The sequence below is a fragment of the Salvia hispanica genome, chromosome 3 (assembly GCF_029641045.1).
Source record: "Salvia hispanica isolate PSC_SH4W2 chromosome 3, Shi_PSC_v1, whole genome shotgun sequence".
Classification (NCBI taxonomy): domain Eukaryota; kingdom Viridiplantae; phylum Streptophyta; class Magnoliopsida; order Lamiales; family Lamiaceae; genus Salvia; species Salvia hispanica.
Window position 1 is genome coordinate 12,513,484 of NC_142694.1, and position 53,087 is coordinate 12,566,570.

The 53,087-nt window shown below is 35.6% G+C and overlaps 4 protein-coding genes across 6 annotated transcripts; 3 read left to right on the top strand and 1 right to left on the bottom strand.

Annotated features, from left to right (window-relative positions):
• The first annotated feature begins 9,016 nt into the window (after window positions 1-9,016).
• Window positions 9,017-11,176, top strand: LOC125216319 (APETALA2-like protein 1). Of its 2 annotated transcripts, XM_048118008.2 has the most exons (10): window positions 9,017-9,390; window positions 9,463-9,488; window positions 9,588-9,618; window positions 9,699-9,786; window positions 9,886-10,031; window positions 10,136-10,180; window positions 10,261-10,355; window positions 10,439-10,524; window positions 10,590-10,676; window positions 10,743-11,176. In XM_048118008.2, the coding sequence occupies exons 1-10, from the start codon at window positions 9,137-9,139 to the stop codon at window positions 10,941-10,943; spliced, it is 1,059 nt and encodes a 352-aa protein (XP_047973965.1). In that variant the 5' UTR covers window positions 9,017-9,136; the 3' UTR covers window positions 10,944-11,176. The 2 variants fall into 2 exon arrangements, with proteins under 2 accessions (XP_047973965.1, XP_047973966.1); XM_048118009.2 differs by lacking the exon at window positions 10,136-10,180.
• A 79-nt stretch (window positions 11,177-11,255) lies between these two features.
• Window positions 11,256-18,255, bottom strand: LOC125216318 (uncharacterized). 2 transcript variants are annotated; one of them, XM_048118005.2, is made up of 14 exons: window positions 18,045-18,255; window positions 17,374-17,472; window positions 16,997-17,124; window positions 16,752-16,905; window positions 16,558-16,667; window positions 16,184-16,267; window positions 16,063-16,111; window positions 15,835-15,926; window positions 15,112-15,256; window positions 14,696-14,775; window positions 13,271-14,628; window positions 12,777-12,884; window positions 11,856-12,676; window positions 11,256-11,638 (listed from the first exon to the last, which is right to left on the bottom strand). In XM_048118005.2, the coding sequence occupies exons 2-13, from the start codon at window positions 17,464-17,466 to the stop codon at window positions 12,114-12,116; spliced, it is 2,964 nt and encodes a 987-aa protein (XP_047973962.1). In that variant the 5' UTR covers window positions 17,467-17,472; window positions 18,045-18,255; the 3' UTR covers window positions 11,256-11,638; window positions 11,856-12,113. The 2 variants fall into 2 exon arrangements, with proteins under 2 accessions (XP_047973962.1, XP_047973963.1); XM_048118006.2 differs by having other exon boundaries at window positions 15,112-15,250; window positions 18,045-18,254.
• A 10,654-nt stretch (window positions 18,256-28,909) lies between these two features.
• On the top strand, window positions 28,910-31,853 carry LOC125214777 (L-ascorbate peroxidase 1, cytosolic-like). The gene is made up of 10 exons (XM_048115929.1): window positions 28,910-29,060; window positions 29,274-29,403; window positions 30,229-30,403; window positions 30,494-30,559; window positions 30,780-30,828; window positions 30,974-31,059; window positions 31,144-31,223; window positions 31,319-31,421; window positions 31,500-31,558; window positions 31,651-31,853. The coding sequence occupies exons 2-10, from the start codon at window positions 29,285-29,287 to the stop codon at window positions 31,664-31,666; spliced, it is 753 nt and encodes a 250-aa protein (XP_047971886.1). The 5' UTR covers window positions 28,910-29,060; window positions 29,274-29,284; the 3' UTR covers window positions 31,667-31,853.
• Window positions 31,854-39,733: 7,880 nt separating this feature from the next.
• On the top strand, window positions 39,734-42,687 carry LOC125209970 (protein NRT1/ PTR FAMILY 2.7-like). The gene is made up of 5 exons (XM_048109547.2): window positions 39,734-39,893; window positions 40,069-40,286; window positions 40,444-40,946; window positions 41,645-42,158; window positions 42,284-42,687. Exons 1-5 carry the CDS (start codon window positions 39,773-39,775, stop codon window positions 42,563-42,565), a joined length of 1,638 nt encoding a protein of 545 aa, XP_047965504.1. The 5' UTR covers window positions 39,734-39,772; the 3' UTR covers window positions 42,566-42,687.
• Window positions 42,688-53,087: the final 10,400 nt, after the last annotated feature.

Sequence of the window (53,087 nt, forward strand, 5' to 3'; positions counted from 1 at the left end):
TCACTTCAAAATTTGTGATATTTTCAAGACCAAATTGGAAAGACTAATTTTGCCTTTTCAAAGCTGTAGATACTTTGGTTGGTAAAAGGTGGCTTAGAAACGTTTTGTTTGATCGTATGTTCTCACATTCGATGCACTGTGTGTCACTATAGATATATTGTTGTTAATCGGATAAATTCTATTTTATTAATATAATACAGATAATGGTATAGAATTTAATGAAAATTTAGTAAAAGGTGATTGGGGGTGGTGTTAAAGTGATAAACAGTCACTTTGAGGTCAAATGCCTTTGAGATCATAAGGATTATCGTTTTAGATTTGTGTAGTTATCATGTTATTATGGTATTATGCCGCATTTGTATTGTAAATGTGTATGGGCATGAATGTTAATATGCTTAGGTTTGTATTCAAATTGAAAATTTTCTAAATATGACATGTTTAGATTAGATTTAACAGACGTAATCTCAAGAACATCAAGTGAATACGGTTCTTGAATCACCTCATGACATAAAAATTGTATGGTATGAATGGAGAGGATGAAAGAAGTAGATAAGATATAGTACTACTCCATGAATGGCGAAGCACCATCCACGTCTCCTTGCCTAGGCTAGGTCTATACCTCGTACTTTACCACCCACCTCCTGCCGACAACACCCCAACCCCGGACTAAAAAAGAAGAAATTAAGATTGCTTCATTGGGTTGTACTTTCCTTAAAAATGAATTTTTTCAAACCTAATAGGGTATATACACACAGCGTGCCGAAACGTGGATTTTTTGCATTATTGATTGATAATGATTTCTCATCCAACCTCCATTATAGTAATAGGTCTTTGGCTCTTCAAAATATATTGCCATACCTATTTTGTATTTATAAATTTACTTTATTAACTTATAGGAGTAATATTTTATTTATAATTATGGTAGTATAAATTAGTACTATTAGAATAAGTTATTCGGATTAAGCACGTACATTGTATATGCAATGAATTATAATGAAATATCAGAAGATGTTAAATTAATTAGTGCAAATACAATGTCTAGAGTCGGTACAAATTATGGAGTTGTAGAAAAGTTGACGATTCATATTTTCTTGTACTTGTAATTTCAATAGCAATGGCATCTACTTGCGTTATTTAAAAATAATAAACCAAGCAATATAGGAACAAATTACAGATATTTGGGAACAAATTCTATCATTTTCGAAATGAATAAGAAAAACCTAACCAATTACAGAATATATAGGAACAAATTTAGTTCCTATGAATTTCCTTTCCTTTTGGACAAGTAATTAAACATTAACAAAATGAAGGAAATTGAAAAATGACCATGGTTAATTGGTGAAAAATCAAGGGCGTTGGATGCTGGCAAGTAATCTGAACCGTAGATGTGGGGAAATTTAGTGGAGTACAGGTGGCAGGTGAAGACTGGTTGAGGGGAAATCGGAAAGAGATACGGTAGTTGTGTATGGCAATCAAAGGTGGGCTGAAATGCATGTGTTGCCAGATTTGGAAAGAAGATTAGTTGGAAAAAGATGTTTAGGTTGGAGATTTACCTTATCTGGAAGGCATCTCCTTCATTTTATTCACATTGGTCTATGCACTTTTTTGCATAATTATTTGTCTTTAAACAAGGATTGGGCTCATTTATCTTTATTCTTTGTAAAGAGTTTTGAATTAATATTTGAGACAAATATTCTTTGACCTTTAACTTTATGCAACTTTGATCTAACTAAAAATAACATAAATTATGATGTTCCCCTAAAAATTATAATTCCTCCTTTTTAAATATTGAAATCATTTTTCATTTTGGCTCATTCTATTAAAATGGAAATTATTTTAGGAAACTTTTTTCTCTCTAATGAGGTAAGACTCATTCTCCACTAACAATGCTTCAATCATATTTTCTTTCCATCTCTCCTATTTTAAAGCATGTGGCTTCAAAAGACAGAGAGAGTAATATTATAGTGAAAAATAGTCAAGGACCATACGCGTCAAAATAATTTGTTGTATCGGAAACTAACAGAGGGGGGAGGGGTGACGTCGAAAGTTATCGGAGGGGACGTCTATGGAAAATTTACGTCCGGGTCCATGGTAGTGGGTTGCCGGCTGGATCCACCCCTGTTTGTTGGTGTTTTTCATATGTTCAAGAGGACAAATTTAATTAGTTGGTCATGATTTAGCTTCTTTTGCTAATATTTGTAAGTGGGAGTATACATGGATGTCTTATTTTCCTCTTTGGATACAAAATATAGTGTTGAATGATAAATGAATTATAATTGGTACGTGATGTGTTTTCTTTAACAGAAATTTCGGAATAAGGGGTTAAATTCGCTAACCTTTCGTAATTAGGGATTCAATTTGTTGACCTTTCGTAATTTGGGATCGAGGCATGCGTATTCTTCAAAATAAGGGATTTGTGGTGTTTTATCTTTATTTATGTTCTTTTCTAATATTTTTCCCTCTAACCATTTATTAATTGCCTAAATTACACCTTCAAATTTTTAGGTAAAAATTGTATGATTTTTAGGTGATTTTATTATTCATTTTTGAATTGAATTGAGGTATTGTTAATCGGAGGAAATGACGACGAGTCAAGGGGGATTATCAGCCTCCACCAAGAGAAGCTTGTCGTCCTTAATTATGTATTCTCCCTCTCAAGGCCGGAAGAAATCCATCGCCGCCTCCGAAGGCGCCGGATCTTTCTTGGGCTCTCCCTCTCACAGCAAATCTCAATCTCTCTCTCGGCACTCCCCGCTCCATATATCTTCTCTAGTTTTTTATTTCTATATATTCAATTCCTCTATTGTGTTTTCCTCAAAATGACCATTGATCAAATTTGTGATTTAGGAATATGATTCATTTGATATTGAACCTGCTCCAATTTCGATTGTGATAGTGAATAATTTCTTAGTGTGTTATTTGTGCTTGAAATTTTGATTAATACGGAGTATCTATTTTATGGAAATTGCCCAAGTAGAATTTAGGTAAAAATTTAAAGGGGTAATTTAGGCAATTGATAAATGGTTAAAGAGAAATAATACTAAAAAGGAACATAAATAAGATAAAATATTACAAATCCCTTCATCTGAAGAATATGCATGCCTCGATCCCAAATTGCGAAAGGTCAGTGAATTGAATCCCTAATTACGAAAGGTCAACGAATTTAACCCCTTATTCCGAAATTTCTCTTTTTTTAATAACTGCGTCAAATGACCATTGTAAATCACCGGGGGAAGGATCCCCTGTGCATAGCAGGGGCTATGCTTCAAAACACATCAGTTTGTGAATGAAACGCTGGTAAGCCTTTTATTCTTTTTCTTTTTCTTTTTTTTTTTATTAACTTGTGTGTGTAGAAATGGCACCGCAGGTGCTGTGCACAGCAGATGATCTATTTCCAAATCACCGGTATTCATTTCGACTGTGGACGTGATCAATGCACGAATCTCAAATAAAAAGAGTATTGTTACATTGGCCTTATCTTCTTTTGTATGCTGTCTTTCTCATGAATTCGAATATCACTCAAAATTCTATGTTCAAACTCTCGTGTGTAACGTGTGGTGCAATGATTATGACTCTCTTCTTTTTGTGATTGCAATTACGTGTCTCCCCATTTGTACATATTCATGCGTTTAGAGATTAAACAATTATAAAAATACAAAGTTTATTATGTCTAAATCTGGAGTTCAATTAAATTTCGACGCAAATAAGAAGGCTTAGGAACCAATCTCACACATCTTAGACATGTGGTGGGGCCCTCAAAAAAGTGCCGAATAAAATCGGATGATCTATAAAATCCCAATTCGCATGTTCTAGGACTAGGAATCATTCAATAAATAGTCACATTATTATGTAAAATAATTAAATCCGTAATATTGTGTGTGGTATAGACACGATAAAGATAACAAGAGAAAAAAGATATTGAAGACTAGGATGGTTGGGATTAAATGTTACGCCAGAATAATTGATAGTAATTAATTAGTCACAATTATTGGTGAGTATAATATACTTCACTTTATAAAATGAGCACAAGATTTTATTGGTCATGAAATCCGAGGAGGAGTCAAGATATGCGACTCTGGCAACGTGGGCAGCTCAAGTCCGAGGATTTTTAATTTAAAATAATACTAATACTTTTTCTATAATAATTATACGTAGGTTTGAAATTAAACTCGTGCTTAATTTCACCCAATCCCAGAAAAAAGCATATGGGCCCGCCAGTAGCATCTACACTATTCCGTAATTATTAGTTTAGTTAGGGGACATGTTATTTCATATCTATAAGTAACTTGTCGGCTGCATTATTTCATACTCCTACATTAAAATAAAAAAATTGATATAAAATGGTTTTGATTTAGTGATGGTGTGGCTAATGCTTTAAGATTTAAGATTTCAGATTTGGATTCATCTTAATGTGATATTTTCAGATTATTTTCTTAATAATAGGAAATTAAATTTTTTAGATTTAAAATCTTAAATTATTAAAATAAAATAATGAAGTAGTATTTGAGCTTTAGTTACGTTAAAGGTATCAATTTATGTATATCTATTTTAAAAGTTTTATTTTGATATTGTTAAAGACATCTAAATTAGAGTTATTGATTAATATCAACCAAAATAATCAAGAAAGTATATATATGTAGTATACCTGTATTTATGTCTCCACCCATAATGACGCGGACAATCTATATATATTAAACTCTGCCCAATAATTGAAGACCAGTCCCAAAGAGGAAACTCCCAATTATTCTAGATTTTTATTTAAGTAGTGGTAAATGTGTATAAATTATGCGTATATAATTGGATTTTTAGGTATTTTAGTTAAAATTAATTCATGGATATTATTAATTGATTTAATATAAATTAATGGAGTATATTACACACTAACCTTCTACGATAAATTTTAAAAGATGAACTTACAAATTTAAGAAAAGGTTAACCTTTTTATTATATATTGTATACTATTATTATTTTCAATCAAACTCAAAATTATAATATGTCAATTTGTCATAAGTCTTTCGTATCATCTCTTTTAATTGCTATAAAATAATATAATTATTAATAAAATTATGGATTATATTATATACTACTCCTTATAGTAAAGATTCAAGTAGAAACTTTGTATACATGAAGTAAACTATGTTGCTTCACCAAATAATAAAACCATATTAAGTTCACCTAATAGACAAATGGTTTAAGCATGTTATAACACTAGGGGTGTGATGAATTGCTAACTTTCTTAAGTTGCTAACTTGCTAACTCATCAATGCAGTATATTAAATATGTCAACACGATGACATCAAAATGTCAACACATAATATCAACACATTATATTGAAGTTCAACAAAATTATGTGTTGACATTTTAATATCATCGTGTTGACATTTTTAATACACTGTATTGATGAATTAGCAGAGTTAGCAACTTAAATAGTTAACAATATAACGTACCCCTATAACACTAGTAGTCATGAATTACTATATGTTTACATATAAAATTATTGTATTGGAGTACAATTACTATACCACGACTTAATTATAGTCATAACTCATAAACTTAAAATTGTTCATGCCAGCTGTTTCAGATTAAGAAGTAATCAACTAAAAAAGAACTAATTGCATCAGAATTAAGTAGGCCCGATTATTTAATTAGCGACAATAGTTAGCTTTTATCATATCAAACTCAAACCATGGACCGGCAGCAATGATAACATATAACTAATATTTTAATTTAATCAAAACACTTTATCATTATAATAAGTACTTAATCTTTATGGTAGTCCGGAGAGTTTTTTATACTAAATCATTACGTGATTTGCCCTTTTTATACGTAATTTGTACAATGGTTTACCTAATTAAAGTTCATTCACGAATATGAATAAAAAAAACAGTTATATTGGGCGAAAAATTGAAATTCGAGATCTAAAAAAAATGGGAAACGACCAAAACCAAAAGTTTCAGTTAATAGATTCTATAATTTCGATTCGATCATTGTGATAAGGATATGCTGATAATGTTTTTTAAGGTTCTTATAGAATCTCTTATTGACTTTTCTGTGCACAAGAATTCATAGTATTAATTTGTATTTAAGATCATTAATTATATTAAAGGAATATTTTTTTTTAATAATCTGACAGGTAGATGGTTGAAATTAATCAATTGCCTCAGTCTAAAGTTACAAGACTGACATATTTTGCTTGAGTGGTAGTAATTCGAGACTGTGGTCCACTAAAAAAAAATCTTCAGATTTTTATGTTAATTAAGATAATCTATATTTACAACCAACATTTAAAAAATAGTTTCGCATCTAAACTCATTCCATTAAATAGTAGTAATAAAAAAATCTATTTTTTTTGGAGTATGGAGAATGAAGTATTGTATTTGACCATTATAATTATTCACAAATTTCCTTTAATTAGCTATTTTCGAAACTGCTCATTATTTGTGAGAGTCCACTTTGCAATTTTTTTTAGTATTCAAAAGAAATAATATTTGCATACTTGCATAATTGAACGAATAAATTTTCATGAAATTTTGTAATGTGTTCAAGAAATATGTTATTTATAGTACTCCCTCCGTCCCTGAAAATTTATCACTTTTCACTTTTACTATTTTTAGTAGTGGACCATACATTCCACTAACTCATTGACACTCACATTTTATTATAAAACTAATAGGTATATAAAAGTAGGACCCACATTCCACTAACTTTTTCAACACACTTTCTATTACATTTCTTAAAATCCGTGCCGGATCAAATGGTGACGAATTTTGGGGACGGAGGGAGTATCATTTTCCTAATGATGTTTGCACTTTTGACATTGATAACAACGATCACAATACGTATCTCTTGTTTCTATAACTTGTCCTCTAATTATTTTCCTCTCATTACTCAAATCGGTAATGCAATCGCCAATCGTTCATATTGCAGCTACTTTCAAGGATGTCTCATTGTTTGGAGTATTTATTTGAAATTGTCATACCGTTTCGATAATCCTCATTTAGGTACTCCAATTATTATTTTCAAGAATAAAATGACATGTAAAAAATTTTCAGCAATTTCAGTAATGTCGTGGCCGCCAAAATTACATGTCACTTATCTACGTGGTGATAGACATGTGATGTGTAATGTTTAATGTACTATATACTTTGTTTACTCAATTTTATCCATCATTATGTGGTCGAAAGTTATAGCAAGTATAGATCCATCTTAAAATAAATTAATGATAAAAGGAATGAGTCATAAGATTTATAAAATAATTTTAATTTTCTTTTGCCATCGATATAAGTTACTATATGTTACTAGTTTTTAAATTTCAATTGTCAACAAATATCTCAATTTTATCCTCAAAATACTCAATCAATTGACATACCTAATAAGTACTATACTACTATATGTTAAAAAGTAGTATCTCGAGCAACAAACCAGTTACAAATTAAAATAGTAAATTGTGAATGTACTTACAAGCTGAATATTGTGCAAGATGGAGATTTTGCATGCACGAGTGACATATTATAATTTACTTAGTTATATTTTAACTTGAAGTCAATTTTATATTATGTGCACTAGAAGCTCCTATAGTCTAAGAAATTGAGGCCTTGTGAAGTTTTAACGTTGGGTGTGAGATTCCCAAGATTCATAAATCTATAGTATGAAAACAAATAGACATGTGGCAACATTGTTTTCTAGTCACTTCTATTTCTATGAAACTTTTTAATTAATCAAGAATTAATTAAAAAAGTGTGAAGATGCCAGGTCTCCTAAGTCTCCTATTTTATAATTCAACAATTGCATATTTCAAGTTTCCTATGTACGAATTCAAAAGATCACCAACATCATCTACTATTTGACAATAATTATGAGTATAAAAATTTAGGTTTGTCCAAATTATCCAAATTTTGAATTGAGAACCCTTAAATTAAGATTATCCTAATTAGCATATGAATGACTGCAAATTCTTGGAAATCATCCAAATAAATTTGAAATAATAAATCTATGGGACATGACATGTGATCAAACCTAGTACTACTAAATACTCCATATGTTAACTTTATCACGAGGAGTACTAGTTTTAGGTTTTAGCTCACATTTATATAGTCAGTGTCAATCGAAATTTAATTAATGTTTTTTTAATGTTAAAACATAACAGGACTCGGGAAAATAGAATGGAAACTCTTTAAAAAATAAAAATAAAACGCAAAGTTATGTCACGCTGAATGAATATAGAAACCTTTTCTCTTATTTCCGAAACTAAAATTAGGAAAGATTGTTTTATGTTTGTTTCCGTATAAAATATTATTGCGAGGCCAAAATTGGAAAATTAACGCTGCAATGAACACTATTGGCTGAAAATTGAAATTCGTATTTAAGGATATGGAAAATATTTGTGTACTATTCTATCCATTATTCCTTTTTTTCATTCCAATATATTCGTTCTTTTCTACATGTAAATTTCATTTAAATATTTTCTTAGTGTGCTTCAAAAATTTTATTCCTCTTCGAGACTTTAGAAGTAATTATGCACCTATATTACTGCTTTTGATTAGAATAACAGTAATTAAATTTATAAATGCTACTCTTTCGGTCCACGAATAGAAACCTTGTTTTCAATATTAGTCTGTTAGTGAATAGAGGTCAGTTCAATTTTATTATAAATAGTAATTGGGTCTATATTCCACTAATTCATCTCACTTATATTTCATTTAAAACTAATATAGTGTATACGAACGGGACTTTTATTTTACTAAAAATTTTTGCCTACCTTTTTAAATAATATTTCTTGAATTCGTGCTTCGAAAAAATGAGATAGTTAATGGCAGACAATAAAAAGTAAATGTATTACTCAATAAAATGCAAAATGAATATGTAAATAAAATAATCTTGGTTAAGAGTCCGACAAAATGAAGAAGAGTGGCAGTTGCCCCACTAAGTAAGCATTGAACTCAACCAAACGTTAAAATTCAATCTTTGTAATAAATTAAATATGTGTGGGAACATGTTTATATAGAGTCATGAATCCTTTATTTAATAAAAATTACTATATTCATGCTTGTATTTAATATTGATCATTTGACAAACTCAACTATTTTACTATCATCTTCTCAAACACTCATCGCCAAACTGAGAGAGAGAGACTCTGATGTTTGATCTCAATCTGAGCGTTGACTGCAACGGCAAGGCGGATCATCGCCACTCTCCGGCGACGTCCGTTTCTTCGAGAGAGACCGCCTCCAGCAACGACGGCGGGCTGGTGACGCGGGAGCTATTCCCGTTGAAGAGTGACCCGGTGCAGGTGCAACCGAGGAAGAGCCGCAGGGGGCCCAGGTCGAGAAGCTCTCAATACAGAGGTGTTACGTTTTATAGAAGAACTGGCAGATGGGAGTCACATATTTGGTATGTGGAGTTGTAATTCATTTTAGTAATTCTTTTTTTTTTTATTATTGATTTTGGTATTTTGATATGCAGGGATTGTGGGAAACAAGTTTATTTGGGTATGAACACACATTCCTTAATAACTTTATTAGGTTGAATGTCGATTTATTTGGTTGATGTTGATGTTGATGTAATTTGGTAATGTGTTTGGTGTTTAGGTGGATTTGACACTGCTCTTGCCGCTGCTAGGTAAAGAAAAACTTGATACTAGTATTTTATTTGGGTATTTTTGATGGTTGAATTTTGTGTTGATGGATGGCATTGATCAGAGCTTATGATAGAGCTGCAATAAAATTCCGGGGCGTGGAAGCCGACATCAACTTCAAGCTCAGCGATTACGAGGAAGATATGAAACAGGTTGAATTTGATTGAAACAAACAATTACTAGTAGTACTAGTAGAATGTGAATGTATTGATATTGGTATTGGTATTGGTATTGGTATTGGTATGATGCAGACGAAGAAGTTGTCCAAGGAGGAGTTTGTGCAGATACTGCGTCGACATAGCACCGGATTCTCCAGAGGAACCTCCAAATACAGAGGCGTAACGCTTCACAAATGCGGCCGTTGGGAGGCTCGAATGGGCCAGTTTCTCGGCAAGAAGTAAGCCTCTCTCTTCCTTCCATTGTGTATAGTGTTGTAGGCAGGATTAGTTGAAACAAAGAAAGTGGTTTGGGGATTGTGTTTTTCATTGCAATTCGGTGCAGGTATATATATCTTGGGCTATTCGACAGTGAAGTAGAGGCAGCAAGGTTCTAATTGTCATGAATTTACTACCATCAAATAATGTCTTTAACCCCTCAAATCTCTCTCATTCTTCTCTTTCTTTCAGGGCTTATGATAAGGCAGCTATCAAGTGCAACGGTAGGGAAGCTGTCACTAACTTTGAGTCGAGCTCATACCATGCCGAGATCATACCAGAATCAAGTAATCTTACACTCTTTCTGCATTTTCTTGAGCTCATACTAGTTTGTTTCAAGTTGTCTCACTTGGTGGTGCCACCGGGGCAGGCTGTCTCGATTTGAACTTGGGGATTTCGACGTCTTCTCCCAAAGAGATTCAGAGTTTTCAGTTCCAGCCTTACCAAGTTCAAAAGGTAATGGCGAACCACATGTCTCTTAACTGGAATTTCGTGTGATCAACATTGTGCTTGCTTTGCAGCTACATGTTGCTGCTACGAGACCCGAGTTGGATGGATTTCCGGTGACATCCCAACACCCTATTCTGTTGCCGGCTCCAAATTATGAGGTGAGGATCCTAGCCAGTTCGGTTTATCAGTTATCTTTTCGTGCCTGAGACCGTTTGTATCGCCAGGGAAGGGCGGGTCATGGCATGAGTTCTAGTTCAGAGGAAGTAGTGAAGTGGGCGTGGCGAATGCATCACGCAACACCAACTACTGCAGCATCATCAGGATTCTCGTCACCTGTCTTCTCAAATTCGACTCCGTCCCTCAACCTCTGCTTCTCGTCAAATCACAGCAACGTCTACTCCTCGTCCCAGACCCCGCCACATTAAATTTTTCTTCACTACACCCTTTTGCTGTCATTCTTTTCTTCAAAGGAAATATTGGATACTTTGGTTTGTTAATGGAGGTTTAGTAGTTGTTTCGTGATGTTAGAAGAGCACTTCTACCCCTCCCCACTTTGTATCAAATATATTTCTTTTTCCTCGATTTTGTAGATGAGAAATGTATACTTATTATAGACAACATTTCATGATCAAATCACTCATTAAGGGTTTGTAACCAATATTTGAATTCACTAACATTTCTTATAAGCTTGAGTTTTTTCCGAAAGTTTCAATAGCAGGTTGTAAACAAAACAAAAGTGCACAACAATTATATACATAAATTGCACCAAAGGAACTAAATAGTATCATGCACTCAAATATTTAGTGACTTTTCAAGCCCTCACAAATTTGTTTCACGAAAATGAATAAAAAGAGTTCACACAACCAAGATTTTGAAACTCTTGTTTCTGCAAAGAATGAATGTTTAAGCAATTACAGCCATCAAACTTCCCTCTGCACATTCAATTATCAACACGAGCAGACGATAGTAGTAAAGGCTCCGCTTATCTGATATCATTCCATCCAATATTCTCTTTGATTGGATCAGCAGCCGAGCAACATTGACAACAAACCTAAGGATGTCATGTAAACCGTCGTGTAGCCATCAAAACTCCCAAGCCTTATGCTCAGACTCCCTTCAGCTGCAATAATTTACAAGATCACAAAATATTCACCAAAGAAACAATGAAGCATCAAGATATGGGACAATCCATTCTACATGAAGTCATTAACATATTCACAGATATGGGTAATGCAAGGAACATGTAGTAGTTCATTATCATCCTACATGATCTCATCTCATGTTCAATTCTCCGATAATGGATAAGTGAAACTGACAAATTGAGGCAGAAATTGTACCTGTTGGTTTCCAGATCCACGTTTGTGAACAGCTGATCCTTTTACCAACCAGAAAGTAGCTTGACAAACTAAGCACAACTCACTCCCATTGGCTTACTTGGGAACATTTCCAAATCTTGGCACACTCGCTAAAGTGAATACAAAGTTGTTTGGTCTTAAATGCCAACTGGTTTGATCAATTTAGGCAGGTTTGTCTAAGACGCATGAAATAACCCTATCTCATGAATTTTGACAACACCATGCCCAAATATCAAATCCTCAAGTCCAATTATATAGACTGCCTGAACTCGGCATCCGGGTATTAGAATCTTCATAACCACCATAGAATTTATTATGTCCCAACCTATCGTTCCTAATAAGTTCTGCCATGCCTGAATTGTTTCCAGTATGAAACTTGTTCCAGCCATCCCATTGACCATTAGAAGTTATTCCATTCCTTGATTGAGGGAGACTAAACTGGGATAAAGGAGACATAGTATTGGCTAGTGTTTGCACCATTACCCTAGAGGGAATAGAATAAGCATCACCGAGAGAAGAAAAACTTTCCCCCAGGCTGGTAAATCTTTGGTTCTGATGTGAAGGAAGAGATCTTTGCAAAAGGGATTGGAATTTTGCTTCTTCATATGCACTCAACTGGGAAGAATAACGTATCCCTACATCATTCAGGCCTGAGTTATTGATGCTACCTGGAAGTAAACCTTTGCCAACTGCCAGTATGGCAGGATCTATAAATTCAATATCTCCATTACTAATGGTATGGCCAACAGAGGGTGTCTGATAATTATTTCTCAACAAAGAGGCAGAATCAGCCAAATGATTTCCTGAGAAATAACAAAAATAAGTTAGACAAGGCAGATGAAGAGCCCCAAACATATAGGAAAAACCATGAATTTGCCTAACAAGACAGCACACGAAACGAACCAAAGCCATTAACATTTTGATCTGTCCTATCATGAGAAGTAAAGCCTGGGGGCGGTGTTCTACTAGGCACTGAAAACCCTGGCGGGGCTGAAACATTAGGTCTCGAAGCTGTTCAAAGGTAAAGAAAATGATTAGGAAGATGACAAATCAATTAAGTGTTATACAGTATATAATAAAAGAAAAACAGAGCGTGCAGATATACAAGTTGAAAGCAGTGGTAAATTTCTCTTTATAACAAGAAGATGATCTAGGAATGACCTTAATTCCAAATCCACCAGAAACATAAAATCAAGTGCAGTCATTTAGTATTTAAAAAAGACAAGGTACTAATAGATGTATTATATCAGGATGTAGTTGCTCCAAGATGTGTACCCTTTCGAGTTTCTGAACACATATAACTGGCAATTTGAGATAAGATTATATACAAACCCAAAGTGCCATATAAGATAACGACTTGATAGATTTACAATATAAAATCGACCAGAAAAACTTACCAGAATTCATGCTAGGAGACGTATGTGAATGATTGGCAGCAAAATTATGGGACTCTAGACCATTGAAACCAGGGAAACCATAGCGACTATCTAACTTCTCATGCTGCAAGTTATTGCTGTTGGAGAATTCATGGCCAAAGGAGAGCTGGTTAGAACTTCTAGTAAAGTAATCAACAGATTGACCAAAACCAGATGAGTGGCTCCTAGGCTCCTCCTCCCTTGCAAATGAAAACCTTGATTGATTGCTAGTGTGATTTTTCCATGAACCTGGAACTCCAAAAGAACCTTGTTTATCATTTTCACCCAACAACTTAGCAAGGTTCTGAGGTGAAGTAAGAGACTCATCCCATGGATCAAAATCAAGAGACAAAATATTAGATATTATACTGCTCTCCCCTATATCAGAAGAATGCGTGCATAGTTCATCATCATATCTCCCTATAATTGATCTTTTCTCCTTAGAAGGAAACAAATTTAAATGCTCAGCATTATTAACCTCAGGAGTCTTGAGAATAGACTCAGAATGTCCAACGGGATAATTGCAACTTCTATCAACAGCCTGACTACATGCTAAAGCATCAGATTTACTATGCTGAGTAGAATCAACATTATAATGGCTTGAAAGATGAGAGGCATGAGAGAAGTTGCTTCTGTTAGGAGCAACCTCAGGATCCTTGAGCCTTTGATTCTCTAAAGACAAAACACCATCTGTGATATCACACAAATCAATTTTATTTACTATACTTGGTGTTTCCAATCTAAACTCGGATCTGACATCCATAGGATACAACTCCTCTGTCGTATTTGCAGTTGTTTCAGGCACCTGAGAAGTCACCTTTGCTCTTATAAGCTGAGAGTCCCCATCAAAAATCTGGTTTTCTTGGATATGATTAGGTGCAAAATGAGATGATTGTATTTTCTCAATTTTCCCATTGGTGCTACCCGTAGTGTCTCTGCTTGAAACAAGTCCACCAGAGACCAAGGAAGAATTAACATCGTTAGTACTGTTATCTGGCAGCTTGGTAGTACATGGGCCATGGGACGATTTCTTTACAGGTGACATAGCTGGATGTGTAGATGTATTGGGACTTTGAGAAGAAATAGCTTTCCCATCAGCATCTACTTCTTTGACCACTGGTCCTAAAGCTTCTATTTCACTTTTACCTTGAGAAACTTCGCTATCTTTATCAGTAAGTGAAATATTTGTAAATTCACGCTGCAATGAAGACAACTGACTTTGGCTGACAGCTGTAGCAGAACAAGCCACGGGCCTATCGCTCAAATCCTGTTCTTTTAATGCCACTTTGGAACATTGAGTAGTGGTATGTAAAGGAAGATTATTGGCAACGCGAGTTCCCCTGTTCATGGAAATTAAAAGGTTAAAAACAAGAAGCATGAAATTAGGAATAATACATGAGTTAGTACCATGAGGCTCCAGCAGGAAGAGCAGTAGATCTTCCAGAACTGCTATTTGGGGGAGAAACTCTGGCACCGGTTAGAGTATTCTGATGAACAAATAACAGAAATAACATATAAAGGAAAAGCAGATTCAGTGATCTTAGTAGCAATCACCTCCAAGTCAAAATTGAAATTACCAAAAAAATAAAAATACAATAAACAAAAAGACAGTGGTTTATCAACTACCAAGTACCAAAACCATATACAGGAGGGGAAGTGATCAATCTATCCAGAACTAGTTTATCATACTCGATGGATCATAAGCATTCTGATGAGAAATACAACATGAATAGGCACAATAAACTAATTACATCAACCTGCTAGAAAAACTAGTAAACATACAAGTTATGCGGTGGGCATGATAAGAAGTAACAAAATCTTACATTAGTTTTTACAGCAGTTTTATTTATAGGCTTTGCTGAAGAAGCAGAAGTGTTATTGCAGTACTCATTTGCAGGTGGAGGTAGCACATATCCAGAACGCCGTTGTGTACTATTTGTGGAGCCAGTAATTTGTTGAACCCTACTCCTTTCCCAAAATAGTTAAGTGGATCAGATGCTTGAGAAAAAATTATTTGAAGTCAAAGCATTCCGAGAGTAAAGTAACAAATCAAAGAAATACTTATTAACATTTTCTGAGAAGATGATAACAGGTGTAGCTAGATCAAACTCATAAAAATCCCAACATTTCACTTAGTTCATATGAAGGACAATTAAATTTGCAGTTGCATGATGAGAAAAATGTGGGATGGGGCATATGATAGGAATTGGAGGCAGCCTTTGTAAAGGGAAAATTGAAGATGGGGCACCTGATGAGCCTTATCAATATAAGATGGGCAGGACAGTGTGAAATAAGAATTGCACATCCACTGGTTAAGACAAACCATCTAACAGATGGCCACTCTCGTAGATGAGAGTTAAAAAGAAGTTGGAGTCTGCCTACCCAAGATACAAATAAGCCCCAAAACTCATTCTAACCAAATCAGAAGCAGCAAACTGAGATATGAAGTATCATCAACTGAAAGAACAGAGGATATATAACAAAATGTTCATGATAAAGAAATAAAATTGAGAGAAAAGAACTGCAAGAAATCAGACATGAAATACCTTGTGTATGCAGATACCATTTCATCCTTTGGAAAGCTGTCCTCTTGGGAGCCAATCTCATGCAAATATAAACAATCGGGATTGGTACATGGCTGGAACACAGAAGAAATTCAATATCAAGAACCACTACGCATAGAACAATACGAATGCATCTTCTGAGCAAGTAAAGTTCTGCAATCATATGATATTTCCCATCATTTGATTTCAACAAAGCTATAAAAGTTATACCGCATTTCTCAGCCATGCATGACAGTACTTAGTAGTCCCGAAGCATGCCCTGTAACAATTTATAAAGATCATAAGATATAACAAGAGATATTAAGTTTAAAGAATGAAAGATGACAATTACCTCAAAGGTTTACCATCCAAGACAAATCCATGCACTGATTGGATACACCGAACAGCTTCCTCCTCCTTTGAATAAGTGATATATCTATGAAATAAAAGAAATCAATAATAAAAACAAAATGGATAAACAAGAAAGAGAAAGACAAGAAACAATTAAAATGGATAACTAACAACACTGGAAAGATTTGATAAGGCACTTCAGACAAGAACGAAGATGAAAACATGTTGACACTTGACAAAGCTTCACATAATGCAATCGGTAAACATTCTTCAAGTCATATAAGCATCAATCCAACAGAATTTATAACTCCGGACTCAGGAGATCTTATTGGTATTATAATTAACAGTTTCATCAAAAGAGAATTTTGAACTCACACGCTGCATGTACTATTTGCAAATTGTTGAATAGCGCCAGAAGCTGTCCGGGAGATAGAAACCTTCAATGCCTTTCCATATTGGCCAAAATACTCTCTGGACTGAAGAAGCTGCCAAAAAAAAAAAAAAAAACCAATGTCATAAGCAAAGAAACAGGTGCAAGTGAAAAGAATAAGGACAGCAAAGTCACCCACATCCTCGTCTGCCAAATTCAGCGGCAAGCCCACAACATAAACTAGATTCCTCTGAATGACTCGCACGCTAGCAAGCTGCTTCCTTCCTTCAGATGGTTTGTTCCTCCCCCTGGATGACTTAGGCTTTTTCTCCTCATTCATATCTGAAACCAACCTATTCCAAAAATTGAGAGGATTGGATCAGTAAACATTATAAAATACACATGAATATCACCAAATGGTCAACACAACATTGCTATAATCACCTTCCACAACTTGCAGTTGTTCCAACAATCTTTTCCTTGTTGTAAGGAGTTCGACATGCTGGACAGCGCCCTTCCGTCTCATCTTTCTCAGCCATATCCATTATGTGATTCCAGCACCAAACACAAATCTGGACAAAAATAGTAAATAACAAATCTCATCTCAATCAAGCAGAAAGATTTATACACACATGAAACCACAAAGGCCAAGGCCAGGATAAAAAATAATACAAGGATGCAAATTACAATTACGAAAACAAGGGCGGCCAACGAATCATAAAAAGACACTGTCATATTATGCAGGTAACAAGTACAGCCTTTTGAGATAATAAAATGAGAGTTGCATTGATGAGAAAGAGAATAAAAATAGAATGTACTACCTCATAGCCACACTTGCATGGCTTCAACTGCTGATCAGTCAAATCCATCTCCTCGGCACAGAGCGGGCAAGTTTTGTCTCCTTCGTCACTCATGATGGCCTTCACAAATTCACAAATAATTTAAAATTTAGCTCAAAGAAATACTCTATGATTTTAAGGTGACCGAAACTAACAACTGCAACTGGAAGCTTAAATTTAACATGCAACAAAATCAGAAAAGTCGCCAAAATTAATAAAACCAAAAGGCATATCAATATAGCCAATATGAAAAATATAGTGAAACAACCAATGACAATAAATCACCAAACACGAAGAGGAAAAAAAAAACTACTTACAACTTCACAATCAGTTAAAACTCAACCGACTTACAAGTCAAACACTAAACGGATTAAATCATGAATGGAACTGATTATCTAAACAAGATGAAAGTAGAATTGAGTCCAGAGAACACGTGTCCATATATAATCCCAATAGATAAATTACTAAACAGTCGATTAAACTCAAGGCAATCCGATGAATCAACAAAATTCGTTCTTTTTATAATCGAAATATAAAATTCAACACGATGAATCAACAAAATCCATTCTTTTTATAATCGAAATATAAAATTTCCTAACTTTCATTGAAATTAGGGATCTAAAACGATAACAAGATTGGGGACAAGGCCTTACAGCTGATTGGATCCGGGGCAAAAAATTAAGATCACCAATTGAATACCGAAATAGAGAGATATGGAGATATAGATGCAGATTGAAAGAGAGCCACAACTGAGAATTCAGAGAAAATACAGTGTGAGAAAAGTGAAAGGGTCGGCTCCGGGTGATGGGAGCTTATACGAGATTGTTATGGGTCGGGTTTGGATCTTGGGTCGGGGCTCCAGATTGCGTGCAATGGCGTGGCAGCAATTGAAGCAATGGAGCTCCGATTGAAAAACGGGTGGGTTTTCAGGTTGGTTGGCGGGTTTTATATTAGGGATTATTTCAAGCCCTAATTTTGTGTGGTTGTTACATTTAGCCCATGATTTGTGGGACAGATCTAGAATGAGTTGATTTATTTATTTATTTTTGTTTAAAAAAAGCGGTAGTCATGATGTATCTCGAATGATTCGTTTTAATTTATGATATATTTTCTTTCTATTTAAATTTATTGAACATAATAAGTAAGAAATAACCGTGTATAATTTGGACTCATCTTGTTTTACTAGATCATTTTTATTTTATTTTATGATTTATGATATGATTTGTTTGTATTATTTATATTAAACAATGAATAATAGTAGTATCAAAAAATAACTACATTTTGACCAAATATTGTTTTACAGATATTTTTATAACTTTTTCTAGAAAATTCATCTAATTATAATATATGCAATTTTATTATACAAATAAATAATATAAATTTCCCGAATAAATTCATTTAATTTTACTATGCAAAGCTATCCATAGTTCTATTTGTCACGCATATGGAAGCCCCAGCACGTTCACTATCAAATTAGGTGTACTGTCTTGGTTTTCATCTTTCTCGCACTCACCTTCAATCCATGACATGATTGTCAAATTGGATTTAATCTTCGATTAAGCTCGTCCTCTTTCACGCACCGTCAAGAATTGAAGGAAAATGTCAGGAATTAGAAGATTAGAGAGTAAAGGTCAAAATTGGTCATGAACATATGGTCATTTTATCTTTTTGGTCTTAAACTTTATCTTTTGGATCTTTTGGTCCTGCACATATGGAAATTTGATCATTTTGGTCCTCCGTCAATAATTCCGTTAAAAATTAACAGTCAACAGGTTTAATCCCGATTTTGACCAAATTAAATTCTTAATTCTGATTTTTAAGTCACTAATTAAGACAAACGCCAAAAAAACCGGTTGCAGTCTCCCTCTGCCCTTCTTCAGCCACATCTTCGCCTCTTTCTCTTCTCTATAAATTATCACCCAAAATTCCACACTCTCACAGCACGCAATCATCCCTAGAAGAATGAGCAAACGCCATTGCTCAGAGCTAAAATCCCAGTCAATATTATGAATTTCCCCTTTCAGCCCGACGTTTCCGCTGGCGATTCGAAAGAATTACCCCTAAACCTTAGAACTTTTCTCGATTCCGGCCCCTCTATCAAATATTCCTACCGCCCAAATGATTCGCAAAAACCTTTCAGCTTCATTTTCAAAGGCATTTCGGCTCGCCCAGTAAAAGCCCTCTGGTGATGAGCGCCGAGTTGAATTTAGTCGGGAATCAAAACCCTAGATTCTTCATCCACTTCAAGCCCGATTTGGGTGATTTCTCGCTGAAGAAGTCACACTCATCGGCCTCCGTGAAGAATCTGGGCGAGAAATTGAACGTAGGCCTGATTTAATTCTTTATATTATTTATTTAATTTTAATTTTAAATGGATATTTGTTAAAATAATTAGGAGATTAATTAGTGACTTAAAAATTAGAATTAAGAGATTAATTTGGTCAAAATCGGGACTAAACCCGTCGACCGTTAGTTTTTAACGGGACTATTGACGGGTGGACAAAAATGATCAAATTTTCATATGTGCAGGACCAAAATGATCAAATTTTCATATGTGCGGGACTAAAAAATTCAAAAGATAAAATTTATGACCAAAAAGGTAAAATGGTCATATGTTCAGGACCAATTTTGGCCTTACTCAAGATTAAATGAGAACAAATTGATGCTTACTTGGTCGCTTCGTTTTGCTCATATTCTCAAAGGTTTTCAACTTCGCTTCAATTAATCTTTTACGTCTCGTCCAAATTTAGGGTCCCATTGCAATTCGACCATTGCTCTTCCAACAGTCGACGATATTTATGGTCCGAATGGAATTAGACACACTAATTATGGCCTCCTCGTTGTCGTGAACATCAGTATTGCCGATTGAATTTGGCTTCCTAATTTTTCTCCCACGAAAAAATGAATAAATTACTTCTTCTATTGTGCAAGTAATCCACCCATTTGCGTGTGTAGAATGTGTTGAGTGAAAGGCTGAAGAAGGGGCAGGATATAGAGGCCGTCGTCGTTGTGAAAATAATTGTTGGTCTGATTTTGTTCAAAGTTTTAAGTGGATGGCATTATGGTAAGCATACAGTAATTTTTTATTATTTCTGGACTGAACCAAACAATATATTAAGTTGAATACCCAAACACAAAAACAATGAAAACCACATTATCACGAAATCATGCTATTGGCTTACAAGGCTACCAATTTAGTTAAGGACATGGTTTATAGTACATTTGATTTACTTTAAATGGTTTTATTGGTAAGGACATGGTTTATAGTACATTTGATTTACCTAAAATGGTTTAATTGTCTAGACTGTCCGATGGTTTATATATTTATTTACTTAGAATAACTTTATTGTCTAGACTGTTCAATAATGCATATGTTTACAATTGGACTAAATTAATTTATCTACAAAAATTTAGAGATTTATTCAATTTTTTATAATAAATTTCTATTCTGCTCTATTACGGGTTAATGCATGTGAATGAGAGATTATTAATGGAAAAATATGGAAGAAATTATTTAGAAGAGTTGCAAAAAAAATATAAACCATAAGAGAATGATAAATAAATTTTATAAGGAGATACAAAAGAATATGCAGTAAAATGTACTAATAAATTTTATAAGGAGATACAAAAGAATATGCCATAAAATGTAAATCAAATCATATAAAATCCTAACGATCTAAACGAGATGACTAAACAATATTCTAAATAATAGTGTATTCTAGATTTACGAAGAAGATTAGATTAGATAGAACAGATATTCATGCTCTCTTATTTTTTCCAAACATACAATCTATGCGCCAAACTAAAAGTCCACTCATTTGCTTCGACGACCATATGACATGGTCACCAACACCATGACTTCTGTCATTCGCGACCTAGCGGTAGTGACGGCACTTGGCGACAATTTTCTTCTAGAGTCAAGCCTCAGCGCCTCGTCAGTGCCATTGTTTGATGCCATGGACGTCGCGTAATCCAGTGCCGATCAACGATGATTGACATATCCTGGTCGATGAGGATAATGAACTATTTTGTTAATTCTTCTATGAGGATACGACAATGAACTCAATACCTCAAATATTGAGGCCTTGCAATATAAAATTATGCGGATTTTGATAGAACTCGATTTTGTGTTATCTGTTGATTTAATTTGGGAATTTTAGTTTTGAGTAATCCGATTATTAATATTGTTAGATATAATCACTTGCATATTTCATGATTAATTCTAATTTAGTTATATTATTTGTTGTTGAGTTTCAATTGATTATTAAAAATTTATTACGTAATGTAGAAGATCAACACTTCTATGTTTATGTTAAGCCTGTCAAATCGGTAAATCGGGTACCCGCGGATACCCGATCCAAAATTTTCTAAAATCTAATACCCGATACTCGATCCGAAAATGATTTCGGGTAGGGCAGGCAATTGTTGGCACGACACGATAACACGACATGAACCCGCACGAAATTAGTGGGTATGTGTCAAAGCTTATTGGGTTCGTGTCCTTATCTTGTCGACACGATAACGACACAAAAACTTCGTGTCGTGTTCGTGTTACACGTTAAGAAATAATATTAATATATTATAATATTATTATTATTTTATTTATTTTAAAATTTAAAATTTAAAATTTTAAAATTAAAATTTAATAGTATTAGAAATAATATTAAATTTAAAATTTAATATTATAAATAATATTAATATATTATAATATTATTATTGTTATCGTGTCGTGATGACCCGAAGTGGTTCGTGTCGTTAATGGGTTCATATCGTGTTCGTGACTGAGGGTAGCGGGTCGTGTTCGTGTTTGGAGTTTTCTTAACGGGTCGTGTTCGTGTTTGTTGTTATCGTGTCGTGTCGTTATCGTGTCGACAAGATAACGACACAACACGCACGATTTGTCACCCCTAATTTCGGATACCCAGATACCCGACTCGGGTATCCAGTCCCGATTGTGATTTTATTAATTTTTTTAATTATTTTTTTAAAGAAATTTAACTACAAAATTTTAGAAATACAAACTTGTAGTTTGAATTTGATACAAACTCGAAGTAGTTCGAGTTTAAGATAAAAAAAAAATACTACAAATTATTAGAAATAAAAAAATTCATATCATTCAACCATAATAAACATCACAATTCATACCTTAACCCTAAATGTGACTTAAGAGTGAAGGATTTCGAGAGTACATTTGATTTTTTAAATAATAATAGACACATAATTTATTAAATTTAAAAGAAATTAAAAAATCAGGTAATTTGGGTATACTCAATCTGATATAGGGTTACCCGATACCCAATAATCCAAAAATCATATACTCGAACCCAATCCCGAAACCCAAAAAATCGGGTATTGGGTATATCAGAAATATCGAAACACTCATTAATTTGGTTGAATAATTAATTCATACCGTGACAAATCTTCAATTAGAGGCTGACAATTTTTGATACGACACGATAATACGACACGGACCCGCACGAAATTAACACGACACGAACACGCACGTTCAGGATTTGGGTCCTTATAGGGTCAACCCAATAAGAACACGAAGATAACGGGTCGGGTCGGGTCGTGTTTGGGTTACACGTTAAGAAAAAAAAATAATTATTTTTATTAATTAAAAAATTATTAAACTTTAATTTTTAGTTATTTTTGTTGATTAAAATATTATACTTTATTTTTAATTAATTAAAAAAATATTATACTTTCATTTTAATTAATTAAAAAATATTATAATTTAATTTTATTAATTAAAAAATATTAATTATTTTTTAATGAATTTTAAGAAAATATTATGCTTAGATTTTATCAAAAATAAATTTTTTAAATTATTTAATTTTATTATATAGATTTAATATTATTATAATTTAATTTTATTATTTTGATTAAGAAAATAATTATTTTAATTTGGTAATTTTTTATTTTATCATGTAATATCATGTTTAAATCGTATAATAATATGATTAACAGAGAGTTGACTTTTTTTGGATACACGATAACACGTACGAATCCGACACGAACCCGTTGGGTCGGGACATGATAAGAATCCCATGATTTCGGGTTGGGTTGGATTGGAAAATGATTGGGTTGGGTCGATAATAGGTTGACATGATAACGACCCAACAAGCACAATTTAATAGCCCTGAACGTGGAGACGGTTGTTAATCAAAGTAATAAAGTATCAATATGTATATCAATATATAAAACAAATTGAGCAACTTGAGGTCACTATTTTATTAATAATATTAATCATGGCCTTATTTTATCCATGTATTATGAACGTTATATTTTGTATGTATCTCATAGGGAACAAGCAACTAATAATATATTTTGGTCGTCCAGTGTTTTCCAATTGTTCTTTTTTTTTTTCCTAATAACTTCGTCAGTTTTGTGTTTTCTAATTGTTCTGTCGCCACATTCGATGTATTTCTCACTTCATATTTTCCATTGCAAAATTATCGTAGGTTTTTAATTCACCTTCCAAGTCGGGGTCGGCTATGCATGTAGAATTAATGGGTACGAAAGCATTACTTGGGACTATTTTTTGTATTGATCAAGAATTATATTATATTGAGATCTACATTTACTGACTACTATTTGTTGGCCTTTTGAGGAAGGCTGATTTGTATACATTGTGGAGTATTTTGAATTTGATTCGATGAACTAATAATTTCACTTGGCTGGGAGACGTTGTCATTTTTATCCTATTTGATATCATTATTTTGCTTTCAAAAGCAATATTACTACTATTTAATTATGCCCAATTCCACTAAAAACGAGACATATTTTCCATTATTCCATTACTAACAACATCTCTTATCCATTTTGGGTTAGAAAAATAGAAATAATGAGCTTAGCGGATAATCCAAAATCAAGTTGGCCCATCTTAATTTTCGGTGGCCCAACGCATTTACTCGTATTATTTCAGAAATGAAGAAATATTATTCTACATTGGGAAAATTGCAATACCTTTCATTTGGGCAACAACTTAAAAATAACAAAATTCTGAATCCCAAGATTTACGGTGCATTTATATCTTTGGTGCAAAGTTTCGCTTGTATGTAAATGAGGTACTTGCTACATTGTGTCTTTAGCCCCCTCAACCTCAATCATACTAGCACTATATACTTTGAGCCCTCAACACGACAGGCTGCACTTTGGAATTTGATAGGGTCGGTTTAGCCTTGGATTTATGTGTCCATGATTGTGTTTGAAAAAAAATACACAACACATAGGTTAATACCAAATTATAAAAAGTTATGCAGACATATATTATCGAATGGATTTTTGTACAGTCCATACTCCATTGGTATTGGTAGTAGGAATTAAATCAAATTAAATCAAATTCGCTATTAACCACTATTAAATCAAATTAAACAAATTACTCATCAAGCAATCATCAAAGAATTAAATCAAATTCGCTATTAACCACTATTTTTGTATAGTCCATTGGTAGTAGGAATTGGTGTTTTGAAATATTTTATTTGGTTTGTTTGTTATTTTATTAAATATCGTAATTCGTTATTTTTTTTTTCTTGTTGTCAACATCTATATAGGAATGTTTATTAAACGATTTGGATATTTTGCTGAAAGAAATAATTGAAACTTATATATCTCTCATTAGCTTATCCAGGTCTTCTCTTCCTTTTCACCTAATGTCGGTTGCAACACATTTATATGTCATCGGCTTCAATTTATAGAGTTTGAAAGCAATTGAAGTTTCCCTTATCATACTTTTGTGAGTGTGTTCGTATCACTAATGTAAAGCCCCATGGTGACATGTTATTAACAATTTAGGAGTATATTATTTTCAAAATGAACATCAATAAAATATAACTCCTATATAGTAATAAAATACTACTCCTAATTAAGAAAATTGAACTAGAGTGAAAAGAATATAATCGGTCTCCATCAATCTTTTACTAATTAGACACAGTACTACTTTTCAAAATAGTCGTGCAATATTCAGTCTGATTGGTGCTTACGTTATTAGCGATGATCGGCATGCCATCAATAATTCAACTAACAGCGAATATTATTAAGATTGACAACTATCTAAACAACTGGAATAAATGAATGAAAGCAGGCCCAACTAACCCAATTGAAATATTTTATTGTATTTTGTTAATTAATACTACCAGTATTTAGCAACAGAGCTCACGATCTATTTTAGTTTTTTTATATTTAAATACGAATATTAATTTGAAAAGTTAGAGTAGCAATTTAGCATAAAAATTAAAGAACATAATAAAATTTTAAAACCGAAGGAAGAGGTGGTATTAGTCAGTTGTAATATTACAAACACAAAATATTATTCATCAAACGAGATTCATTTTTTTCTTTGTATACTAAAAATTCTATTGAATGCGGAGTACTTTTTAATTTAAGTACTCCTAAAAATTTTTGGTAAAAATTTGAAATTTTACGTTCTTAAAATATTTTTGCAGGATTGATTTTATCATAATATTTGAGGTTCAGGATATGCATAAAAATTTTTAAGTTATTTTATTGCTGTTCGTTTTAGTTGTAAGTCAATGAGTTCTTAGTATTTAGAAAACATAAAAGTTGTTCCAACTCTAAAATCAACAAACTAGCAGTAATACATTATTTTATTGTGATTTTACAACAATCAAGATTTCGCCAATGACATTATAACCTGATTTCGACCTCGTAGTCTTGATATCATGTTCTTTCGATGTTTTTTTTATTGGTAGACTTATTAATATCGTGTATTGTTATCGAATGTCTTTGAATCGTATTTTATTTTAGTGTTTAAGTGATTTTGATAGTTGCATGTTTATGAAAAATGAAACCAAATTGCATCCACTAAATTATCGATTAATAGAATTAATATCTTCTACAAATTATTTGTCTCATCCCTTTCTAATAAAATATTAACCTTTAGATTCGATCAAAAGTTATCTATTAATTAATGTTTAATCATCCGAGAAGCTTGAGTAACCAAAGTATTGATTAACATGTACTCCCTCCATCCCAACTTAATTGGGACGAAGGAAGCAGTAATGTCATGTTTGGTTGTTCGAATTTTGTTTGAAAAAGTAATTCGATTTCTTATTTTTTTTTAAATCTTGTGTTTGTTTTGATTTGTAATAAACCGGAAAAGTAATCAGAATCCTGAAAACAAGAAAAATAGTGGAGTAGTACAACTTTCCAAAATTTTGAATCCTAACTTTTCTTAGGTATTCATTTTTCAGTTTTAGAATTCTTACAATTTATGTATTTAACGGAGTGAAATATAATTTTATACAATTATTATTATTATTAGTTAAAAATTATAAAAATAATTTAAAATTATAAATAATATTTAATTTTAATAAAATAAATAACTACCATAAAATTATAATTATAATAAAAATAAATATTGAAATTATGAATAATAATAAATAATTATTATTATTACTTTGTAAATTAAATAATTAATCAATAAAATTTTGTTAAAGTTTTAAAAATATAAATTCTATTCACTCAATTATAATATCAGTATAATAATACCTATACTTCTTTTTATACTTATCATATATGATTATAATATACAATTATATTATTATATTTATTATTATGGTAGGTAATCCATATTTAAATTACCATCATAATAATATACTAATTATAATTATATTTTTTAATTAATAATTTATTAAAAGTCTTAACAAGTTATTATTATTATTATTATTATTATTATACTAATAAAATTAGTTATGTATTTTTAGTTTATTTTTTAAATTTAAAATTAAATTTAAAATCTTGAATTTTTTTCAAATACATGAAAGTAAAGTTGCCGGGGATCATATTCCGATGAATCATTTTTCTTGTCAGTTTTACTTTTCCGTCAACCAAACATGATCTAAATGAAATTCGTCAATGATTTTAGTAGTGTTAAAAATTGTATAGTACCCCGGTCTCCATATACTACTCTTATTATCCTGAAATAAATAACCTATCTTGTCATTTCAAATTATTCATAATTTAAATTCTTACCCATTAAATCATTACATTAATATTTTATTATAAAGTATATAAATAGTATATTCCCAACCTTTTCCATGTCCACCAACCTTCGTTCACATATTTATTAAAATTGGCCACTTAATTCACATTTAAGAGAAAAATTGGCCGCAAATGAAAACTGGTACTCCCTCCGTCTCATTGAAGATGACTCACTTTTCTTTTTAGTTTGTCCCAATTAAGATGATCCATTATTTAAAATGAAAATACCTTTATCTCTACTTTATTTCCTCTCTCTTACTTTACTCAACACACAAAATAAATTTGCATAAATTCCTGTGTCGCCCAAGAAAGAGGTCATCTTTATTAGGACGGAGTAATAAATCTTTAATCTTGGAGTAATAGAATATCATTATCTTTAATAAAGATTCGTGCCTTTGTACGTGTATGGAAATATATAATTAATAATTTGTTCCATAATTCGCCCACTTTCAACTTTACATCGTATAAATCACATTAATGCAGCACAAGTGGGGACAGCTGGCCCCACCCTCTTTTTCCTATGATCTTCACGACTGGAGCATTTTACCACCGGAATCTTCTTGCGTTCACACCATGCTCCGATGTATTTTAATTGAATTGCCTACTTTGCCCTTTTCCGCACTTCATTGCATTATTGGATATGTTTTCTCTATTTCTGTAAGTGGGGGATTAGAATTTGCTATGCCACAAATACATTTTCTAATTAACTAGTAGTACTAGTAATAAACAATTAACGAAGTTGGATTTCTGATTCATCAAAGTTGAGATCTTCAATTGAGTTGGAAAAGTTAATTGCATTATATTGTAGCAAACATGATATAGTACTAAATTATTAAAGAGAGATGAAATGATGATAAATGAGTACTACTCATTTGAGCATCTTGTCTAAATATATAACAATTATTCGTTCATAAATAATACTACTCAGTATAACTTTTAATTTTGCAAAATTTCTTATGGAATGACGAGATATTGAGTGCGTCATTTAAATACCAACATAATAATAAAAATAAAATCAAATTTACAGTCACAAAATAAACAAATGTTGTGTTACTAAATTGCAAATTTTGCTATAAAAATAATTGAACTATTAATAGTTCAATATGAATAAATTAAAGAGAAAAAAGTAATAAAGAATATTAATATATTATTAAAAATGGAAAAATAATAACTTTTGAAAATAAATCAGAGATTAATTATAACCGGAGATAGTATATTCTGAAAAACAATCCTTATACTAAATCCCATATAAAGCACAAATTGCAATTTCACGAGTCTCTTTCTATAATATTGTTGTCAAGTCAAAAGGCCATTTGTGTAATTTATTATAAGTGATAATAAGCCAAAAAGTCCGTCTTCATGCCTTCCCTGCATCACCCAATTTACTGATATTCTCACCTACCATTAAAACATTAAACACCCGTCTAGTTAGACCGATCTCAGCCGTCCATTTCTAAACACAGCTCAGGCCTTACGATCACCCCGATCCAACGATCAAAAATACATCTTCTGGAAACTTCTCTCTTCGCACCCCCTTATGTAACTTGTATAGTTATATAAATAATAATACTCCCACACTCCCAATCCTCAGTTCAGTGCTTGTGCTGTCCACGCTCTCACCATCGTTAGGGTTTATACGTTTTCTCTCTCATATTTCGTTTCAGGTACCGTGATTTCCGATCGCGATCTTCCATTTCTCCTCCGTTTTGTGTATATAAAATTTATCCTGCTTATCGCCGTTGACTTTTGGTGGAGCGATTGTTTTTGTGAACTCTATTTCCAGATTCATCCGTCTGTTAAAATTTTGAAGCGATCGTAATGTGTTGTTTTCCTTTAATTTTTTTGGTGTGCTGATGTGAGATGACTCCGATTTACAGAGTCTGTGAAAATGGTGAAGAACTACCCAGTTGTGAGCGAGGATTACTTGAAGGCTGTTGACAAATGCAAGAGGAAGCTTAGGGGTCTCATCGCTGAGAAGAACTGCGCTCCTATCATGCTTCGTCTTGCGTAAGTTTTACTACCTTACACTTCATTAACTCCTTATCAGTATTTTTTTAGAATTTTATTCGATTTGTATGATATAATGTTGCTGCGAGTCGATTTACATTTTTTCGTATGGTGAGTTCGGATTACAATTTGAATCGATTTTGTATTGAATAGGTCATCGTAGAAGTAAATTCCTCTTTTACCGCATCCTCCTTGACATAATACGTTTGGTGAATAGATCCGTGGAGATTTATAATTTAGGTTTTATCCAATAAATTTAGAGATTTTTTACTGACGAATCACCCCTTAGATATTTCCGATTACCCACAACCACAAATTTGCACCAATTATTTAGCGAATCAGTTCTATGATTCTATCACTATTTTCCTTAACAAATTTGGTTAAATACTGCCTTTTCAATGATAGAGTTTCAATTGAAAATATTATACTATATATTAATATATTGCGTGGACCACTACTGTACCGTGGTTATATTTAATCATTATTCTGACAACTATATACTACTTATTATTTATATATAAATCAAACTAGTAAAGTGAAACTATTATTGCCGAGTTCTGTTCTGCGAATATGCCAATACGGGGAGGGATTTTTTATCTGCTAAAATGTTGGAGAGTCATTCTTGGTGACTATAGAGTGTTTATTTGTCACATGTGGTCGGCGGAGCTTTCTATAGTTAGTCATATTTACAATCAACAATTTACAATGTTACATCCACTTTTTTAATGATCCGAGTCATACTCATACTCCACAATTGGGTGTGCAGTTCCCTTTCTTTTGTAAACCTTTTCGATATGGGCATAAATTTGTTGCTGTATGTTATAGATGGCACTCTGCTGGTACATTTGATCAGTGCTCAAAAACTGGAGGTCCATTCGGAACCATGAGATTCGAGGCTGAGCTTGCGCATGGTGCCAACAATGGTCTTGATATTGCTTTGAGACTCTTGGAGCCCATCAGGAAGCAGTTCCCCACCATCTCTTTTGCTGACTTCTACCAGGTACCTTTATCTTAAGTCGGTATATGTTTAACATCAGCACGTGACATTCATCTTTTCAAGGATTTAACAATTATCCTTTTATTTAACCAGCTGGCTGGAGTTGTGGCTGTTGAAGTTACTGGAGGACCTGATGTTCCATTCCACCCAGGAAGGCCGGTTAGTGAAATCTCCCTCCACTGGCTAGTGCCTAGACATTTCAGCCATTTATTTACAGTTTTCTTTGCTGGCGCTTTACAATTTAATGTGCAGTTGGCTATTCTTTAGAAGGAATTATAAAACTTGTGTTACCTTAAATTCTTTTAAGTGCACATACTCTATTCAGTTGTGCAGTTCTGTCATGTATAGTTTTTAATGTGGTTGATGTTTTAAATCACAGGACAAGGCTGAGCCACCTGTTGAAGGCCGCTTGCCCGATGCTACCAAGGGTAAGCTAAGCATACCCTGTGTACAATTCTATTGATTTACAAGAAACAACATGAAAACCCATAAAGCAATATATTTAGTTTCTAACTGTAATTTGTCAGTGTCACAACATTATTTTTTGTGAACTTACCTTACCCTTTGTTTCAGGATCTGACCACCTGAGGGATGTGTTTACCAAACAAATGGGTCTGACCGATCAGGATATTGTTGCACTCTCCGGTGGCCACACCCTGGTTTGTGTTTACTACTTTCTTGTTTTACTTCCCTGAACAGGACATGGGGAATGATATTTGATTATTTTCTATATTTATTCCCAGGGAAGATGCCACAAGGAGCGATCTGGATTTGAGGGACCATGGACCTCAAACCCTCTCATCTTTGACAACTCTTACTTCACGTATGTCAGCACCACTTTTGAATATGCACTAGTTCATGGTAATTGGTACTCTAATATGTTAGTTTGTAATTTCCATATCTTGTGATTGATAACAGTGAGCTTTTGAGTGGAGAGAAAGAGGGTCTTCTGCAATTGCCAACAGACAAGACTCTTCTCACTGACCCTGGCTTCCGCCCATTTGTTGACAAATATGCTGCGGTTCGTAGAATCTTAACCTATACTTTTCTGCATTCGCATTAAACAGTGTTTGTAATTTTATGTTTGTTTGGGTGATAGGATGAGGATGCATTCTTTGCTGATTATGCTGAGGCTCACCAGAAGCTCTCTGAGCTGGGGTGAGAAGTTTTTCCTTGGTTTGGCTTTGTTATTGATTCTAGACTTTGAGTTTTGATTTAAGGAAATTTACATTTTCTGTTGATTGCTGCAGATTCGCCGAGGCCTAAGCTGGACAGTGTTGCTGTGCGAGAGTGATGACCTATTTTGCTCAGATTTATATTCTGCTCGGATTTATGTTCTAATTTTGGGAAAAACATGTTGGATCTGTTTTATGCTTGTTTCAGTGGATGTATTAGTTTTTTGTCATTGTTGCTATCGATAAATGAATGATATGCGGTCATCTCTTTCAGAATATTATCACTCTTAATCCTTTTAGCAAGCCCTTTTATGTTTGTTTTTAATTATTTAGACTTTCAATTCATTTTCGTTTTGAATGTTCTACTAATTCTCCATCTTAGTCACAAAACACCAAAATTAACGTTTGATAAAAAAAAATCTGAATATTGTCTAAATACTCCCTCCTCCCCTATGTCATTTCGTTTTGTGAAAAATACTCCCTCCGCCCATATTAATGGCCTATTTTTGCCATTTTTTTTTCCCCATTTATTTTCCACTTTCACTTTTATCATAAATGTTAAGTAGGCTTCACAATCCCCTAATTTCACATTTCACTAACTTTTTAACCAATCTTCCTTTATACTTTTTAAAATTCGTGTCAGAACTAAAGTGAACAATTAATGGAAGACAGAGAGTAGTTCACAAAAATCACTCAATAGAACATGAATTATAAAACATAATATTATAGGGATGTATTAATATGACTATTCTCTTTATTGTAATATCACACTACCATTTTAGGCCCCGTTAGATCTGAAGATCATTTTAGGCCGTTAGATCTGAAGATCGTGTGATTCTCAAGTTGTCATGTGTCATTCTATTTTTTATTAAATTGGAATTTAAAAAAATGCTTAAGAGAATAATCAGCATTATCTATTTTCAGTCTGTTATCAGATTGCGGTGTTACTTTATGAATATTGTAGTGTTACCATAGTATTTGCAGTTTACATATTACTTTATTGTACTTGTTCCTAATATAGTTTATTCAAACGGTTGCAAATTTGTTCTCGCAGTATTGCTGATATAGCTGTGTTATGCAGTCCTTCATCAATTTCAGGAATGCGGCTAAAATGTGGGATATACCAAATTTGTTTCCGATTTTAATTTTTGAGAATTGACTAAAATACCCATGCCTGCAATATCTAACGCACAAGACTGCAATCCGAACTCTATTTCATGAATTCTATCCTAGGTGTCCAACTTATAGATCTATGAGCATCCCCATCCGTGCTCTTAGCTAAGAGCACGGAAGTGGGCCCGGACCCACTTTTACTCATTGTCCTTAGCTAAGAGCACAACACCCACATCCGTACTCTTAGCTAAAGACAAGCTCAAGGGTCCCACCATTCTATTATTCAATTTAAATAAAAACATTTCCACAATATTAAAATGCATTAAAAATACCCGAAATACTATTACAAATTACAAAATAATTAAAAATTACATAATTCAAACCCTAAAAATTAAAAATTACACAATTAAAATCCTAAAAATTAAAAATTACACAATTAAAATCCATAAAATTAAAAAGACCCACTACTCGTTGCCGAATTTCGCCCAAATGTGATTGATTAGATCTTTTTGTAGCTCAGTGTGGGCTCGCATTGTGTGTCTTCTTTCGATCTTCTCGTTCACCGTCGTATGCACACCTCGGCATGGGGGAGACCTCGCGGTTGAGCTTCCGGCTTCATCCTCGTCGTAAAAGTTAGCCGCCCTCGGTCCTTCGTCAGCTATAATCATGTTGTGCAAGATAATACACGTGTACATGATGTCAGCGATATTCTTAACGTACCAAAGCCGAGAAGGGGACTTCACAATGTTGAATCGGCCTTGAAGGACATCAAAAGCTCTTTCGACGTCTTTCCAAGCAGACTCTTGACGCTGCGCAAAAAGAATCTGTCTTTGCTCTTGTGGATCGTTGAACGACTTCACGAAAGTCGACCACCTTGGGTAGATATCATCGGCGAGATAGTACTCATGTAGTATGCATTTCCGTTGACGGTGAAGTCGATCGCCGGTGCTACACCATTCAAAACATCATCGAAGAGTGGTGAAGAATATAGCACGTTCAAGTCGTTGTTGGATCCGACAACACCGAAATATACATGCCAAATCCATAGGTGGTAGTCGGCGACCGCTTCAAGGATAAGCGTTGGGCCGCCGCATTTGTGACCGCTTAAGTATTGCCCCCTCCAAGCATTCGGGTAATTCTTCCACTTCCAATGCATGCAGTCAATGCTGCCTAGCATACCGGGAAAACCGTGGACTGTTTCGTGAAGACGAAGCAACCGTTGACAATCATCGGTGGTGGGTGCCCGAAGGAATTTCTCGCCGAAAGCAAAACGAACGCCGTCGCAAATATTCTTAAGGCATAGGATTCCAGTTGACTTACCGATTTGCAAATACTCGTCGAAGAGGTCAGCCGTTTGCCCAACAGCAAGTTGTCGAATGGCACAAGTACACTTTTGCAACACCGAGAGACTTTGCTGACCGGTTGCGTCTGCACCTTCTTGAAAGTATTCAACACGGGTGGACAATGTGTTGACAATACGCATAAACAACCGTTTTGACATGCGAAAACGGCGCCGAAAGTAATCTTCTGGATACCGCGGCTGGTCGGACAAATAGTCGGCAACGAGCCTTTCGTGGGCTCCCTCTCGATCACGAGGGATGTAGCGACGCTTTGTTCTAGTTGGTTGAGAAGAAGGGGCGGGGGTATTGGCGGCGACATAGGCTTCATAGGCGGCACGATATTGTTCATAATATTCTTGTTCTTCGCGCTCCGCTTCCGCAATGAGATTGGTGAAATCCATTTTTGAATTTTTTAGAGAGGGTTTGGGTGAGAGAGGAAGATGTAGATGATTTAGTATGAAAAAGTTTGAATGAGAGATAATTTGATGTGAAAAATGGATGATGAATGTGTGTATTTATAGATGATTTTTGGATTAAAAAAAAATCACAAAAATCCAAAAAAAACGTCCATAAACGGCTCTATTTTTTGGGAATCCAATTTTTTTTTTTGGTATTATTTCAAATTATTTATGATAATTTTTTTAAAAAAAGAAAAAACGAATTTGCCAACGGCAGGGCGTGTCACGTAGGGCTGCTCAGCGGCACAGACGTGCTCTTAGCTAAGAGCAGCGCCGTGCCGCTGGCACGGACAAACGAGCTCCAGCGGCGGACGGATGAGCTCTGCTCTGCGGCACGGACGGACGGACGCCTCCTCTTCAACCGCTGTGGATGCTCTAAGGGCTAGGATTAGTGTCAGAGCATAGTTAACGCTGTGGGCCGGACCGCACCTGGGTCTCGGCCTGCGGCCTCGCTCGTTGGAGGAGGAGGAATCGCGGCCTGAGCTGCGCCTGAGACGATGGAGCAGCTTGGGGCCGCACCCCGGTGGGTCCCGGCTCTGCGTTAGAGCCTCCAAGGCCGCGCCCTGTTGCGTCCCGACCTAGCGTTATGGGGTGTTTGGGCCGGACCCGAACCCCGTAATATTTTTAAAAAAAATACATTTTTTGGTTATTTATATCCTAATTCTTAAACATTCTTCCACCTATTTCTCACTTCTATCCTCTATTTCTTTTAGAGTAAAGACCAAAATTGGTACTAAACATATGACCATTTTACGTTTTTGGTCTTAAACATTATCTTTTGGATCATTTGGTCCTGAACATATGGAAATTTGATCATTTTGGTCCCCCGTAAACATTTTCGTTAAAAACTAATGGTCAACAGGTTTAATCCCGATTTTGATCAAATTAAACTTTTAATTCTGATTTTTTACACCCTAATTAATTCCCTAATTATTTTTATAAACATATTATTTAATTTAATCACCATCTTCACAATGGCGTATTTCTGATCTCGCCTTATTCTGCTTCTCATGTCTCTGAATTGAAGCTTCTCGAACCCCCATTACATGTGTAAATTATTTTTGAAAATCAAACTCCAATTTAGGAATTTATTAGATGATTTAATAGTATGTACCTTGAATAGTCTCTAGATGGATCGTTTAAGCAGAATGAGCTGGACATTGCATTCTGCTCAATGGTGAACTGTGTATTATTGGAGAAATCCTTCAACACCGACTCCAGAGTGGTGTCGTCGGGGAGATGAATATACTCGTCAACATCAAAATAGAAAGTCCAGTTGGCGGCGTAGCGGTGGCGGTGGAGGCAATCGTTCACTACCAAAAACTGGTTGTAGTAGTAGCCATCGTACTCCGCCTGTGCCCTAATATCCTGCAGCGTCACCCTCCCCGCCCTAATCCAGGGCTCCAGCACTGCCTTCATCGCCGCCGACACCCCGCCGGCGTCGTGTAACACGAAATGCGATTTCGCTCCGGAGAACCACGCGTGGCACGCCATCCAAAGTCTAATGTTTATAAAAATAATTAGAGAATTAATTAAGGAATAGAAAATCAGAATTAAATGTTTAATTTGGTCAAAATCGGGATTAAACCTGTTGACCATTAATTTTTAATGGAAATGTTGACGGAGGACCAAAATGATCAAATTTTCATATGTTCAGGACAAAAAGATCCAAAAGATAATGTTTAACACCAAAAACGTAAAATGGTCATATGTTCAGGACCAATTTTGGCCTTTACTCTTTATTTGATTTTTTTTTTCATTTTTTAGGACTTGTAACTTTTATTTTCTAGGACTTGTAATTTTTATTTTCTAGGGTTTGTAATTTTTTAATTTCGACTGAACAATGAATTTTTTGGAGTAAAATAGTTTGATGTTGTGAATAGTACAATTTAATAGTTGAGGCCTGGATGAGGTCCTCATCTGGATGGGGACTGCAGGGTTATAAGAGTTGTGGCCTGAACCTGAAAATTAGGGGAATGAAAACGTGGAGTGGACTTGTGGCCTGAATCCGGGTCAAGGTTAATGATGCTCTTAGAGCATGAATAACCCTGGCCCGAATTTGGGCCGCAAGTCCCCTCCACGTCATCATTCCCTCAAATTAGGGGTTCCAGGCCACAACTCATCTAACACCGCAGGCCACAACTCGGGCCACAACTCATGCCATAACTATTCATCTGCACTATTCACAATAAATTTTAATCGTAAAATAGAATACGTTGAACAATTAAAACCGAGAAAATTCATTGTTCAGTCGGAAAATAGAAAATTACAACATTGAAATTTAAAAATTCGAAAATAAAAAAATTTAAAACATAAGTCAATTGCGGTTCCAAATTTCTTCAATTAGATCCGCTTGGAGGCGTGTGTGTTGATCTTCTTGGCGCATTGCCGCTGAACGGGCCATGACATTGCGCACGTCGGGAGGAACACCTTGCACGGTCGGATCGGTGACAGTGTAGCTACTGCTGGCGCTGACGAGCGGATCGTCGCTCCAGTCAGTGGCGTTGTCTCCCTCGTCCTCAACGATCATGTTATGCATTATGATACATGTATACATGATGTCGGCGATTAGCGGACGGTGCCAACCACGGGCCGGTCCCTTCACTATAGCCCAACGTGATTGGAGAACTCCAAATGCGCGCTCCACATCTTTCCGAGCCGCCTCTTGCTTTTTGGCAAACAACTTCCTCCTATCCGTAGTCGGACATGTGATGGTCTTCACGAACACGGGCCATCTAGGGTAGATCCCGTCTGCCAGATAGTACCCCATAGTGTACCGACGGTGGTTGGCCGTGAACTCTACGGTAGGCGCTCGCCCGGCACACAAGTCGTTGAACAATGGAGACCCGTTCAACACATTGAGGTCGTTGTTCGACCCAGCGACTCCAAAGTAGGCATGCCAGATCCACAACCATTGGTCGGCAACGGCCTCCAACACAATCGTTAGATGCGAGCCCTTGTGCCCGCTAGTGAATGCTCCTCTCCAAGCCATTGGACAATTCTTCCACGGCCAGTGCATACAGTCGATGCTGCCCAGCATCCCCGGGAAGCCGTGCCTCTCCTCGTGCATTCGCACCAATCTGCGAACATCGTCGGACGTTGGTTTTCTCAAGTATGTGTCCTTGAATGCTTCGATCACTGCCCGACAGAATTTGGCTAGGCAAGCGCGTCCAGTATGCTCGCTCACATGGAGGTACTCATCAAACATATCTGCAGCTGTTCCGTAAGCGAGTTGGCAGAGGTCGGATGTGCATTTCTGTAAAGTCGATATACTTTGCCGCCCGACAGCATCGAAGGTTTGCATAAAGTACGCGTCACGAGCCACAACTGCGTTGACAATGCGCAAGAACACATTCCTCCGCATCCGGAACCGGCGACGGAACATCTGATCACTCCATCGAGGATCTGCAGAGAAATAATCCATGAAAAGCCGCAAACCAGCTTGTTCACGGTCTCGGTGGATATACATCCGAGTACGCGGTACCCGGTCGTGTTGCTCGTTCCACGCTTGGATAGCAGCTTGATAGCGTTCCACCTCGTTGTTGATTTCTTCTTGGATTGCGGGCATCGCCGTCGCTAACATTCGAGCCATTTGAGCTTCGATTGCTCGTTGGCCTTCACGCCGAGGATTCATTTTTCGAATTTTATGGTGAGTGAGAGGGAATGAAGTTGAAGTGATTTGAAAATGGATGGAAGAGTGATATTTATATATTAATTTTCGAATTTTTTTTAAAAAACAAAAAAAAAAAAAATTCGGAGGGGACTTGCGGCCCGGCCCGAACGCAAATAACGCCGGGACGGGCCGCAACCGATGCGGCCCGGGCACGCATATCGCCGGCCTGGACGTGACGGAGGGAGAGGCCCCGGGACGCAACTGCGTCCCCGGGACCGGCCTGGGCCGAGCCGCATCGTCGTCCAACGCTAAACACGGGCCGGGACTCGCGAGTTGCGGCCCGGCCCAGTAGCGTTATTCATGCTCTTATGATGTCACTCTAAACGTAGTGTCACCCTATTACTCTCCATCATTATATGTTTAACTTGCTGTAAAACTTGAGACTGTTATTACATATAGTTGAAATTTAAAAGCTACAACAAGTTTAATTTATATTGTAGCCAATTTATAGAAATCAAGATATATATTATACTCCAATTTTTGCATTCTAAATATACCATTAATTAAATTTGACCTTGTACATTCGATACACATGAGTTTATTTATGACTAGTAGGATTAGTAAGACCAATTAAGTCCACTAAGGTCAATTCAGAAGGAGTAGAATTTATTACAAAATTAAATTGGTGATAAAATGAATCGATTTCCACTATTAATTTTAAGAACCATCTTATTACTATCATTAGTCAAATTACCAACTTTTCAACTTGTTAATTGATAACATAAACTCCATTTATCCATGACAGCCATATTTGACATACACGAAATAATACTCCACCGTCTCAAAAAAATATAGACAATTGGGACGACATAATAATTAATGTATAATTGGTAAAATAAAAGAGATATAGAAAGAAAAAATAATTATAGTATTATTAGTGCAGAATGCCTTATCAGAAAGAAAAAAGTTATTAAAAATGGAAGAGAATATTTTTATGAGACATCCCAAAATGAAAAACATCTTTATTTTTATGGAACGGAGGGAGTACGTTATTCTTTTTTATAGAAAAATATATTCTTATATTTCAACTTTTTAACCAACATCCTCCATATACTTAAATACCTTTGTATACAAAAATTTAACGATGATTCGTGCGTTCATTTTAAATTCAATTGTTACAATTTCGTTCTCATATAGTAGTATAATTCAATCCCAGTTTAAATTCCTTTCGACATTAAAGCCATCAACGTATTTCTAAATGATTGGATTCTTCCTCCATTATGAACACAACACATCCATCAACTATTTCACTTTTCATTTGATAAAATCCGTGTCGACCCAATACTATTTGCCTCGCATATTCAATGGAAATATAAATTAGATTAACCAGAAACTGATTATGTTGAAGTTTAGATATTTTCAATAAAATATGTTCGAATTTGACCTCAATACATCTGATTACTAGCTATCATTGAATCAAAAGTAGATGCTCTCATAATAAACTATATCTACAAAACCAATAAAACAATAATAAGCTATAGAGAATAGTATAATTTTTTTATCAATCCATAATTAAAAAGTTGAGAATAACCCCGACCATTCCACCTATATAACCCCTCAACCTTGAGAAAGTAGTCTCCACATAAAAAAAAGAAGCTCATTTTCCAACAAATATGACTTCTCTGCATGGTGGTGGGAACAACACGTCCCTCTCCAGTGATACAGAAGCACCACCACCTCCCACCGCCACAGCCCACCGCCGAGGCGGCTGGATCACCACCCCCTTCATCATAGGTACTTCCTCTATCTTGAAATTATCCTATCAAACCGACCTCTTAATATTAAACAACATGTGCTGCACTAATGATACCTTAAGGGGTATTCGATTTGCAAGATTGTATCTGGTATTAAACAACAGATGCTGCACTAATATTAATTTTTAATAAAATATTATGGTTGTGATGAGCAGCAACCTTATTTGGGCTGACGGTGGCCTCCGGCGGCTGGTCGTCCAACCTTATAGTCTTCCTGATCAACGAGTTCAACATCGAACGCATCGATGCTGCCCAAATCAGCAACGTCGTCAGCGGCTGCATCAACTTCTTGCCTCTCCTCGCCGCCGTTGCCGCTGATTCCCTCTTCGGCTGCTTCTCCGTCATCTGGATTTCCTCTCTCCTCTCTCTACTGGTAAGTTAAATATCGTAAATAAAAAATAGTCTCATTTTTCCATTTTGGTCGGTCCACCAAAATTAGTCAGTCTGATTTTCTAGTAATAACACTTTTAATCATTTCGTCTTTCTATCTCTCTTAATTTACCGATTTTGACTAATTTTTATGGATGCAGGGACTCATACTTTTCCTGCTGACGGTGGCAGTGGACGGGCTGAAGCCGGGGCCCACGGAGCCAGCGTCGGGAGGCCAATACGCAGTTCTGTATTCCGGCATGGTCCTGGCGTCGATCGGATTAGGCGGAACACGATTCACAATAGCAACGATGGGAGCAAACCAGCTAGCAAAGCAGCAGCAGCAGGCCACGTTCTTCAACTGGTATTTCTTCAGCATGTACAGCGCTGCCTTCCTTTCATCCACAGCCATTGTGTATGTGGAAGACAACGTCGGCTGGCGTTGGGGCTTCGGGATAGGAATTGCCGCCAACGCCCTCGCGTTAGCCCTCTTCCTCCTCGGGGCTCCTTACTACAGCCGCAACGAGACACGTGCCAGCCCTTTTATAGGGTTGCTGCGTGTGCCTGTCGCGGCGTTTAGGAAGAGGAAGATGAAGACGACCACCGGAGATTATTACTATGGAGATGATGATGATGATGAAGATGCACCAACAAACTGGTTCAGGTAAATTGATTGCTTTTTCTTATTTTAGACTCATATCTCAGAATCCTATGCTTGCTGCACACTTTGCTTGGTGTATAATATTATCATTCTGCTATGTCACGCATTTGCTACATTATTATAACATGTATTATGGAAAAAAGGCTGGTCCAGTACACTTATTTTTTTCCTTCCATCTTTTAACTTTTTGAATATATAAACATATCGATGTACTTATATTGGAAGAATGAAGATGCCACTTGCAACATGCTCATAAATTGATCTAACAATAGTCAAACATTGTAAAATATTCAAAACATATGAATCATGTTGGTTGTTAATTATTGATTTCTTTCTTCTATCAAATCTACTGATTACTACATAACTACTATTATATGCTTTACTTTTTAAAAAAAAAAAAAAGCAGTATCACTTTAAACTTGTCAAAAGCCATACCCATCAAATGATGCATGATTGTTTGTACTTTGTACCAACTTCAAATAAGAAGGGATTGTTTAAATTGTAAGCTAACATGGATAAACATAACATACGTTATTGTGTATAAGTGGTTCATTTTGTCTCATTGTTTGAAGTATTTACTAAAAATACTCATATATTAATTGAAAATTTTCTAGTATTTAGAATATTGACGTGACAGTCGAAAATTACAAGTCTATTATCCAAATCACGCGCTGATTATGTTGACCTAATTTTTCCTACAGCCAACTAAACCGCGCGGCTGTGAAGGTTGACGGCGACATCCTACCAAACGGGTCGGTAGCGAGGCCATGGAAGCTGTGCACAGTCCAACAAGTAGAAGAGCTAAAATCCGTAATCAGAATTCTCCCTTTATGGTCCTCTAGCATCTTTCTGGGCACCCCAATCGGCGTCCAGCTCAGCCTCACCATCCTTCAAGCTCTCGCATCCGATCGCCGCCTCACCTCCACCTTCACCTTCTCCGCGGGCTCCATCATCATCTTCTCCTTCCTCTCCACCGCCCTCGGCGTCGTCCTCATCGACCGCTGTGTCAGGCCGGCCTGGAAGCGCCTCACACCGGGCAGCAAGGACCTCACGCCCCTGCAGCTAATAGGCATCGGCCACGTGTTCAACTTCGCCAGCATGGCGCTCTCCGCTGTCGTGGAGGCGAGGAGGCGCCGCCACCTCATCTCGGTGATGTGGCTGGTGCCTCAGATGGTGGTGGTGGGCCTCGGGGAGGCGTTCCATTTCCCGGGGCAGGTGGGCCCTTATTTATATTATTATTATTATATAAAAGTCGTTATTAATGCCTAAAAATATATTTTTAAATGATATTTTAAAATTATAGTCCCTACTAATGTTTATTTCTGCGTTCGCCCCTGCAGGTGGGGCTGTATTATCAGGAGTTTCCGGCATGTTTGAAGGGGGTGGCGACAGCGATGGTGGCGATGCTTGTTGGCGTGGCGTTTTACTTGAGCACGGCGGTGGTGGATTTTATGAGGAGGGTTACGGATTGGTTGCCGGATGATATTGATGAGGGGAGGCTGGATTATGTGTATTGGGTGATGGTGGTGATTGGGGTTGCTAATTTTGGGTATTTTCTTGTAATTTCTTGGTTGTATCACTACAAGAATGGGGAAGTTGTGAGCAAGGATGAGGCAGCATAGATGATGGTTTTATCAAAATGGGTAAAATTAAGTGTTTGTGTGTTTTGGTACTTATTTATGAAGTAATTATATGCTTGTTCCATGTTTGTAATGTGTCAATGAAATGGTAAGTTTTGGAGCAATTTCATTCTTCCGCACCAAGTTTATCATTTATGAGTGTAATCATTATTGTTTAGTTTATGTAATTTGAATCTCAATAATATTATAAGTCAATAAAATGATAGTATGAGTATTAAAAATTAAAAAAATGATGACGTTCTTTAAATATTGGTGGCACGCAATGCTCATATAACTAATTGAGTGATAGGTGTATAGTGATGTATTTAAACAATAATCAAGTTAGATTTTATGACTAATGATTTTGAGCCATCCCATACAGAAATATTTTTAATTAACTCAATTATTTTTGTTATGGCATACCATAAAATTATTCAATGTTTTCATATTATGTGTGTGTGTGTGTCCCTATATTGATATAGGATCGTGATGTCCTATAACCCCCTTAAGATCTTTTTAGAACGAGATCATAGAGCCACTTTGGATCATTGAAGTTATTAGTATATGAGTTTGGGCATCGGGGGATCCAGGTGGGGTTGAGTGGGGTCGGCCGACCCCACCACCCTTCCCAGAGTGCCGCCGGAAAGCTCTATTCATCAGCCTCCGACCCACAACGTTCGCATCTTCGACCCCATCAACGTAGGGTGAGATGATGCCCGGAATCCAGCGGCGGCCTCACAGCAGGGGAGACGGCGATTATCGAGAATGAAGAGATGTAGAGAATTCTTTCGGTTTGTTTCCATAAAGAGAGAGATGAAACTGGGTTTGGCGCTTTTGAGGAAGAAGAGGAGAGAGAATGAAATATGAAAAGTATTTGTATAGTCATTCTTTTTCCTAATATTTACAAAGTTCATAAAAAAAATTAAAAATAAAATTTAACTAAAGTTAATGGAGTACTCTGTAGATTAAATATCTCGAGATTCTGAATTATGGTGTATCTTAACTGTAAAATAGGATGTGAAAATTTCTTTCTTTGTTTGTAATAATTAATAGAATTTCATTTCAAATAAATTCTCGTCAAATAATTTCAATTAAGGTTAAATATATTTCTTACGTATCAATAAATCAAACTTATTTAAAATAAACACATAGTACTTTAATGAATATAAAGTTAATATTCCCTAATTTCATATTTTTAAATTTTATAATGTAGATTTCAACCTTATTCTTCATATTCAAATTAAATTTTCAAAATTTGGGATGTTAAGGAAAAAATTATACTCCTTCCGTTCCAAGATAAGCAAAGCACTTCTTTTGGGCACGAGATTTAAGGAATTGATATTTAAATAGTTAAAGTAGAAAGAGTAAAATATGAGAGACAGAAAAGTAGAGAAGTAAAGAGAGAATAAAGTATGTGAGGAATAGAGTAAAAGTCGGATTTTTTTGCTATAAAAGAGAAATGACTCATTTATAATGGGACATCCCAAAAAGAAATATGTCTCGCTTATCTTGGGACGGAGAGAGTATGTTATTTTCATAATATCGATAATTCTCGCATTAATTATTTATATTAATACAATATATATTTATAAAAATAATTAATTTAAATATTTATTTTCTAGTCCGACCCCACAATATTTGGTTTCTGGATCCGCCGTTGAGTTTGGGTAAGATTGAAAAATGTTGGTGGTAACCATTTTCTCCCTCATAAAAAATATACTACTATGGAATTTTAAATTACTCACAATTCTATTAGTTTAAATTAATTTTTCACAAAGATGATAAAAGATAATTTTATGAGTAATTAAAAGATATTCTATTTGCATATATTAAATATTTTAAAAAAATCTTCATATATTTTGAAAATCAAACAAATATCAACGTATCAACGTATCTATGTTCTATATCAATATATCAGTATTATACACTTATGGTATCAATTTCCTTTCACACAAATATATCGATTTTGTTTTCATCGAATACAATAGAAAATTTTGATTTCTGTTAACCCGACTAACCAAATACTAAACTCCAGTTGGGATATAAGAGTAATCTTAGATCTTTTGGGTGCTAAAGAGGGCCGTAGTCCTTTAAATTAAATTACGAATGTCTGACAAATTTTAAAAAAACACTAATAACATCTGCTATAAGCAGTTTAACTACCTCTCTAGGTGGAAATTGAAATAAAAGAAAATTTGCATGTAAACTAAGACTTATATTATACATATAAATGTTCTCAAGGTCCTGTTAGGTTGCTAACTATACCTTAAATTAATAACTACTTCCAAATTTAGGCCATCCATCTAAAAGTAAAAGGCCAAAATCAATTTTCACGCAATGTCAATAAGCTGTTTAAACTCAATTTTGTTACTCATAACTAACTTTTTAAAAATATTTCAAAAACTTCAAACTCATATAACTATCTTGATAACTATTTTTTTTTTCACAAAACGTACTACTATAATTAAAGTTAATTTTATAAGTATTCTAACAAAATGCGAATTGCATATGTTTTGATGATAAAATTTGATAATTTAAATTTTCAATATTTTCGACTTTCAGACTCATATCAACCCATAGTATATATAATGTCAATCATATACATGTTTAATGTTAATCAAATTTAGTTGACATATAAGGCATTTAGTTGACATTATTACTTTACGCGTTGACATTGCGGGAATCACGAAAATTGTTATGTATAAAAATGATGAAAATGCCATTTTAAAACTATGTAATACAAACGATCTAATAACTAGGAAATGATAGTAGTTATCAGTTAGCAAATAGTTAGCAATTGATCACATTCCTTATGTTCCTAAATGAGACAATTTTATCTTACGATTAGTGTTTCCTATAATACAAACAGTTAGATGATGTTACGTAGTACTACATCATAAGTACCCCATTCGTCCCATAATAGGAGTTGCATTTGGTCTTGGCATGGGTTTTAAGGAATGTAAAGAATAGTGGGTTGGAAAAGTTAGTGGAATATGATGCTACTTTTTTTTATATTGGCTTTATAATAAAATATGAGTGAAGTGAATTAATGGATCGTGAGACCATTTATGTTAAAAGTGAAATAGAACTCTTATCGTAGAACGAATCGAAATGACAAAATGTGACTCTTATTGAAGGACGGATAGAGTACCGTACGAGTGTTCCTAGGTCCAAATTGTTTCTATGCAGGAATGAATGACAGAAGATATTAAAGTCAGTCAGTAATGGAGTTTGTAGAAAAATTTAGTATCCTATACTTGATAGCTATGTATCAGTGAGATTACAAAATGCACTATAGTTAAAGGTAAGGAGGATAGTGAGTGAAGCACTACTACTAGTTTTCCACATGCATCATTTAGTTAAGTGCTTCACTACATATTTAATTCTCACTGTTTTTTGTTTTTTTGGTGATGAGAAAAGAATCGCAGCTCGCAACTGCTACATATTAGTAATATATATTTTCTCAGTTTTATAAAAAATGTCTCATTTTTTTTTAGTTTGTCCCACTAAAAATATCACATTTTTATTTTTAAAAAAAAGTTCTCTCTCACATTAATATAAAAATTACTATATTTTTCCTCTCGATTTAATACATAAAATAAAACCTCCTAAAATTCCATACCATCCCATAAGTGTGATAGATTTTATAGGAAGGAGAGAGTAGTACTTACTGGTATATATTTATACGTGTTTGTGTGTAAATTCTATTTCTACATACTAGATTACACACAAAAAAAAGAAACATGTATGTATAGTAATTCAAAACATAGTGTGTTAATATATTCTCTTCACAAAATTTCATACCGAACACGGTGTGTCGCTTTGAGTAAGACGGAGGAAATATGATTTTTAAACTTGAGTTATAGAAAAACAATATCAAATAGAATTTATTTTATTATTACCTTTTCATCCAATAGTAATAAATATTATTGTAATTTTTTTAATTCTCTTTGTAAATTATCTTTGACAGGCACATTCCCTTTCCATCTCTAGTCATGATTCATGACGTTTTAAGTATATATCTTCGTGATCAATCATTTTTTATCTTTAACCATGAAATAAAAATTACTTCTTTTTACTCTTTACAAAGAGAGAAGTAGTAGTAACTAATTAATTACTCTCTCATTCCAAAAAAAAAAATAGTCTCATTATCATTTTTTTTTACCGTGGAATGGTTCTCTTTTACTAGAGATAGGTTGAAACGTACTGTATATCAAATGAAGCATTTTCGGTTCAATCATTCACCCTGGAATAAAACTATAGTCTTTCTTTTAATTATTTTTTAGTAGTGCCTGTACGAAACGAACATTTTAAAAGTATTCTTCCTCAAAAAATTCAGTAAACAGCTGCTCCACAGTCCACTCCATCGACATAGCACATTGTTAGTGATTTTAATGAACTTTATAACAGTACAAATATTGTTACATTCCCTTTTTGATACAATAGAGTTTCTGCATCCTCACCATTCTTCCCCACTAATTATTAGTAATGCATTTCTTTCTTTCTTTCCCTCTGTTTTCTCCTTTTCTTCTTATTACTATTACACAATTGATCGATCTATCTGTCCTACATATAGGTGGTGTTCGGTTTCCAAGATAAAATAATACTACCAAGATACAATCTATGATTGAGTTGTGAGATTATTTTAGTCATAGGAGGTTAGCTATGACTAATTATCCCATATGATTATTTATCTAGGATTGAGTTGTGAGGTTGAATATCATGAACCAAACATACTACAAATTTAATCCCGGATACAATCTTGCAAACCGTACACCCCCAAAGATATCAGTTCGATTACCATGACTAATTATTGTCACACCTAAACCCTTATGACTTATGCACTTACTAAAAATAAATTCAAAATTTGAAATAAATAACCACACTTAAAGTACATAAAGCGCACATATTATATAATTTCAAAACCCAGCACTTATCAATTACATATTTCAAAACATTCTAAACTGCAGTGGGACCCTCTCACCACTCTGTATACTGTACATTTATCTCCATGCAGAAATGATGAGGAGGAGAAGGTTGCCAAAATGCGTCAGCCGCCGACCCTGATAACATGTGCAATTCCTACGACTCATCTCAACCAAATACTTCACTCATATCTTATTCCTGAAAAATATTAGTGGTTTATATGAGCCACAACTCAGTGTATATAAATTTCAAATTTAATTTCACATCACGTAAATATCAAGCATATTCTTTAACTATAATATATATAGGGGCATGTTAGGGTGCCACCACCCCTTAAAATAACACCATACCGCCATTCCTAGCCAATCATTTGTACACGTGGACGAATAATAAGCTGCCACGTGGCAAAAAAAAAAAAATTGAAAAATACGGTCAGCAATTTGCTGGTCTTTATCCAGCAATGTTTCTTGTCCAGCAATATCCGACACACTATACAGTAATCTATAGATTGTTGTGTAGTGTTTGTAATATTGTTGTGTAGCGTTTATAATATTGTTGTATAAGTGGTGTCACGGTGTCATTTTAAGAGGGGTTGTCATTTTAACACAAACCAATATATATATATAACCAAAAACAATAAATATCATAAACAATTTCATATTCATATGCATATGTCTCTATGATCCTTTATAATATTCTGTCACAAATCAAGCCTGGTATCTGTCCGGGATTTCCATTGTATAATTTCAATACCATACATCAAACATATCCATTGCACCAATTACATATCCATATATTCCATCAATTAACTTGAAAACTATAGATAAACATATCTATTGCACAAATCACATATCCACATCATATTACACCATTGATAAGGCCCGTTTCATGCATCGGTTTAGGGTTAAAATTCTGTGCATTTGGGGCGCTAATGTGCGTTATTGAGTTTAGGTGCGTAGTAAACCTGTCGGACCCAGGAGTTGTTGTTACCTGACCTGGCAGATGCAAAAGAGATGAAATTGAAGCAAAAATCAGAAGTCGTCGTTCAGACCTGGGAGAATCAAAAGTTGGCGACAGGAGCAGAATGGAGCGAGAGCAAATTATTTTAAAGAGTCTTACTCAAGGGCAGGAGCGTAAAATCACCAGAGGGGATACCCTAGGGATCAGAGCCTCACATATATAAAGAGCTCAACCTTGAAGAAGAGGAGAATCCGTGATCAGCCACTTCTACGCTCTCCTAGCTCTAGTTCAAGTTCCCTACTTCAAATTTTTATCTTCGACTGCTGCGCACTTGGACATGGAGGATTCTGGCCACCGTGGTTCTCATCGTCGTCATTGTTATTTTGCTGCTGTGTAACACCGCCTTGTTGAGGCGAAGAAACAATTTTATTTGCTTTCGTTTAGTACCTTGTTGATTTCTAAGTTTCGCAACTCTAGTTTCTTGCTTTGATCTGCTGGATTCAGACTTATTTACAGTTGTTATGGAAGTTTATGTTTGCTTTTGGTTGGATATCTCTGAGTTTATGTTTATCTCTTGCTTTTATCTTTTGTTCTTTGTCTATTGTTGAATGTTTGGAGCTGAGATCTGTTGATTTGTCATTGGAGGTTTGGGATTTGCATATGGAGATGTTTGGATTTGTTGAATCGTGGTATTTTGGAGTTGAAGTTTCGCACATTTGGTGCTTGATGTTTACGTTATGCATGAGTATGGCTATTTACTTTCTGTTTCTGCATCCTTTAAGTCCAGTAGTGTAGATCTGTTAGTTTAGGCTTTAATTTCTCATTTTAAGTCTAGATCTAAAGTTTACTCTGTTTTCATGGTGTTTAAAACTCTGTTTTCTCTGCTATTCTCGTTTGATTCCTGAAGAAGATGAAGTTGTTGGTAGTTAGAACCAGATCTGCTTTATGTCAGTACTTTTCTGCATGTACTTTACTTTTTCTGCATATCTGCTAGACCTGTCAGTACGATCTACTTTGTCTCTTTTACTTTTCTGCATGCTTTTCCAGACCCTGGTAGTTTAAGGAAATTTGTCTTGCTTTTTGCTTTATGCTTGTCTGTCCAAATTAGGAAAGTCTGCCTAGTTAAGTTTACGCCAGTTGTCTTAGAACTTTAAAATATCTCATTTTCTCTGAGTCATGTATGTTCAGTACGCTTTCGTTTCTTAGACCCGATAGGTAGATTAAAATTTCGCTTATCTCTCAGACCCAGTAGTTTAAGTTCTCGACCCACAAAAATTGCGTGGCAGCAGCCACCCCTTTCCTTCCCAAAACATCCTCAAATGCAGTTCCGTAACACCTGCTTCCTCGTGGGATCGATCCTTTACTTCCCTGTGCTAAGTTATAGTATAGTGGGTTGAGGTTTTTGAAGGGACAGAGTGCATCCAACGACCCCTTTCTGATAGTTCCACGATTTTCTAGCCTCTGAAGTCTAGTGGAATCCTCTGGACCTGTTAGATTGAGTGATATCACACACAACACAAACCTGCACTGCACTCTTTGGACCTGTTCAAAATGGCGCCGTTGCCGGGGATAGCATGGTGTTATTAGTGTGCTTGCGAATGTTTTGGTGTAAATAATTTATTTAACATGTTTGCTTTTGTTTCTTTTTTCAGTTTATGAACAGGAGCTACCGGTTCGGACACTGGAACAACTCACCTGGTTGGAGAAGCGCCCAGACCAGTTGGCGGGTCAAGGAAACTATATTCCCAGTTACCACCAGATCGGGGCTTACAACAGGGGATCCAGTTCACCTGAGTTCGGAGAGTGACGAGGAGTCAACTTCGTCAGTTAAGAAGGAACCAAGGTCAACCTCAGAAACAGAGGAGGAAAGTGTTGAGAGCATGGCCAACGCAGGCGACGACGACCCAGAGATTGGCTGGCTCACTGCCCATTTAGATGGCGAGCCTGCCCAGGCCATCGTCTCTACCCAGCGTCAGAGGGCGATCGACATCAAAACTAATGTGCTGGGCATTCTCCCCACTTTCTCGGGTCGAAGGAATGAGTGCCCCTATGAGTTCCTCAATGAATTCAGTAAGCTTTGCAGCATTCAGAAGAGACCCAATGATGCAACAGAGGAGGATTATCGATTACGCGCGATCCCGTTCGCGCTAAAGGGGGAGGCTAACACGTGGTTGTTAAGGCTGCCACCTGACTCAATCAATACGTGGAAAGACTTCAAGTTGGAGTTCTTGGATTACTTCTTCCCTTCTAACAAAACGAATGCTCTAAAGAAGGAGATCCAAGAATGTAAGCAAGAATATGATGAATCGTTGAGTCAGTATTGGTCCAGGTTCAAGGGGTTGCTCGACGCTTGCCCAAACCACCGGATGATGGAAGCCGAAACCTACTATCTATTCTATGAAGGGGCGAAACCTGAGTCCAAAGATCTGATGAACACCGCTAGTGGAGAAAATTTCACCAAGAGGAAGGTGAGCGAGGCCCGAGAGATACTGGGAAGATTAATTGATGCAAAAAAGGCATACGATTCACCTCGTACCATTCTAAGGAGAGGGAATGCGGATGCAGTCACAGTGCAAAATGAAGAAAGGATGGATGCCCGAGTGGATGCAAGGATGGATGTCAGAATGGAGCAGCTCGAGAAAACTATCCTAACTGCCCTGGGGAAGAACGATTCACCGGGTCCAACAGAGAAAGAAAAACAAGCACTGGGTCCAGAGGATGGTTACAATTATTGCGGATCTCAAGGAGGAATGGATTGTCCAGCCCATATAAATGCAGTAGGAAATTGGAACCAAAATAATCAAGGCAACAATTGGAACCAGTGGAGAATCAAAGACGCTCCATGGAGGGACAATCCATGCTTCAGGTGGTCCGAGGGGAATCAAAACCCTCAACTCCAGATTACTAACTCGGAAGGAAACCAAGGAAACCAAGGGAACCAACCCAACTGGTCCGGAAGGAGTCAAGAGGGGCAAGGCAACTGGAATCAAGGAGCACAAGGTAATTGGAGCCAAGGAGGTCAAGGAAATCAATCCAGCTGGAACAATATGAACCAAAATAACCAGGGAAGCTCATATGTACCCCCACACCAGAGGAACAACAACTATCAAGGGCCAAGGAATCAGTACAACAATAACCAAGGAGGTCAAGGAAACTTTCGCCTGCATCAAGGGGGTGGACCAAATCATGGTCAAGGGCCAAGTGGAAGTCAACAGAACACTCGGACCCAGAGGAATCTGGATGATATGGTCCATGACCTAGTGAATTCTCAACAACACATGCAAAACAACTTGGTGGCAAACAATGACGTGGTTCACAAACTCCAGGATGCTCAGCAGGAACACAAGGCCGCGATGGATCTGATGTCAAAGAAATTATCTCAAATCGCAACGTCCCTGAGCGACATGCGAGGGAATGAGGGGAGGATTCCAGCCTCAGTAAAGCCACCAGAGAGAGCAAACATCAGCCAGGTTACCCTGAGATCTGGGAAAGCAAATGAAGGACCCAAGCTGAAGGAAAATGATGAAAAGTCAGTGCCAAGGAGCGAGGACGTTATCCACCCGGTCCAGCAAAAAGAAGAAGTTGAAGCAGAGAATGATCTCCGAGCTGGTGATTTGGGAGGATCGTTACCTCGGATGGCAGAACCATTTTTCTTAGACCCAGAGCCTGAGGAAGAAATTGAAAAAAAAGAAGAAGGAGAGGCGGAAGAACCCTCTAAGGAAGACCCTACCAACACGATAAAGAGGGTGAAACCTTTTCCCTACAGAGGAGATGCCAAGAGAAAAAGGACAACCCCGTGGATTTCATGGAGATCTTTGGAAAGCTGGAGATCAACCTCCCGTTCCTGGAGGCTTTGAAGCTTCCCCCGTTCAGCAAATTCATTAAGGAATTCGTTGCAGGCAAGGCAAAATCTGACGGGAAGATCGTGATCGGGGAGAATGTATCTGCAGTAATTCAGAAAAGGATAATGCCTTCGAAGCAAACTGACCCAAGTATGTTTACCTTACCTATCACTATAGGAGGTGTCAGAATCGAGCATGCAATGTGTGATTTAGGTGCATCTATTAATGTGTTACCGCTTTCCATATACAAAAAACTGGTAGGAGCGAGAATGACTGATATGAAAGTGGTAATCCAACTAGCTGATAGATCATGCATTAGCCCTGAAGGAGTATTAGAAAATGCGATAGTAAAAGTTCATAATTTTTTATACCCTGCTGACTTTCATGTGATAAAGATGAGTGACAACGAAACAGCTGAGTCTAGTGGCGTTCTTCTAGGGAGACCATTTATGAGGACCGCTAAGACTATAATAGATGTATTTGATGACACCATCTGTTTGGATTACAATGGGGAGAAATTCACTTTCAGCATTGATGAAGCTATGAGGAAACCACTAGACGTGGAAAACCTCCATTTTGTTGATGTCATTAACCCCCTGGTCCAGGAGTTTCTTGAGACCGAACTATTGCAGGAACAGGTGGACACCTCGGAAATGACTGAATCCATGAGGAAAGAAGTTGCAGGATGGTGTGAAGCAATTATGGGACAAGGGCTATCTGACAGAGAAATCACAAAGGCAATAATGGAATTCTGTGGTGAGGCAAGATCCCCTGGGTCAAAGGAATCAGTTCAACTG

Excerpts from the sequence above, each read along its gene's own strand:
- LOC125216319 (XM_048118008.2), top strand. The coding sequence starts at position 9,137 with ATGTTTGATCTCAATCTGAGCGTTGACTGCAACGGCAAGGCGGATCAT. Across the intron at positions 9,391-9,462 it reads AGATGGGAGTCACATATTTG|GGATTGTGGGAAACAAGTTT; the intron begins GTATGTGGAGTT and ends TTTGATATGCAG. Across the intron at positions 10,677-10,742 it reads TGCCGGCTCCAAATTATGAG|GGAAGGGCGGGTCATGGCAT; the intron begins GTGAGGATCCTA and ends TTGTATCGCCAG.
- LOC125216318 (XM_048118005.2), bottom strand. The coding sequence starts at position 17,466 with ATGAGTGACGAAGGAGACAAAACTTGCCCGCTCTGTGCCGAGGAGATG. Across the intron at positions 16,906-16,996 it reads ACAACTGCAAGTTGTGGAAG|GTTGGTTTCAGATATGAATG; the intron begins GTGATTATAGCA and ends TTTTTGGAATAG. Across the intron at positions 14,776-15,111 it reads AAACTGCTGTAAAAACTAAT|AATACTCTAACCGGTGCCAG; the intron begins GTAAGATTTTGT and ends TTTGTTCATCAG.
- LOC125209970 (XM_048109547.2), top strand. The coding sequence starts at position 39,773 with ATGACTTCTCTGCATGGTGGTGGGAACAACACGTCCCTCTCCAGTGAT. Across the intron at positions 40,947-41,644 it reads GCACCAACAAACTGGTTCAG|CCAACTAAACCGCGCGGCTG; the intron begins GTAAATTGATTG and ends TTTTTCCTACAG. Across the intron at positions 42,159-42,283 it reads CGTTCCATTTCCCGGGGCAG|GTGGGGCTGTATTATCAGGA; the intron begins GTGGGCCCTTAT and ends TCGCCCCTGCAG.
- LOC125214777 (XM_048115929.1), top strand. The coding sequence starts at position 29,285 with ATGGTGAAGAACTACCCAGTTGTGAGCGAGGATTACTTGAAGGCTGTT. Across the intron at positions 30,404-30,493 it reads CTTTTGCTGACTTCTACCAG|CTGGCTGGAGTTGTGGCTGT; the intron begins GTACCTTTATCT and ends TTATTTAACCAG. Across the intron at positions 30,560-30,779 it reads CATTCCACCCAGGAAGGCCG|GACAAGGCTGAGCCACCTGT; the intron begins GTTAGTGAAATC and ends TTTAAATCACAG.